The following is a 72,089-nucleotide window of genomic DNA, read 5'->3' as shown; positions in this document are numbered from 1 at the left end:
TCTGAACTGATCCAATTCTGACTCCACAATTAGGGGTGGCAATCGGGTCGGGTTGGCGTGTCAGCATACCTCAACCCGAACCCGACCCGTTTATTAAACGGGTCGGCTGTGGCAAACACGAACCCGACCCGTTTAATAAATGGGTAACTCGACACGACCCGCCAACCCATTTAATAAATGGGTTGGGCCGGGTAAACGGGTTTTCAGGTTCGCGGGTCAGGTTGGCGGGTTGACGGATCGGGTTGGCAGGTAGGCAGGTTGGCGGGTCGGGTTGACTGGTTGACGGGTCGGGTTGGCGGGTTGACGGGTCGGGCAGACGGGTTGGCGGGTTGACCCACCCGCCCAACCCGTTTATTAAACGGGTCAGCCGGGTTGGCGGGTTGGCATACCCCCAACCCGAACCCGACCTGTTTAATAAACGGGTTACACGGGTCGACCCGTTTGTTAAACGGGTTGGCTTAAGCCCAACCCGAACCCGCCTAAGAGGCGGGTTGGCGGGTCGGGTTGGCGGGTCATGTCAGAAATTGCCACCCCTATCCACAATGTGTTTTGAAATCCAAAATCCAAACTGTTTGCATCCTATCCAGCATAAGGAAGACCTCAAGGGTTTCACCAACCAGAGGTCTGTCAATGTGGTGATGGGGAGGCTTCCTCTTGGCCTAACTGAAAAAAAAAACTTTCTATGGGAGTTTGATGTATGCATGTCTATGGGAATGGGCTTTCACGAGAACTGATCAGTGCCCATTCCTGCAGAAAATAGCTTCGCCATGGAAGCGGGAGGGTGGCCGCGTATGGGACCCAAGACCTCCTAATGAAGGGTGGTGGTGGTGCTTAATGCACAATTTTTTGTGTAATCATATTGCACCCGATCTGGACTCCAAGTTTTATAGGGTGACCCCTGAGAAATAGCCCTCTTTCACAAGAAAGGGACAGGTCACTTTCCCATTGAAAGGGACTGAAACAAACGCCCCTTTAGAAAAAGTACCATTTAAAGACCCACCTTAAAAAAGATTAAAAAAAGAGGCCCTATTTCCTGAAATGAAATTTCAAGGCCCAGATTAGTCCATAAAACACGAGAGGGTGGTGTATGTTCCCCCCCGAGGATTCACTAAATCCCATGTCTGTGTTCGGGGCTTTGAATGAGCACCACGTATACAAGCACATGGGGCTTGTATTCCCGTGTATGTTGACATCACTAAGCATTGGAGTCTGGTGTGGTTGCAAAGACTTCAGTACCCTTTCTTGCTATTTTTCTCGTAAAGTAATGGTTTGAGAAAATGATAAAAATGCCTTTCATTCAAAAAAGAAAAAACAAACAGTTCAAAAAAAGGACAAACATGTCCTCCATCCAGAAAGTCGAGGATGTTGTTGACTCTTCAAAGTCTTCTTCTTCTTTCTCTGTAAAACACTGTAAAACTATAACGCCCCAAATATTTAACTTGAAAAATTTGGAATAATTTTTTTTTTCTAAACAACAGCGGAAAAGCTTTATTAAATCCTTCGTCAAATTATTTGGGCGGGTTACAAGTAATAGCACAAACTCAAGGCATTTAAGTAAAATAGATTCTTGCATTGAAATACTACAAGTTATTATTTACAACTTAATGATTTATTACAAGTCATATTTCTCAGGACATCTGAATCCATACGTCGTATCCAAATCCAAATACTGGGTCCATTTGATCCAGTTTGGATTTCAAGATCCATTTGGATCGACTCTATATCATTTTATCGTATTTATTTTAAAGGATTTTATCCTTTACTTAGTTTGATAATTATCAAAATTTTGCGGATTTTACATCCTTTCCCCCTAAAAAGAATTTCGTTCGCGAAATTCGTTACAAGGATTAAACAATTGGATTGGGATATCTTATAATGTGTGTTATACTTAATGAAAATTTTCAAAATCAATTGAAATTTAAACCTTGTGTCTTATTTAGAGTCTATAGAGTCCTATTTAGGATATATATAAAATCCATTTTTGGATCTATAGCGTCAAAAAAAAAATCTATTTAGTAGGAAGTGATATACGACCTAAGATCCCAATTGACTCAGATAATTCAGTGCTCTCAAAAGGTCTTCATGCCTAGCTTCCCACGCAATCTACCGAGCAACAAAAATAACATATGTCTCCCGCATATCTTGATCACGACAAATATTGAATGATGTTTCTAGCAATATATCTAGGTTCCTGATTTTCATATAATACATCAATTTCTTCAGGAATTAAAAACATAATTTAAATACTATATACTTACAAATCTCTTGCAGGGTCGCTCGAAGGCCATGAACCATATATTCTTGTCCTGCTCTGATACCATAGTTGTAACACCCCAAATATTTAACTTGAAAAATTTGGAATAATTTTTTTTTTCTAAACAACAGCGGAAAAGCTTTATTAAATCCTTCGTCAAATTATTTGGGCGGGTTACAAGTAATAGCACAAACTCAAGGCATTTAAGTAAAATAAATTCTTGCATTGAAATACTACAAGTTATTATTTACAACTTAATGATTTATTACAAGTCATATTCCTCAGAACATCCGAAACCATACGTCGTATCCGAATCCAAATACTGGGTCCATTTGATCTAGTTTGGATTTCAAGATCCAATTGGATCGACTCTATATCATTTTATCGTATTTAATTCAAAGGATTTTATCCTTTACTTAGTTTGATAATTATCAAAATTTTGCGGGTTTTACAAAAACCCTCTCTCTCTCTAGAGAAGAAATCAAGGGAGGCAAAGAGTTCTCCCTGGAGAAGGCCATGAACATCAACCCTCTCACTCTCCCCTTGAGGAGGCCATGAACATCAACCCTCTCACTCTCTCTCTCCCTTCTATTTCTGCTTCTGTGCACATCCAGCAGAAGATCCTACATTGCTCCATCAAGCACCGACTGACCTGCACATTGACTGTTGTGGAGCCTGATTCAGAGTTTTTACTCTTACAGGAGGAGAGTTTGGGGGCTCATCCTAGCGTGGGTAGCATCATTCAACTAAATGAGTTGTAGATCCTGATTCAGAGTTTTTACCCTTACGAGAGAGGAGTCTGAGGGCTCCTCCCAGCGTGGGTAGCATCATTCAACTTGAAGAGTTGTGGAGTCTGATTCAGAGTTTTTACCCTTACAAAAGGGGGGTCTGAGGGCTCCTCCCAGCGTGGGTAACATCATTCAACTTGATGAGTTGTGGAGCCTGATTTAGAGTTTTTGCCCTTATAGGAGGAGGGTTTTGAGGCTCCTCTCAGCGTGGGTAACATCATTCAACTTGAGAAGTTGTGGAACTTGATTTAGAGTTTTTACCCTTACGCGATTTGTAGTGTTATTCATTAAGTCGTCACGCGTAAATCACTATTTAAATCACGACCAACTTGTCGGGGGTGTATCTTCCTAACCGGAGATCGAATTTTCGATCCGTAAAAAATGACATCTTAGTTATTGAGTCTAGTTTATTTTTGCCAATTTTCAGCAATTTTTATAGTAATTTCATACCTGTTTTTGGTATAAAACTAAGAACCTGTCACACTCTATATCGTTTGAGTAACTCATGTTTTTAGTTTATTTTGCAAGAGTCATATCTCTCCAACGGGAGATCATTTTCCAAATCTGCAAAAAAGGTTTTCGTCTTTTATTTGTCTAGTTTATATCTAAAAATTTTATAGCTTTTTACACATATTTGATATTTTAAATTTGTTAAAATTAGGGTCTGGTTACAGATTAATCTTATTTCCCCATGATTAAACAAAATAGTTCCAGTTTTTTAAAAATTTGTAATATCAATTATATATATATATAAAGTTATAAAAATTTCCAGATATAAACTAGACAAATAAAGCAAAAAAACCCTATTTACAGATTTGAAAAATGATCTTCCGTTGGGGAGATATGACTCTTGCAAAATGAACTAAAAACATGAGTAACTCAAACGCTATAGAGTGTGACAGGGTCTTGGTTTTCGACCAAAAACAGGTATAAAATTATCATAAAATTTGTTGAAAATTGACAAAAATAAACTAGACTCAGTAATGAAGATGCCACTTTTTACGGATCGGAAATCCGATCTCCGGTTAGGGAGATACGCCCCCGATATTTTGGTCTTGAATCATATAGCGATTCACGCGATTTGTAGTGTTATTCAGTAAGCATACAAATAACATAAATCACTATTTGAATTAAGACCAACTTGTCGGTGGCGTATCTCCCTAACCGGAGATCGGATTTCGGATTCGTAAAAAGCGTCATCTTTGTTATTGAGTTTAGTTTATTTATGTCAATTTTCAGCAATTTTTATGATAATTTCATACTTGTTTTTTGTCCAAAACCAAGACTCTATCACACTCTATATCGTTTGAGTTACTCATGTTTTTAGTTCATTTTGCAAGAGTCATATCTCCCCAACGAGAGATCATTTTTCAAATCTGTAAAAAGAGTTTTTTTTTTATTTATTTGTCTAGTTTATATCTGGAAATTTTTATAGCTTTTTATACATATTCGATATTTTATATTTGTTAAAATTCGGGACTGGTTACAGATTAATCTTATTTCACCATGATTAAGCAAAACAGTTCCAGTTTTTTAAAAAAATGTAATATCAAATAAATATATAAAGTTATGAAAATTTTCAGATATAAACTAGACAAATAAATCAAAAAAACCCTTTTTACAGATTTGAAAAATGATCTTCCGTTGGGGAGATATGACTCTTGCAAAATGAACTAAAAACATGAGTAACTCAAAAAATATAGAGTGTGACAGGGTCTTGGTTTTCGACCAAAAACAGGTATGAAATTTTCATAAAAGTTGCTGAAAATTGACAGAAATAAACCAGATTCAATAACAAAGATGTCGCTTTTTACGGATCGGAAATTTGTTCTCCGGTTAGGAAGATACGCCTCCTACAAGTTGGTCTTGATTCAAATAGCGATTTACGCGATTTATATGCTTACTGAATAACACTACAAATCACGTTAATCGCTATTTGAATCAAGACCAACTTGTCGAGGGCGTATCTCCCTAACCAAAGATCGGATTTCCAATTCGTCAAAAGCGGTATCTTCGTCATTGAGTCTAGTTTATTTCTGTCAATTTTCAGCATTTTTTATGATAATTTCAAACCTGTTTTTGGTCGAAAACCAAGACCCTGTCACACTCTATATCGTTTGAGTTACTCATGTTTTTAGTTCATTTTGCAAGAGTCATATCTCCTCAACGGGAGATCATTTTTCAAATCTGTAAAAAGGGATTTTTTACTTTATTTGTCTAGTTTTTATCTGGAAATTTTTATAGCTTTTTATACATATTTGATATTTTTAATTTGTTAAAATTTGGGACTGATTACAAATTAATCTTATTTCACCATGATTAAACAAAATAGTTCCAGTTTTTTAAAAAATTGTAATATCAAATAAATATATAAAGTTATAAAAATTTTCAGATATAAACTAGACAAATAAAGCAAAAAAACCCTTTTTACAGTTTTGAAAAATGATCTTCCGTTGGGGAGATATGACTCTTGCAAAATAAACTAAAAACATAAGTAACTCAAACGATATAGAGTGTGATAGGATCTAGGTTTTAAACCAAAAACATGTATGAAATTATCATAAAAATTGCTGAAAATTGACAAAAATAAACTAGACTCAATAACGAAGATGTCGCTTTTTAGGGATCGGAAATCCGATCTCCGGTTAGGGAGATACGCCACTGACAAGTTGGTCTTGATTCAAATAGCGATTTACGCGATTTGTATGCTTACTGAATAACACTAGCTAAAAATAAGGGTGACATCTTCGTTATTTACGCGATTTGTAGTGTAAGCATACAAATAGAGATTAACTACAAATCACGTTAATCGCTATTTGAATCAAGACCAACTTGTCTAGGGCGTATCTCCCTAACCAAAGATCAGATTTTCAATCTGTAAAAAGCGGCATCTTTGTTATTGAGTCTCGTTTATTTCTGTCAATTTTCAGCATTTTTTATGATAATTTTAAACCTGTTTTTGGTCGAAAACCAAGACCATGTCACACTCTATATCGTTTGAGTTACTTATGTTTTTAGTTCATTTTGCAAGGGTCATATCTCCTCAACGAGAGATCATTTTTCAAATCTGTAAAAAGGGATTTTTTGCTTTATTTGTCTAGTTTTTATCTGGAAATTTTTATAGCTTTTTATACATATTTGATATTTTTAATTTGTTAAAATTTGGGACTGATTACAAATTAATCTTATTTCACCATGGTTAAACAAAATAGTTCCAGTTTTTTAAAAATTTGTAATATCAAATAAATATATAAAGTTATAAAAATTTTCATATATAAACTAGACAAATAAAGCAAAAAAAACCTTTTTATAGTTTTGAAAAATGATCTTCCGTTGAGGAGATATGACTCTTGCAAAATAAACTAAAAACATAAGTAACTCAAACGATATAGAGTGTGACAGGGTCTAGGTTTTCAACCAAAAACAGGTATGAAATTATCATAAAAATTGCTAAAAATTGACAAAAATAAACTAGACTATATAACAAAGATGTCGCTTTTTAGGGATTGGAAATCCGATCTCCGGTTAGGGAGATACGCCCCTGACAAGTTGGTCTTGATTCAAATAACGATTTACGCGATTTGCATGCTTACTGAATAACACTAGCTAAAAATAAGGGTGACATCTTCGTTATTTACGCGATTTGTAGTGTAAGCATACAAATAGAGATTAACTACAAATCCTGTTAATCGCTATTTGAATCAAGACCAACTTGTCGAGCGCGTATCTCCCTAACCAAAGATCGGATTTCTAATCCGTAAAAAGCAACATCTTCGTTATTGAGTCTAGTTTATTTCTGTCAATTTTCAGCATTTTTTATGATAATTTCAAACTTGTTTTTGTTCGAAAACCAAGACCCTGTCACACTCTATATCGTTTGAGTTACTCATGTTTTTAGTTCATTTTGCAAGAGTCATATCTCCTCAACGGAAGATCATTTTTCAAATCTGTAAAAAGGAATTTTTTGCTTTATTTGTCTAGTTTTTATCTGGAATTTTTTATAGCTTTTTATACATATTTGATATTTTTAATTTGTTAAAATTCAGGACTGGTTACAAATTAATCTTATTTCACCATGATTAAACAAAATAGTTCGAGTTTTTTAAAAATTTGTAATATCAAATAAATATATAAAGTTATGAAAATTTTCAGATATAAACTAGACAAATAAAGCAAAAAAAAACCTTTTTTACAGATATAAACTAGACAAATAAAGCAAAATTGTTATTCAGTAAGCATACAAATAGCATAAATCGCTATTTGAATCAAGACCAACTTGTGAGTACAAAACCGATCCGCCTATTGCTCAGCAAGTGGCGGGGATGGTGGCGACGAGCTGTTGCCAGAAGACTCAATGAAGAAGAAGAAATAGGAAGAGGGAAGGATAGCCTTACATGCGGCTGGGTTGGGTGCTCAGCAGAGAGACACCGGAAAAGGAGCAGAAGCAGGAGGCTTCTGACAGGGGCCACCATCGGCGAGCTTTGGCTCGCCAAAAAAAATGAGGGGAGGTGGCGGTGGACAAGGAGGGTGAGAGAAGCAACAGCAGAGAAAGAGGGGGTTCTGAGAGAGTGCGTGTGTGCTTTTGGTTTGTGGATCCAACCCAATTCGGGTTGGAATTGGATCCTTACAGATCCAACCCAAACTGAGTAGGTAATGGTTTAGGTTAGGTTGGGTTGGGGTTGGATCCTTATGGGTCCAAATGGATTCAACCCTTATGGATTTTAAATGAGACTTGCTTCGAGTCTCATTTGGATCTTGGATCCAACACTATATATACATATATATTATATATATACTTAATAGTTTATTTTAGAATTGGTCCGTTAAACCCATTTGATTCCAAACCTGAGGTGTTTAATACTTTGGATTGCTTCTGAATCCAATTTTCTTTGCGATTGGATTCATTTAATGGATCCAAATCCCACACTACAAGAAAAATGCCAAATAGCGACGTATGCTATCCGTCGCTGGACATGTTTACGATGGATTTGGCGACGGACTAGCGACAAATAGAATCTGTCGCATAACCCTAGTTGCTAAATTGCGACAGAATTTAGCTATCGTCAATCCATCGCTATATTGTGATGGCTTAGTGATGGATTATGTACGTCGCGAATTCATTGTTAAACAGAGATCGATTTGGTTAAGCGACGAAATTTAATCTGTGGCTATTTTCGTCGCTAAGATTTATCGACGGATGAATATCCGTCTCTAATTAGCGACGGCTTAAATTTCGCGCAAACCGCCGACTACCTCAAATTGGCGACGGATATTATCCGTCGCTAATTTGTTATAAAAATTTTAAATATTTTTTTTTAATATTTTAAAAATTAAAAAAAAATCTCATACAATTCATGTCCTGCTTATAAAAAATAGTACAAATAAAAAATGCATACAAATTAAACAAAAATGCTAAGTTAAGCAAACTTTAACTATCAAGTACAGTCCTTGCAAAGTTATAAATAGTTACAAGTTTAGGAAATAAATTAAACAAAAAAATCTAATCCTCGCCAAGATTTTGGGCATTATCCTCTACATTTTCTCGATCTGCCCCTTCCTCCATGCCTCCATCAGTTCCTCTACGCTGATCATCTTCATCATCTTACAAAAAAAAACCAAAATGTTAGTATTTATAAACAAAATATAATGAAATAAATTATATGCAATCCATCTAATCTAATGCAACAAAGTAAATGAATGAATGACAAATATACTAGTAATAAACTGAAGAACATTAACAAAATTATAAGAAAAATTTTATAGCAACTCAATCATGCATACCTGACAGATACCTGAGCTCATATTGAATGCAGATGAAGTTCTACTTTCTCGAAAAAAGTTGCACAACTCATTACAGAAAAGGTTGGGAATGACTTTATTTAAAAAATGTTGCATTTTGTCCTCAAGACGCTGATAAACACCATCCAAAGACACAACAGGGTCAATAGGACGTTGAGAGTTGATGCTGGTGGGAGAACTCTATGAGCTCGAGCTGCAGGAGGCAACGACTGGTGTGGTGTTCATGTTACTCCCAAATCCGAACACACGACCCTTTTTTGGTTCACCTGTAGCAATCACCCATGCTGTATAATCAAAAGACGGATGTTGAGTGGAGTCATCGCCATATCATTGTATCATTTGTTGCTTGTATGACTCCTACAAAATAATAATTAGTATATGAATTAAGAATTAAGAATTACAATGTTTATGATAACATAATTCAAAGTAACTTGTATATTACAATGTTTATTAATACAATAAATACATATCATTCTCGCTCTCGCCTTCTCTGATATAAAATCTCATGTGCTCTTACGTTTATGTGTTTCAACAAACACATGCTTGTAAGGCACAATGCTTCCTTTTTCTGCTTCCTGCAATGTGACATGATATAAAAAATTGATTAATAAGTATACAGAAATACTCACAAATTTGATAATATATATATATATATGACTTACCATTTTCTTCTGGTGACTCCTAAAAGTCCTAGATCCACCTGTGTGTAGATGCGTATTAGGGATCACTGGTGCAGACACTGTGTCTTAAATAATCATCTTTGGGGCACTTAAGTCTTTACAACCACTCATTTTCTAGAATCGTCATTTTTTTTGCACCAATAGAGGAGAGGGTAATTAAGTCTTTGCAATCGCATCAAACTCTAATGCTAATTAATGCTGACAAACATGGGGATACGAGACGCACATGCTTACATACATGGTGCTCTTTGGGCCCCCGGAACATGAGATGTAGCTAACTGCCCTGTTCGGGGGGAGGGGGGGACATATAACCTGCTTCGATAAAACACCCCCTTGGATAAATGGGCAATATGACAGCAGAGGAGCTTGAGTTTTAAATTCACTTGTTGCAGGTCGCTTCATACTGGTACCTTTGCTGCTGGATGGGTGCAAGAATATTCATTCCTTTTATACTTATTCATTGCAACGAAATAAAAAGAGGGTTTTTTTTTTTGGTTGATTAACAGTAACACTCTGAGGAGTTCGAATCAGGTGCAATCGCATGGCACAAATTTTGTGCATTAAGCACCTGATCGCCCTCCATCAGGCCTTGGCCCCACAACTGACAGGCCTGTCCTCAAGATGGAGGGTGACCTGCAGGTTAATGCACAAATATTTGTGCAATCATATATCTTCTTGCCACGGGGAGTAGGTCTCTGACCAAGTCCAATAAACCAGTGATTGCAACAGAATAGGTAGGACTGGTACCGTGGTTGGCAGGGGATTGCAGGTTCAAAACCCAGTGGTACACTGAATAATAACTGGTGGAGGTCTGCCTAACCTAATTTTGTCAGTATGGGTATCGGCCCGGAATCTTTGGGCAATGGATTCAGCTGTATCGGCCCATACTGATACTCAGCTGAATTGTTCTGTATCGGCCTAAAAATAATAAAAATATTTATAATAGCAATTCTAAATCATTATAATTAAGAACATCAAATAATAAAACCAAGTTAAAATTGAAACATAATGCAATTAATGACAAATTTTAAAAGAAAGAGAACCCAAGTGAATACAAAATAAGTAATAGATAAAACACCCTTTTATGAATGTTGTTGAAATGTGGTGTTGGCTTTGTCTTCATCACTGCTCCGGTACTCCAAAACAACAAAGGTTGTTGGAGAAACTGAAACACACTGCTCCCAAACAGCCAGAGGATGTTGGAGACATCTTCAAATCAAGGCTCCCAAACAAAGCCATACATTCATTGGCATACTAACTGGAATTCGTTACACATAAAGGTTTGCATAAATTTCATCTAAAGAGATTGCCTAGTGACTAGCATCAAGCGCACAGTAATTACATTTTAACCTGAAGGCCTTTTGCAAATTACTTGGATGTTGATTGATCAAGCTCATCCTTTTACACATGGGAATCAACAATTACAGTGCAATAAAAGATAAAAAGCTTGCGCACATCTTAGAAACCCAAATCGAAACTTCCAGGAACTGTATATTTTCATCAAGCTCATCCTTTTATACAACATGGGAATCAGCAATCATAATGCAATAGAAAAGCTTGTGCACATTTCGGTTAAGAGGAGCCTACATTGAAACCCTCTCAATACTCTCTCATGTTATTTCAAATATGTAGTCTTAAGAAAGATATACACGAGGATGCCACACAAAATGACAAAAAGAAAAATATAGCTACAAGGTTTAGCAAAGGGCTTTGGTAGCCTTAATTGATTAAGTTTTTTCAAGTGGCTTGGTAAACATATCTACAAATACCAACTTAGTAACAAGAATCTCATAGGCCACTACTTCCCTAATATAATGAAAATTGATCTTGATATGTTTAGACCAAGTTATGAAAGACAGAACTAACTGTCATATGCATGGCACTTATGTTATCATAGTGAAGAGCAAGAGTTATTTCAACACAAATCCCAATATCACAAACAATTGAAAGGATCCAAGTAAGATCAACGGCAATAGATGCCATAGATCGGTATTCTGCCTCTGCACTTAAACTAGCCACGATATTATACTTCTTGACACTCCAAGATATGCACTTAGCTTCAAGAAAGGTACAAAAGGCAGTTGTAGATCTTCTTGTTTGTTGGCATCCTGCCTAATCAAAGTCTTAAAAAGCATAAAGATCTAGCAAACTTTAAGACAAAATTTGTAATACAAAATCAATCGTCCCCTTAACATATCACAGGATTCTCTAAACAACCTGATAATGTCCATCTAATTGTTCATGCATAAACTAACAAACATAATTAATATTAAACGATAATTCAAGTTGAGTAATAGTAAGATATTGTAAAGCTCCCACGATGCTATGATATAAAATGGGATTTTCAAAATTTTTATCACGAGTATCAAGTTTTTTTCATTTTTTTGCCCATGTGAATGCTCAAGGGTTTGCAGTTGTGCATCTGTGCCGGTCCAGAATATTATGAGCATACTTCGTTTGGCATAAAAAAGAGTCCATCTGTATAAATGCCTTCTATTTCATGAAAAATGTGTAACTTTCACAAGAAATTCTCCTTTCAACTTCTTGTGAAAGGGGTCAATCTAAGATATATTATGAACCATGTCATCTACATGGATGAGTAAAATTAGGCAATCTCCTTTCATATGAAAAGTAAACATAAACGGATCTAAAAAACTTCTTCTAAACCCATACTAAAAAAGTGTACTCAACTACTCAAACCAGGCACGTGAGGCCTGTTTGAACTCATCCAAAGCCTTCATGAGCATACACATGTCCAAGTAAATATTTATCCTCATATCTAGGAGGTTGTTGCATGAACATAGTTTTATGCAGAGATCCATGAAGCAAAGTGTTTTTAATATTAAGTTGCCTAGCATCCCAATTTTTCACGGTGGCTACTGTCAAAATAGTACGAATACTAGCAGGATGGATCAAAAGAGAGAAAGTTTCTCTAAAATCAACTACGAGCAACTAGCCTGGCTTTCAAACATTTTAAATTCACATCGGGTTTGAGTTCGGTTTTGAAGACCCACTTTAACCCTACAATGTTCATAGAAGGCTTCCAATATTAGACTAACTCCCAGGTGTCATAATTGGAGGCCAGGGCTGCTATCTCCTCATCCATAGCAAATTTTCATCCCGGATGAGAAAGCACCTCTCTAATACTTTTGAGTTCTTTGAGAATGGCTTCATAAAGCTTATGAAGATTGGCAAACCTAGGGTATGACTTGAAGATATCAATCATCCCTCAGGTCACCAGAGTGCATCCTTGGCTTTCAACGGGGTTCAACGTTATCCTGATTTTCATTTTGATCAGTGCCATCATTTTAAGGATTATTATCATGGTTTTCCATGCCATTTTCATTTTAAAATACTTCCTCATTTTGAATATTTTTCTCATTGTCAAAACTTTGAATTCAAACGGGATTTTGAGGGGCTTCACTACTATCATTCATGAAAGAATGGCCATCGTGTCCTTTATCATCATGAACATGGGTTGGTGGGTCAAACTCAATGACGAGTTGGTCATTTTTGTCACCATTATTTTCTTCCTAATTCCCAATCCTCGAAGCTTGAAAAATCGTCACCTATATTTTCATTTTAATAAAATGAAGTTGGATCTTTAAACAACAGTTTTTTTTTCATCGAAAACAATATATCTCAATATGTATATCCGACAAATCTCATGATAAAAACATTTGTAAACTTTGTATTTTGGACTGTAGCCATAAAAAATGCATGAAAGTGATTTATGATCAAACTTATCATGAGCATATCCTCTCAAGTTTGGAAAGCAATGACACCCTAAAATACAAAATTCTACTTAGTTTGGATACTTGCCAAAAAAGTTTGAAATATGGAGATTGCATGTCATGGGTTGAAGTAGACAACCTGTTCGAGAAAAACTATTATGGAAAAAATTAAACTAAAAAAAACTTAGGAATTTCAGCATGTCGTTAGACCCAACTCATTACATTGTAATGTTTTCTTTCTGCAATTCCATTTTGTTTGAGTCTTGGGACAAAGAGATATGTTTTTTTATTCTTAAACCATTCAAATATTCCAATAAAATTTTCATTCATATATTCTCCTTCATCCTGTCTGAAAAACTTTGATCTTCTCAAATTAATGTTCAACATATTTTAAAAAAAAACTGATTTTGCCTCGACTGATATAACCATGTGAATCAGAGTGTTTTTATCCACAAAAATAATATAAAATTTATAGTTCTCACCCTATGAGGCTGGTCCCCAAATGTCTGAGTGAATCTTACTACGGGGTTCACTACTTATTTCATCATAATCAAGGAAAGATAATCCACATGCCTTTTCTGTTTGACAAACAAAACCAAAAGAGTTTTTTCTTATTATTAAAAATAACATCAATAAAATATCTATTTTTGATATATCAAACTGTTGTCATTTATGGATGTCCGAGCTGTTGGTGCCAGTTGTTATCTGAAACTTTTCTGAACAAATTTTAAAAGAGAGCCGTGTATCCCTCATCCATGACGATAGACGCCACCACGTTTACTTTTTATGGTTTTTGTCTTGTTCGTCTTCTTGTCCTTTAATAGATAATCAGACCAAGAAATTTTGAATGAATATTGTAAATCATGAGTTCATTGACTTGCTGAAATAAAACCCTTCTTAAGGCTAAGCACATACAAAACATTCTTTAGAGGAATATCAGCGCTTTATGAATGTATTTTCCCTTCTCCAACATGGGTAATAGAAATCTTTTGTCCATTTACAACCTTTACCAAATGATTGTCAGTGTAAGGAATAAAGTTTTGGAGCTTACCTTCCTTTCTGGTCGTATGAGTCGAGCAAGTAGTTACTTTTCAGTTTTCTAACAATCCAATAAACCAAAAAGGACTCACGGGTAGGGGTGGCAATTTCTGACACAACCCGCCAACCCGACCCGCCGCCTCTTAGGCGGGTTCGGGTTGGGCTTAAGCCAACCCGTTTAATAAACGGGTCGACCCGTGTAACCCGTTTATTAAACAGGTCGGGTTCGGGTTGGGGGTATGCAAACCCGCCAACCCGGCTGACCGACCCGTCAACCCGACCCGCCAACCTGAAAACCCGTTTACCCAACCCATTTATTAAATGGGTTGGCGGGTCATGTCGGGTTACCCGTTTATTAAACGGGTCGGGTTCGTGTTTGCCACAGCCGACCCGTTTAATAAACGGGTCGGGTTCAGGTTGAGGTATGCTGACACGCCAACCCGACCCGATTGCCACCCCTACTCACGGGTGTAAACCTAAGGTAACTATTTGACAGTTTACAGAAAATGTTTGGCCTATATTTGAAATTTCAAAAAACGTGTAACCCATATTTAAAATTAAGGGGAATAGGTTAGCCCTAAATGAAATTTTCCAAAATAACCAGCAGCAAATATATATTCCTAGCATCCTGGACCAAGGAGAAGGCATCAACCTACTCACTAGTGGATCATGGGTAATGAACCAAAAAGGAGACTTCCATACAATTCAAGCACGAAATGCTTAGTAGAGCAAAACCAGACATATTCTAACTTAACCAACCTAATTTTATAAAATGCAGCGCCCACACAGCCACCCATCTTGGCATTTCTCGAGATGGGCAACATCTCATCTCGAGAAATGTTGAGATGGGTGGCATATTTTAGCTTTTTTAAGAGTACATAAGCATTAATGATATGTGGCTCGTTTTTCTCTATCTGACGCCATATTTATTGACCTGAAGCCTGATTCAGAATTTTTGCTAAAGGAGGTTAGAAAAAAAAAAATTGAGCTTATGTTTGAAGCCCGATGTGCAGTTAAGAGCCGATTTGTTTAGGTTTAGAGTTGTCACCCTTGCCTTGTATAAATTCATTCTTTCTTTCTGTCAAAAAAGAACAAGTTTTTTTTCTTTAGGCGGTAGTGATTTTTTTACTCTTTCTGAGAGATCTGAGGAGAGTTTTTTTCACGTAAATCGTAACACTTCTGTACCTTATACCAGTTAAGTTAGGGAGAGCAACCCATTGACAGACTGATAATCTAGCTGCAGAAAATAAAATTCAGAACATCTCAGCAGGAACACACCAGAGTACAAAGCGGAAAAGACACACAAAAATGGACAAGAGCACAAATAAATAAACACGTTTGCTGCAATGGGTGCCTTATTCAACTCATCATAGTACGAAAACCCAAATGTCACCAAAGAAATGATGAAGCAAGCAACCCCAACATGACGTAGAGGCTCAATGGCCAGCCCCAACTTGCTCCTTGCAGGCGTAAAGCAGCGGTTGAAGGACTCCCAGTCGGTGACGTAGCTGCAGGATTTCATCAAAGGGATTGTTTACCTTAAAATAGTGTCAAGGGAGAGATGTAGGTAATAATGTTGAAGTTCATATAAATTATTCAAGAGAAAAAGTATTAGCCCACATTTCACACGAAAAGTGAGAGTGGGAATCATTCTACCCTTTTTCGTTAGGTCATTCTTAAGACCTTTCAGAAATCATAGTAGTAGGTGTTTTTTGCCCCCATCTGAACCAGTAAATGCGTTTCTTTTAGAAAATAGATATTTTATTCAGTATTTTTCATGCCCAAATGTACTTTTTGAAGAGATAGAATCAAGGGATGATATTGCACTAAAATTTGATGATAGATATTCGTGGTTTTTCGTTTAAACTAATTCGATCCAAAGCATGGTTTTCAGTAGATAAACAATGATAAGCACATTTACCTGTTCAGTTTGAGAAAAAACACCTGCAACTATGACATTTGAAAGGTCTTAATAGTAACTTAAAAAGAAATGATCATGCTGGACACTTTTTTTTTATATTTACACCAAGAAACCACCTCCAGGCTCGGATACCTAACTGAGCTGGCTCTACCTCGCTGTCCTGGCAGCCTAAAAGCCCGTGAGCTTACCCCTTGTCATGCTGACACCTATGGACAACGTTCCAGCCATGTAAACCTGTGACACCCCAGGGAACCTGCTTGGCCATACTGGAAGGGGGGTGCCCACATGGGGGTTCGAACTCAGAACAGGGAGACTATCTCCCTATTACCAAGCCCGATACCATGTGGGCATCTCCTTGGGGTCCAAAATTTTAATTTTGAAGTCAAAAGTAACATGGCTTTTGGTTAAAACTACTAAAGGACCCTTATCTTGGCCTTTTAAAATTTAATTTGACTATTTTTGGTCTTACAAAAACAAAAGCCTAATCCATCTTTCAAATAACTACATATTTCCAAAAGGGAAGGTATTTGCTACCCCTAGAAAATTTGGCATATTGTTAAGTCGTGTATTTTTCAACCCATACGAAATCCCAGATGCGTGTTGCAGAAACAAGATTCAGGGGCTGCTTTCTACTAAACCAAACATGTAGATCACGTCTATAGAAGGTTAAATATCAATAATAATTACAAATTTTCACAGAAGGTTCCTTACCTACGAGGGTAGCAAACATTACCTTTCCAAAAATGCAAAACTTTTTAGAGTGTACAGGAATTTCCATCAATTGAATGCGGATAAGATACATAAAAACATAAAACAGATTATAAAGGGTATACAAAAGTGTTTTTATCCAGTTAATATTGCTCTAAAAATGAGATATTTTCAAAGTAGATGACATTTTGAAACTATGCATTTTTAGGAATTCCCCATAATATTTTCAAAATCTCACCGATATTTTTCTAAACAGGAACTTTAGGTAAACAGGAAGCGCCCCAAGAGGGTTGGCTTAATGGGTTGGGGCCTTGATTGCCAGAGAGACAGTCAAGGTCCTATTCTCATGGGCGTCGCCCTGCGCTAGCCATTCTGCTCAAGCCAATGGCTAGCATAGGCCCTGGGAACAGAGGTCTTAGCTTCGGAGTTTTAACCTGCTTGCATGTTGACGGTAGGTATTGCAGGCCCGCATATTTTTGGGGTTTGGTTGATATTTTTCGTGAAAAAAGTGAGCAGCAGCAGATTTTTTCTGAAAAATTTTCATTTGACAAATGAGAGTGATACGGCTTTCTGAATGTTTTTGGGGGCGATATATGTGTCCTAAGTATAATGGGCTCAGTGAAATCTCTTTATTTCTCATTTCAGGTCAAATACGATGAAATTACTTAAAAATACCTTATAATTTTATTTAAAAAAAAAATATAGATTAGTCATATAAATTCTATTGTAAGTACAAAGTGAATAGCTCAGGATGTTCAATCGTCCTGTGAGTGTGGTTTCTTCCAGTTATAAATTAAAAAATGGTAAGCAGGAAGCACTCACGGGTAGAAGCAGGGCACGTTGATCGGTTGACCAAGGCAGTGAGGATGCTCTGATTTGTATAACCAGCATAAGAGCACACGCTCGCTTCACAGGCACCAGCAGCCGTCGAATTCCCGATCACCATCTCTGTGCCATTGCACTTCATGGAGAAGCACGAAGAATTCTTGCCCACATGATTAGGCACACAATCTAATCTGGATATCACCAAAACCAACAAAAAAAAATAATAACACCCCCAAAAGAAATCAGCAACCCAACACAAACCCTCCTCAAAAGACAACACCAACATGACGAAATTCAATCTGCCCCCAGTAAAAGAAAAAAAACGAGGGTATTAGGATTTTACTGCCAGGAAGAGCTGCTACATTGGCAGAGGACGCAGTTTTTAGCAGTAAATGCGTAGCTTCCATTAGCCACCGCCAAAGAACTGTCCAACGACGCATTCTGGATCTCAGAAGAGCAAACTACAACACAGTTCAATCTGTTAGAAGCTTGCAACGTTATCTTCAACACAAATATGGATGAGAACTGCTCTAGGATAAAAGAATTCCGTTTTACCACGTTAATCTTGCGATGAAATCACGATATTTAATCACAAGGGTTGTGAAAAAAATTGACAGCAAAATACAGCAAGAAGCCGCAGAATCACGAGCTACAGGGAGACAAGACAACGGGTAGCATCGGACCCCAGCTAAGCGAATAGGGTGGATTTGGTCATTTCACAATCGCAACTTTACCTTCGAAATCAAACCCGCCCGGGATCGTGCTTCAGTTCACCAAAATCGCGTTTTTTTTTGGGTTTTCTTTTCTGTTCTGTTAACTAAAAAAAAAACTCACAACCAAACGGGCACCTGTGGGAAACAAGAAGCCGGGGGCGAAGTGATCTCTCTCTCTCTCTCTCTCTCTCTCTCTCTCTCTCTCTCTCTCTCTCACCTCTGAGGGGGACGTCGAGCACCTGATCGGCCTGGAGGTCCTTGGGGTCGGCGATGCTGTTGAGCCTCATGAGCTCCGACTGGTTGGTGCCGAACTCCGCAGCGATTCCGGCGAGGTCGCTGCCCTTCGCCACCACGTGGGCGTAGTGCGTGACTGGGAAGCCCTCTCCGCCCTGGTCGCAGCTGCAGGGGAGCGGGATCAACAGCTTCTGCCCGGGAAAGATCTTGTTGGGATCCGTGATGTTGTTCACGTCGACGATGGACTGGTACTGGAGGAGGCCGGAGAACACCTGCCTGGCGATGAGGTCGAGGTATTGGTCGGGCTTCACGAAGTACACTGGCAAGTGGTCGGAGTAGCCGGTGTTGTTGGAGCAGAGGCAGGGGATGGGCACCCGCACCGTCTCGGAGGCGTTGATCTTGTGGTGCTTGGAGGTGTTGAAGGGCAGGGAGTTTGGACCGAGCAGGGAGGAGTGGGACTTGAGGCCGAACAGAGTGGCGATGGCGGAGAGGGTTGTTGCGTTCTTTGGGGCGTAACCCACCAAGGCTTGACATTTTTTGGTGGTGGTGCTGCTGCAGTTGAACCCCAAGGCGGCGACGCTGGTGGCGAGGGTAGAGACGAGCAGGAAGGTGAGCAAAAGCAAGGCGGGATTCATGAGAGCACCAGACGACGTTCTCACCACGCTCCCCATCGGTCTATCTCTCTCTCTTATTTTTGGTTTACAAAAGAATGGTGGTGCTATTTACGTAAGTAGCTTTTGTGCGAAGCAGGTTATATGTTTCCCCCAAACAGGGCAGTTAGCTACATCTCATGATCGGGTCCCAAAGAGCACCACGTATGTAAGCATGTGCGTCTCGTATCCTCATGTTTGTCACCATTAATTAGCATTGGAGTTTGATGCGATTGCAAAGACTTAAGTACCCTCTCCTTCATTGGTGCAAAAAAAAAAATGACGGTTCTTGAAAAGAAGTGGTTGTAAAGACTTAAGTGCCCCGAAGATGATTATTTAAGACTCAGTCTCTGCACTGCAGGATTATCCGAGAAAGAAATCTCTTCTGGAGGAGGCCATGAACATCAACCCTCTTACACTCTCTCTCTCCTTTCTATTTCTGCTTCTGTGCACATCCATTAGAAGATCATAAATTGCTCCATCAAGCACCGATTGACCTGCACATTGACTGTTGTAGAGCCTGATTCAAAGTTTTTACCCTTACAGGAGGAGGGTTTGGGGGTTCATCCCAGCGTGGGTAGCATCATTCAACTCTCTCTCTCTCCCTTCTATTTCTGCTTCTGTGCACATCCATTAGAAGATCATACATTGCTCCATCAAGCACCGACTGACCTGCACATTTACTGTTGTGGAGCCTGATTCAAAGTTTTTACCCTTATAGGAGGAGGGTCTGGGGGCTCCTCCCAACGTGGGTAGCATCATTCAACTTGAAGAGTTGTGGAGTCTGATTTAAAGTTTTTACTCTTACAGAAAGGGGGGTCTGAGAGCTCCTCCCAGTGTGGGTAGCATCATTCAACTTGAAGAGTTATGGAGTCTGATTCAAAGCTTTTACCCTTACATAAGGGGGGTCTGAGGGCTCCTCCCAGCGTGTTCATGGCCTTTTGCCCTTACAGAATGGGGGATTTACATTTCGTAGAACACCCGTCACCGGAACGAGATGAACACCCGTCACCGGAACGACGGCTCCACTGAGACCTCCTCGCTAGGGAGAAGAAGACGACGTGGTGGAGCTTTTGCTGGCCATCCTCAGCGCGACTGCACCGACTGGGTTGCTGTCGAGGAGGAGGGCGAGAACGGTGACTCTTAGCTTTGGCAATCTTTCTTTTGATGATTGTGGTTTTAATGTATCGTTGAAGTTAAAATGGGGAATGAAATGACAATAGAAATTATTGAAAATTTACAGAAATAAACTAGACTCAATAACGAAGACACCACTTTTTACGGATTTGGAATATGACCTCCGGTTAGGGAGATATGGCTCTGACAAGTTGGTCCTAATTTGCGAAAGACACTACAAATCGCTATAGCGATTTGCGGAAGACACTACAAATCGCTATAGCGATTTACGGAAGACACTACAAATCGCTATAGCGTTTCGCGATTTACGGGATCCGCGTCGGGGGAGAGCCCTCAGACCCCCCCCTCCTGTAAGGGCAAAAACTCTAAATCAGGCACATAAGTAGAGAGAGAAGGGAGAGAGAGTGAGAGGGTTGGTGTTCATGGCCTTCTCCAGGAGGAACCCTTTACCTCCCTTGATTTCTTCTCTACAGAGAGAGGGTTTTACAGTATTTTACGAAGAAGAAAGAAGAAGAAGATGACGATGGAGCAATGTAGGATCGTTTGTTGGATGTGCACAGAAGTAGAGAGAGAAGAGAGAGAGAGTGAGAGGGTTGATGTTCATGGTCTTCTCCAGAAAGAACTCTTTGTTTCCCTTGATTTCTTCTCTAGAGAGAGAAAGGGTTTTACAGTGTTTTACGGAGAAAGAAGAAGAAGACATGTTTATCCTTTTTTTGAACAGAAAAAGAAGAAGACTTTGAAGAGTCAACATCATCCTCGACTTTCTGGATGGAGGACATGTTTGTCCTTTTTTTGAACTATTTGTTTTTTCTTTTTTGAATGAAGGGCATTTTTGTCATTTTTTCAAACCATCACTTTATGAGAAGAATAGCAATAAAGGGTACTCAAGTCTTTGCAACAACACCAGAGTCTGATGCAAAGTTATGTCAACATACACTGGAATACGAGCCCCATGTGCATGAATACGTGGCGCTCATTCGATCCCCCGAACACGGACGTGGGATTCAGTGAATCATCGGGGGCGAACATACACAACCCTCTCACTTTTGTGTTTTACATAAGGACGTTTTCCTGATTATTGACGCGCCTTCTTTTAGGGCACGTTTGGAAAAGAGAAAAACTGATCGGAGAATAAAGTTTTGTCTAAGAAAAGTTATAAAAAAAAAACTTTTTTTCCTGTAGCACGAGAACAACAGAGTGAAAATTTGTGAGAGAAGAGGAGGGTAGTGATCCACCACATCTTTCATTTTTTTTTTCTTCACCCTTTTTCCTACATAAGATACTATCACCTACTCCGACAAGTACATCTTTCTTTCTCTTCTCTTCTTCACATCTTTTTCAATCATAGCCAATCAAAACTCTTTCCATAGACGAGAACCAAGGCGACTTCCAGATGGAAGCTGCACTAGATGGAGGCTACACCATTGTTGGAGATGCGAGCCATGAGAGAGCAAAGGCAGCAGGGAAGAAGAGAGAGGTCAAAAATGGGTGAGAGAGAGCATGGGAGAGGAGAGAGGTCGGAAATAGGTGAGAGAGAGAGAAGGCAGAGGTTGCACTATCGTCAGATCTGAGTGCTTGGCGGAGGTTAGATGGGTGGTGGCGGTGGTGATGGTAAGATGGTAGGTAGTATGGTGGTGGTGAGATGTGATGAGATGGTGAGTAGTGTTGGGAAGTATAAAAATAAATTTTCTATAAAACATTTCTCCACCTTTAGGGAAGGTTTGAAAGCGGAAATCATCTGGCAAAGGTGAACCGAAGTAAACAAAATGTACAATTTTTTTTTGACATTTTTAAACAAGCGAAACATTTTTGCTGAGGTACGTTTTGAAAACTATATGATTTTTTATAGGAAAGATTCCTTCGAGGGGTGGAGGAGTCTTTCCTATCCGTTTTCTACGTCCCTCTCTCTTCAGTTGTCGACCTCTCTTCTATCTCTCATTCCTTTTGCATCTATCAAGAGGTTGTCCCCTCTCTCGCCTCTCTCTCTTCCATTTTTGACCTCTCTTATCAGAACACAGTGGAGGCGTATAGTGTTGAAGAAGAACATGAGGAGGTATAGGGTTCCGTAGCTGAAAGGGGTGGTAGCCGAAGGAGAACGCTGCCTACAACTTTCTCTCATCGATGAAGCCACTGAAATCCTTGTCCATCATCTGGAAGCACCTCACTATCTTCGAAGACGCCCTCAGAGGAAAATACCCACCACCATAGCCCACAGGAGGAGTATATGGGAAAACTCGACCATACCCACCCTGAATGGCCGGTGGCGAGGCTCATATGGGCCTTATTTTGTGATGGGTATCCACCGTAATTAGAGAAAGGCCTTTTATAAGATTGCCAAGGAACAAGCAAAGGACAAGGGAGAAGGAAAAGAAGAAAGATGAGGATATCTTGGGACCCATAATTCATATGCCAATGTTGCCCACGATGACTTTATAATAAAATAATATATAAAAAAAGTAAATATGTTTTTGATGAAAATATCATTCCCATAAGATAGCTATGTGTTGGATGAAAATGTTTTCTCACTCTTCATAAATAGATTTGCACATTTCGCCTTTATTTTTAGCTTGTGTCACAACACATGACCGTCTTCTCGTTCCTGCCTGATGAGTTGTGGAGCTTGATTCAAAGTTTTTGCCCTTGCAGGAAGGGGGTCTGGGGGCTCCCCCGGCGCAAGTCCCGCTGCGCGGTCAGTGGACAAGGGGGGGGGGGGGGGGGTTCGGAGGGTTCGCCCTTGGCGGGGAGTCGTGGGGGGCAGCGCCTCCCCGAAAGAATTTTTTTGGAGGCTTATGTTTCAGACTCGGTTTTTTATGGATCAGACCCACTTGTTTAAGTTTAAGGTTGTCGTTCTTGTCTTGTATAAATTCTTTCTTTTTTTTCTCTCTTGTAACTGTTGAAAAGAGCAATAAGATTTTTCTCTAAGCGGCTATGATTTTTTTTATTCTCTCTGTTGAAAAAAATGATTTACAGTATAAATCAAATCAGAGAGTAACGATTTACAGTAGAAATCAGATAAGAGAGTAGTGATTTACAGTAAAAATCAAATCAAAGAGTAGCGATTTACAGTAGAAATCAGATCAGAGAGTAGCGATTTACAATAGAAATCAAATCAGAGAATAGCGATTTACAATAGAAATCAAATCAGAGAATAGCGATACTATTTGATCTGATTTCTACTGTAAATCATTACTCACTGATTTAATTTCTACTATAAATCACTACTCTCTGATCTGATTTCTACTGTAAATCGTTACTCTCTTATCTGATTTTTATTGTAAATCGCTACTCTCTTATTTGATTTCTACTATAAATCGCTACTCTCTTATTTGATTTCTACTGTACTGTCTGATTTGATTTCTACTGTAAATCGCTACTCTCTGATTTGATTTCTACTGTAAATCGCTACTCTTTGATCTGATTTTTACTGTAAATTTCTACTCTCTGATTTGATTTCTACTGTAAATCTCTACTCTCTTATCAGATTTCTACTGTAAATCACTACTCTTTTATCTGATTTTTATTGTAAATCGCTACTCTTTGATTTGATTTCTACTTTAAATCGCTACTTTCTTATCTGATTTTTCTACTGTAAATCGATACTCTCTAATTTGATTTTTACTGTAAATCCTTACTTTCTTATCTGATTTCTATTATAAATCGTTACTCTACTCAGTTTGACATTGTCATCATTATCTCTGTTGTAAATTGCTATTCTTTGTTTACTCAATTTATCATTTGCACACTCGTTTCATGATGAACAATAGACAGAATGCTGATTTTTTCTGTAGTTCAACTATTTCTCACAAACAGACGACGATAAAGGGTGTTTCGGCGATAATAGACGACGACGACAAAGGGTGTTCTGGCGGCAGCAAACGACAACAAAGGGTGCTCCAACGACAGCATACGACAACAAAGGATGCTCTGACGACAGCATACGACAACAAAGGATGCTCCGACGACGGCAGACGATGACAAAGGGTGTGTCGTCAATCGAAGCTCTTGTTACAGCAGATGGTGCATCGCCAAAGGGTGATATAGAACGTTTAGGGCGACATATTGTGAGGAGCTCCTGTTAAAGTAGAAGAGTTTACTTCTTAAAGCAAAAATGATGATGATTTTAACCCTTTCTGGTGGAATGATACTTTTGTCTTTTACTCAAAATATCGGTTTATGACGCTAATGGCAGGAAAGAGTACTTAAGTCTTTGCAAATGCACCAGACTCCGATGCTAAGTGATGCTGACACACATGAAGAAATGAACTCCACATGCTTACATGTGTGGCGCTCATTCAGACCCGAGAACACACACCTGCATGTTTCGAGGGGAAACATATAACCTGCTTCGGAAGGGGATTGATGAGGTCGGTTGGGGTGTCGTAAACACACAAAGCTTTGTACGTGGATTTGCTTGACCGTGTTCATGTGGCAACATTTTGACATTTAGCACTTGGAATTGAAATGTCGGTCAAAATATGATGATGCGGCCTTCTTCAGCTACACGGACACGAATTCGATATGAATACAATGAGTCATATAAATTTCCATATTAAAGAGATGTGGTTTTAATATCAATAACAATTTCTATGAGATGTATTTGAAATTTCATCTAAATTAAATAAGTGTTGTCCCATGAACTATCATTCGATGTGTATTTTAGTTTGGTTAAAAATTAACTGTGCCCATCTATCTAGGCTGTTCCCGTTCACGTTTGATATACAACTCAGGTTCGGGTCAACCAACTGTTTTGTTCAGTTGTTACTGAGCCCCAACTGTCAAAAAAACCAGCTCTTTTGTGTATCATGAGAAAATGTTTCATGCACAAACAAACAAGCACATTTTTTTTCTTTTGGTTTTCAGCTCTATTTTCTCGTGCTTCACAAACAATCCAAAACCTTTCTTTTTATAAAACTTTTCATATCAAAACTTCTCTTAGGCAAAACTTTCTTTTTCTATAAGAGTTTTTTTTTTTTGACCTACCTTAGTAGAGAAATGTTTTCTATCAAAAAATATATTTGTTTAGAAAAACTTTCATAGCAAAAAAATCTCTTAAAATGGTAGGATTTTTTTGCCCTTGTCATTTTTATATGAGGGATGAGGTATGTTTTCTTTCTTCGGTCCATAGAATGAGTTTGGGGAGATGAAAGAAAATCTGACAGTACCTTTAAACAAAAACAAAACCCATTTGTCTGTTTCGTTTGCTTTTTAATCGTGAGATTTTTTTGTATGGAGTTAAATTTTTTGAATTATCATACTATCCCTATAGCTATCTGCCTGACAGCTTTTAGCTCGTGCTCTGCATAAAAGTTTATTTATTTTTGCTACTTTAAACCGTACACATTAACACCAAGGTCGATCGAATCCCTAGCCAAAGTTAACTCATGGTGGTGTTTGCTTAACCCTGGTTAAAAACCGCAGTTTGTATCTCAAAAACAGGTAGGGATGGCAATAGACCCGGGCAGGTGGTACAAGCTCTCTTTCTCTGTCCTGTCTCTAAATATTATCTGTCCCTTGTAAGGCAAAACCAAAGTCATCCTTCCCTTATTCTATACTTCAAAATCATCCTCTCTTTTTTTTTCAAAGAACAACCATGTCGAAACAGGTGGGCCAATGAGCTGGACTTGAGACTATAAATTAGATCCAAGTTTGGTCTGAACCGGGGTTTTTGCCAGGCCCAACCTGAAGCAAACTAACACTGGCTGAGTCGCAGGCTAGCATGGGCCGATCCAACCCGACTCAGCTCGTTTATATATACATATATTTCTGGCCCAGTTCTGGCCTGACACGACTCAAATAAGCCTATGGGCTTATAATGGGTGACCTACAGACCAAGCCTTTGCCAATGGAGCAGTCGGAGCCGGGTTTTGGGCCAGCCCGTTGCCCACCCTTAAAACCATGACCGGGGAATGCATTTGTTCTAACATTTCGAGATACCAGGACAATCCTGAAAAATCAAATGAGATAGGGATATTTTTTAGTTTAGTCCATAAAGTATGGACGACTAATTTGGCTGAAGTTTTTTGGTCATTTAAAATTTACCCCTTCTATCCACATGCCTTTCCATACAATGAGACCTAGTTTTTAGGAAACCTTCATTATTATTTTTATTCAAGACAAGGGTGGTGAGTCATGACTGTCTCTCTCTCTCTCATTGTACATCTAATTGGACCCCAGTCTGGATCTGGTACCAGCATCTTAAATCAAATTTAGGTTTGGTCCCACCTCCAAACCCAACCCATTGACACTCCTAGTTGGGTTGATGGACTTGCTGCAATTTAGCCTTAATTATATATAAGTTTTTTAAAACTTGTTAGTAACAAAATGTATTTGAGAGGTCAAGTGTTCAAGTATCATTATAGTTAGTAAACCTTTTATATTAAATACATTTTGTTGACAGCGCTATTCATCTACAATCAAACTTACTTTGTTCTTACTTCTAAAATACGGGCAAGCTAATAATTTTATTTTACCAGTTACAAGGATATAATGATAACTTCAAAATATGAGTTTGTGTCAACCAATGAACAATCCAATGCTAGATTAAACAATAAGAAAACTTTGATAGCCATTTGCAAACTTTGCAACTTTTGGTGTGTCAAAAAGTTTTGGGGGTAGTTCTCTCTCCCTGACACCGGGGACCTCTCCCCGGATGTAAATGATGAATATGGCCCCACAGGAGTTAAAGGGTCCAGACCAAATTATACTTTAATAGCCAATGGGCCAAATCATCTAGAAATATTTTTGGGCAATATTCAACAAAAAGTCTCTCTCTCTCTCTCTCTCTCTCTCTCGTACTTTTCCCATTTGAAATTCAATTTTGAGATGGCCATAGTTGGTTGTGAATAGGATCCCAATCATGTAGCCCCACCTCTGTAACAAATATTGCCAGATTTATAAAAAATCTTGCGATAATATCGCAAGAAATTGTCTGAAAGTTTAAAACAGCAATTTAATGCGAGATTTTCAAACCGTGACAAATATTGCGATATTTACTGTTTTAGCAGATATTTATCCCAAGATTTTCATTTTTAAATGTATTTTATTTATATTTTTTATAAAAATTATTCTTTTATATTTTTTAATTTGTTTTTTATTGCCGAGATTTTGCCAAAAAATGCAAGATTTATGAAAAATTTCAAAATCTCTCAAGATTTTGCCATTTTTAACTTTTGTCACTACGCGCGCCACCACCTCTCTCTCTCTCTCTCTCTCTCTCTCTCTCTCTCTCTCAACACTCCCAAACCACCATCACCACCGTCGGCCATTGCTCTCTCTCAACACTCCCAAACCACAAATCCTCGTCACCACCGGCTATTGCTCTTCTGTATCGATTCATTGCTCTCTCTCTCTCTCGGCTCTTGCTTTTTTGTCAACACTCCCAAACTCCAAACCCCAAATCCCATCACCATCGGCTCTTGCTCCTTTTCTCTCAACACTCCCAAACCCCCATCACCACCGTCGGCCAAACCCAGCGGCAGCCATCTGCAGCTCTTGTTATTTCTCTCTCAACACTCCCAAACCCCCATCACCACCGTCGGCCCCCAGCGGCAGCCATCTGCGGCCACCACCGTCAGCGGCAGTTCAAGCTTGACCAGTAGGTGATGAACCCTTCCCCTTCCCTCTCCCTGTTCAACACTGCAAAGCCTGCATGAGCCTCTCCTCATCGTGGCAGAGCTCAGCCAACGAATCCCCTCCCGATCTCTCTCTCTGCAAGACCCTTGCAGCAGACACGCATATTCCCCCCTCTGTTATCGAGCACCTCTAGACCTTCACCACGCAGTTTTCCGCCCTTGAGCGTACCGCCTAGACCGCACCCCCGACCTCCATGGCTTCTTGCTAAGATCCAAGATAACCCCAGCAGCCATGGTGAAATCTCCATTCCAGTCCAGAAGGATCAGTATCATGTCTCCCGCCTTCAGATCGGCCTTCCACGTCTTCCCTTCTAAGGTCTCGTTGAAGGCGACGGTAAGTCTCTCTATCTCTCTCTTTTTGCTAAGGATGAGAGGCAAGCCACGGGGGTCCGATTGATTTTGGAGTATCTTGTGTAGTCGTTCGGTTTCTCACAACAAAGAGGCTCTCCGGGAGTTCGCGGATGGGATTAATGCTTGGGCCTTTACGGTGTCGCTCCGAAAGTGGGGGCTCCGGTTAGGGTCCCTTTCAGGTTGTCTCAGGGATTCTTCACATCCTTATCCGGGTTCTTGGTCCATGGCTTGCGTCGACGAGCACTTGATTTAGGTGATGTCTGGTGGTTTGTCAAGTCCCTTCGCAGAGAAGCTCTTGAAATCAATGGGATTCGGGGGTCGCTCAGTGCTCCTTTTTTCCGACCGTGCTCTAACAAGGATGTATTAGAGAGGTGGAAGTTGGTTAGGCCGGCGTGGCAACCTTTGGGTACCTGCTCCTTGTCGACCTGGTGTATCCTTCTGTGATGTGGCGCAGGTGTGTACCTTGGAGGCGGGTACCTCTCCATTTTCAGCGGTAAAGATAGGATCACTTTGGGTACCGTTGAAGATATCTGATGCCGTGTGTTTATCCCGTGAAGCCGATTGTTCATTAGAGTTCTACCGCTCGTATCTTGGAGCAACCATCAGGAAGCGTCCTTCTCAGTCGGCAAGCTGACACATTTGTCCTAACGAGTTAATGAGTATGATTGTTCTCGAGAGGGAGTGTGGGTGCACTTGCATGGAGAAATTTTTGGGCTCTGTTCGTACATCCCCCGTACATTCATCTGGTTTGCCTCTTCGATTATTGGGCCATCAGCACGATCTTGCTTCCGGGAGGTGTGCTGTATTTATCGCCCATGATGGATCCGGGGGTCGTTCATTTTTTGATGATCATGGAATCTTTTGTTCTACCAATTCTATCAGTCATATCTTGACGAGATTCCTTCCATGCAAAGGCATCCTGCTTTACATGGGTTCTGTCCTTATGTGTTTTTTTGGTTTTACCTGCATGGTCTCGCTTTCACCTTGCATGCCGCAACAAACTCAATTTCTTGTGTACGACAGACTGCCTGCTCGATCAAGACAGGGAATGTCCCAAGGAGGTTCTCAGAGCATCTGTTCAGGGGGGCTCATAGGTCTCTTGCTTGCAACCTGTGCATCCACAACCTTGCCCAGATTTGTTAGGTTCGGGGTGTGGGTCACAGGGGGTCGATGACATGTTCGTCATATGGGGTATGTCCTTTGTCGAGGCTGCACGGGCACTAGGTGTGCAGATTTCACTCGGGCAACTTTCTTTGATCCAGCAATAGATTGTTCCTCGGTCACGGTCGGCGGCCAGAGTCACAAATAGTCTTCGTAGAGCGAAATCATTGGCCTGTTCGCAAGCCTAGTTTCAAGAAGATGGATCAAGCTTAATGTGACGCTCAATCAGGCAAATGCGTTCTCGGGTGCTACCTGATTATTTATCATGAAGATGTATATTTGGAATATTAGGGGCATGAATTGTTCTCGCAAGCGCTTGTTTTTAGCTAATTAGATTAGATATGAAAGTCCGATATCATTGTAATTTGTGAAACCAAAATAGAGGATATTTCGTTATCAGTGGTGTCTTACTTATGGAGAGGTGTGACATATGCTTTTAAACCGACCGTTGGGTTTGTTGGGGGCATCCTGGTTATTTGGAAAGCTTCTCTTAAGGCGACAATAGTGGATATTGGTCTTTATTCCATCTCTCTTTCTACAAACTTGTTGTCGTCGCTACAAGATGTCATCTTCACCTTTGTGTATGGCCCTGTCGTGTCGGCCTCGCGACCAACTTTCTGGGCTGACTTGGACCAAGTTTTGGTTACTTTTTGAGCTCTTCAAAGCTTAGGAGGAGATTTCAATTGCCTATTGTCTACGCAGGATTCTAGTCTACCGGTTCTTCTCAACCCCTCTATTAGGGGGTTTCAGGAGTTTGTTCGGCGGAACCAGCTTTACTCGGTACCTCACGTGGGGGAGCAATTCTCGTGGTCAAATATGAGGTCTCACCCTTGCTTGCGAATGCTTGATCATGTATTTCTCTCACCAGATCTATTTCACGCAGTCCCGGATGTCACTGCATGCTTGTTGCCGTGGACCATATTCGATCATAGACAACTGACTGTTTCCTGGGGCGCAGGCTTTAAAGCGTGTCGCAGGTTCTTCTTTGAGGAGTGGTAGATTCGTGTGCCAAACTTTCAACATCTGGTTGGACAATCATGGGCTCAACCTGTTACAGGATCTTGGGCGGCCATCCGCATCCATGCAAAGCTTCTTCGCCTTCGGCAACGTATTGAGGAATGACTCAGCTTTAATAACCTGAACAAGTTTAGGTTCATCGGTCAGTGGGAAGCTGAGCTCTCCTCTTTGGCCCAACGTCAGGTCGATCTTGTTGGTGTGCCGGAGGGTCAAGTGCTTCAATTGCAGAAGCGTATCATTGTCCTCTCTACCTTCATTGCAGAATAGAGAGCGCGAGACGAGCTTAGATAGAAGTTGAAGGCCAGAGTCGCATGGTTGGCTAATGGCGATGATAATACATGATTTTTTTCATATGAATGAATCAAATAAGTATAGTAAGAACCGATTTCTCTCGGTCGAGATTGATGGATGCCAGTTTGGTCAGCAAAATTGTCTGTCAGCTATTACTTCTTATTTTTCCAGGCTGTATTCGGCTGACGTAGGCGTTGGGGGGGTCATCGACGATATGGGTTATAAGCGATTGGCTGCAAACCAATCTATTCCTCTGCAGGCTTGATTCACCGAAGCTGAGATTTCTAATGCTATTAGCGGCCTCTCAGGATGGAAGGCCCCAGGCCTTGATGGTTTCCACGTAGACTTCTTTAAAGCTTTTTGGCGAATTGTTAAAGCTGACTTGCTTCACTTGTTCGATGAATTTTATCGTAATGCTAGGCTGCCTAAACCATACCATATGGCAGTCATCTCTTTGATTCTTAAGAGGCAAGGGGCGTCAGACATATCCAACTTCAGGCCGATTTCGGTGATGGGCACTCTGTATCGCATTATATCTAAGGTGTTGGCTAACTGGTTGCGCGCTGTCATTGATCAACTTGTCTCTCCGAATCATGGAGCTTTTATTCAAGGTCGAAGTGTGCAAGGGTCTTTTATTTGTGCAATTGAGCTTCTTCACTCTTTACAGTCGATTGGAGCACCGTAATTCTTGTTAAAATTGGATTTTTAAAAGGCTTATGATAGTTTGGCATGGGATTTTCTGTTTGAATCTCTAAAAAATATGGGGTTCAGCATCCGGTTTATAGTATGGATTAAGGAGGTGGTCACAAAATTCGTGTCGTCGGTTTACATCAACGGACTGAGAGGAAAAGAATTCAAGTTGGCTAGAGGTGTGCGACAGGGTTGCCCCCTAGCCCCCATCCTTTTTAATATCGCGACAGAGGGTTTACCTATTCTCATGAAAAGGGCAGAACAAACAGGCTTCTTAAATTCGTTGGGCATTCCTGGTTTTGTTGGTCACACATTTCAATATGCAGATGATACTATAATATTTTGTCATGCGAATGTTAATCAAATGTCTAGGTTGTGCTTCATTATTAAAGTATTCGCTGCAATTTCAGGCTTTCGCCTGAACGAGAGTAAGTGTGCTCTAGTCTTACTCAATGTTGACCCTCTCCTCCAATCGGCTGCTGCAAGGATCTTCAATTGCCCGATATCCGACCTTCCTGTTAATTTCTTGGTTCTATCGTTGCACTCACTGCAGCCGTCGAGAACTTCGTCTTAGATGTCTACTATAGAGCGGGTGCAAGGGACGATTGACGCTAATTCATCATGTTTTGGTCAGATTACCAGATTTTCGTATGAGCATGTCCATTATACCAACAACAGTAGAACGAATGATTAACCACTTGCTTTCGCACTTTCTTTAGTTTGGGAATGCGTCTCACAAAAAGTTCCTGCTTGTTTCTTAGCAGCAGATCGTTCTCCCGAGGTAGCGAGGCGGCTTGGAGATTCTGGCTCTGAGAAAGAGGAGCGTTGTTTTAGTCTTGAAGTAGGCCTGAGTCGCTTCCACATCTCCATCTCCTTAGGCTACGTTTGTTAGGCAAAAATATGGTAGTCTACCTGACTCCCTTCTTTCGACTCCCAATTCAGTATGCATTCGTCCCTCTGGTTAGAGTGGCAGAAGACACTTCGCTCATTCAGTGACAGGGATCTTAGGCCTGGCCATGGTCGCTCGTGGCTTCACTGGGCAATGGCGAACGGAGATAGGTTCTCTATTAAGCAAGTTTATCATTCCTTGATGCCATCCGGGATGGACTGGTTTTCCACTGATTGTATATGGGGTAAGGGGCCCGCTCCGAGGGCAAAAGCTTTGGCGTGGCTAGTGGTTCTGGATCGTGTTCAAACCCAGATTAATGTGAGGAAACAGGGGCTTCAATTTCCCAGCATGTGTTTTTTTTGCGAGAAGGCAGTAGAGGACATGACTCACCTATTTTGGTTTTGCCTGGTAGTTCTAGACCTATTTTTTCAAACTTGGGGTGCGCCATCTGTTCAAACTCGTTCGAGTTCTGTTATTCGAGACCTCGTGCTTGGTCTCATGATTTTACGAAACAAAAAAAAATGGAGATTACTGTGGCGGGTATGGTTGTTTTCAGCATGGTGGGTGATCTGGACTGAAAGAAATGATATCTTTTTCAGGGGCATCAAATTCGATTTTGGAAGGCTACGTCAACTGGTTATGTCTGATGTGTATCTGGCTCTTAAATTACATAGTAGACACGGGGGGTTGGACTTGTACTCTGAACTTTGCACAGTCACCATCTACATGGTGGCTGTCTTACTCTTCTGTTTCTCTCTCATCCAATATTCTGTTGTTGGAAGTATTTTGGTAATGTTGAATGACGAATCTCTCTCTCTGGAAAGCATACATCTTTCTAAGTCAGGCATCTTAAAAAAGCTTGCACTCACATGCTGAAATGCTGAAAATCATGTTAAAAAATAATATTTTAGAAAATTCCAAACTAGAAACTCTCGTTAAATATTATGAGATTAAAAACATAAAAAAAATACTCCTTTTAACTCTAATCTAAAAATCAGTTCTTTAAACCATATTAACACACAACTATATCACACAAGCATGGTCCCATGGTGCAGTTGGAAATCTCCAGCAGTGTGGACTTAGAAAAAGGTTGTCATTACGTTCATAATGTGCATGTCATACATTAATTATGTTTATGCTGCCAGCCTGCCAGAACAGCAACAGTAAGTACGTCCAGCAGAGCCAGCGCGGCTAAGTCTTTGATCCTGAGGGTGGTTTTTCCATGTAAGTATCACAAAAAAAAAATACTCAATATCCAGTAAAAGGAAAATTTTACAAGGAATCGCTTTCCTAGGTAAAATAGAAATATGAAGTTTCTTTCCCACTGAAAATTTGTTTTTGGCTTTGTCTTGGTCTCGTTGAAAATGCGTCCTACTGATCTTCCATTCTCATTTGCAACATTCTTAAGATATAAAGTGCACGGCCGGTGTCGAAAAATGTAATGTAATCTACTCAAGACTTTGGTGACCACATAAACTCATTGAAAAATGTTGGCCTATAGTGATATAATAGAAAAATATTGTCCACAACCATGGTATTATACGTGATATATATATATATAGGTGTATATTTACTACAATCAATTACACGATCTAGTTTGAATCTCACAATGCAGGTTGTTTTGAAAACAAATGCTCGTTTAGTAAAACATGTTTTTATGAGTAGGAAAAATTGATGCCTTCGTAACCATTGATTTTTAGATTGCCAGAAAAACCTGTATATAGGTCGGATTTAGGTGATCCAAAACCCAGTTCTCACTAAACAAAACATGTAGATCACATATATAGTGTTATATGTGAGGGAAAAAAAAAACAAGAGGGCACCGCCCCAAATGGGCTCATGTCACGGATGACACTCTCAGACATGAAGTCCGATGTGTTTTAGTGCATGAAACATTGATGACACGCACCAAAAAGTGTCAGACTCGTGTCACAAGCATTGCGTTATCATTTACGAGAGAGTCATCTTCATAAATATTACAAAAATACCCCTTAAGTGGGTGGCATAAAATATTTTATATTAATTGTATTATTAATATCATCATGTTTTCATAAGTATTAAATAAAAAAAAAATTTGAAAGAAACAATACAAAATATTATATATATACACGTGTCATAGTATTTTACTTTTGAAAATTTTGCTCGAATCCGTGTTGCTTACGCGAGTCACGTCATGTATGCGTACGTACCCATGTCATCGTGACATAGCCTAATATGTGATTTGAAGCATGGGTTTGGTAATCATGTCGATAAAGCGATTTGATGGTTATTGCTTGACTTGGCAGCTGTCACTTCCTGAAATGCCACTTCCCATCCCAGTTACTAATTTCCAAACAGGGGCCTTAATTGTGTTAGGAATCATGGGGAGAGGCCTATACTACACCAAGATCACCTTTTCTTATTTTATTTAAAGAGCAGTTACAGTTTAACTAGAATAATTTGTGAACTCAATACTGGAATTTCTTTATGTTTGTGTTTCTTCTGTTTTTATGTAAATTTATATCAAAAACCAATCTCAACTAAATTTTTGTTTTTGATTAAAAAAATATTAATTCAGCTCATGGTAGATTAAAGTGTGATTAGTATTAAAAATCAGTTGTTAGTGTTAATGTAGTTAGCAAGCTTGTGGAGCCAACATAGGAACAGTTCATGCATTAGATGATAAATGATAATACATAAAGAAAACTCGTTTTTGGTATTTTCGCTAAAAATATTAGAATAAGTAAAAACAATTAGTCTTTTTATGCTTTTAATTCTTTTAGTTTTAACATATTTTAATTATTAATCATGATACTTACCCTTGATCGCCTCAACGCCTCCAATAACATTGGTGCATTGTAACCAACGGGGCTCAGCTTGTCTGGTAAAAGCAGCTAGTGCACATCACCTTATGTTGGAACATTGCAGGTTCAAAACCCAATGGTATGGTTGTTTAAGTGGTAAGGATCTGACTAACCCCAGCTTGACTTTCAAAAGAAAAAACATCAGTGCATTGTAACACTTTTCATATATATATATATATATATATATATATATATATATATATATATATATATATATATATATATATATATATATATATATATATATATATATGAAAATGAAAATCTACTCGATAGAAAACCTCCCAAACCTACCCACTAAGAAACATTTATCAGATTTTTTTTGTGTTTTTTCAAAATTCTGACTTTATAGATGTGTTGAGCATGATTGATTTATTAGAAAAAGATCATACATTTTGAATGAAAATGGTATTTGAAGCCTAAAATTTTTATGAAATTGTAGGTCACTGATTTTTGAAACCTTATAAAAACATATTCATGAATTGGAATCAAATGCTCCAAGAACTGATTCCTATAAAAACAAGCACATAAATCATATGTAGGGTCAGAATTAAAAAAAAAAACACCAAAAATCCAATAAATGTTTCTTAGTGGGCACGTTTGGGAGGTTTTATATTGGGTAGGTTTTCATTCTCCTATATATATAATGGAGTGTATCTGCACAATCCATAGGAGCGCAACCTGGAGTGGAACGACGCTAATGCTCAGTATTTTTCTCGCAAAAAATGCTGGAAATGGCATAAAAACACATACAAAAAAAACTTTTAGCAGTGGTTCTCGACTGCTGCTACAAGTCCCACCAGAAATTGGGGCCTTTAGCGATGGTCAAAAATCGCCGCTAAAAAAACTTTTAGCGTTTTTTGCATTGGCCCCTCATGATGGATAATCAACGCAGTTGTGCAAGTAGCAACACACCTAAGGGTTGTCCAACCACCATTTTTCTATATATATATATATATATATATATATATATATATGTGTGTGTGTGTGTGTGTGTGTGATCGTCGACTATGTTTCTTCTTTAGCGAACAAGCTTTTATTTTATTGAATTTTACATATTGGATTTTTATCATTCATTCACTGAAACTTCTTGAAGTAGATGAGTTGATAGCTTGGCAAACCAGTTTTTAGAGGATTGTTTGAGACCATATAAGGATTTGTGCAATCGGCAAACTTTATGCTTCCTTTGAACGGAAAAACCTTTGTGGTAAGTCCATATATACCTTTTCATCCAATTCATCGTGAAGAAAAATATTGTTGACGTATACTTGATATAAATGTCAATTCTTTATTGTTGCAATGACTATCAAGCATCATACAATTACCAACTTGGCAATAGGGTATGAACTTTTAATGTTTAGATGTGTTTTTTAAAAAGCTAGGTTAAAAGAAACCTTAATCAATAAGAAAAACCTTTTCAAACTTAGGTCAATAAGATCCCACCACATCATCCTTGAACAAATCTAGATCTACAAATATTGAATTTGCGATAATTATATTCAAATTCATAAAAAAAAAGATTCACCCCCAATTCTAGCATCCAGGGCCTGAGATCTAGCCGTACCAGACTGAGTCCCTCTACCCTAGCTAAGCACACTTAGCCTAGCCTAAGATCTAAAATCCCTATCTAACTCAAATTCGGAGCTCACACCTAGCCAAAAATGTTGGCCAAATTCTACCACTCGTCATATCGTAAAAATGGCTACCTAAGCCCAACATGAGATTTAGTTTTCTTATACTTTTTATTTATTTCATTCATTTTTATTATAAAAATATGTTTTTTTCCTTACAAATATTATATTTATCATATTTTTTCTAGCGTGGGTACTTGGCACCATCCACCTCACCTTTTTTTAAGACCTTCATACGAAGTACATGAACCAAGAATCTGAAGCCAGTAATAAAGATTTTGAGCTTATGGTGCCACTCAACGAAAGAGGAAAGACGGACAGCTTGGAAAGCAAAACCCCACAAACTCTCAAGTTCTGATCTAGTTTTTTATCCAAATTAAAAATTTCTTTTGAAAAACCTTTTTTTTTTCTTTTCAAATTTTGAAATCTACAATTAGACATGATAAAACCTTCTAACATAGTAAATAAAATATGCTAAACACGTCTGGACAGTTAGATCAAACATTTTGCTGGTTGGATCCATACAAACAAGAGTGTGCATCACCGAATGGTATTTTGGTACAAAACCACTATATATATATATATATATATATATATATATATATATATATATATATAGAGAGAGAGAGAGAGAGAGAGAGAGAGAGAGAGAGAGAGAGAGAGAGATGCATTTCGTGGGTATTTTCCTGAGGTACCTCATCAGGCCCCTTGCAAAAAACATACTTCCCTTTTACGGGCCTTGCAAATAAACGTAGTTGCAGATGATTTTAGCTTGATAAACGGATAGATGCGTTTGTCACAATAGTCTCCCTCGTCTCATTTGTTGGCATTTATGAGTTGATAAAAGTAGAGCTCTTATCGTTCAAGAAATTGCATTTAATAGTTCTGTCATCGTTTCATTTGGTTCTGTGAATTCTTCTATTATGACAAGTAATCTGACATGAAATCTCAAGCCCCTCGGGCTTAATATCTGAATCTGTTTACGGAAGTGATTGTAATCTTTGACGCATTCAACATATGGCTCCTCAAACTTCTTCAATTCTATAATTTGGAATAGTAGCCGATATTTTTTAATGGACAAGATGTAGAAAGAGCTAAAGCATTTAATCTTACATGAATATGGCTCTGCAAGAAGGTGAATACATACATGAGACCGTTCGATCTTCAACTCTGGAATCCATTTCTGGCTCAACCACCTTTCCAAATAGCATTGCTAAATATTCTCGCCAGGTGGCAACTCGGGAAGCTTTGGGGTAGTACCAAGAACTCGCTCCATATCAAAGCGCACCTCAATATTCCGGATGCTGTAACCGACCATCATCAGCCAATAGAGCAAATTTGCAAGCTCTGTGGTCGAAGTCTGGGTTGCTGTTGTCTGAAGAATGATAAAAAAGGGACATGGGAATCAATTAATTCATACAAGAATACCAGTGGACATGCATATATGCAAAAGATGATGCAATGTAGGTTTCACATGTTTCTGTTTCTTTCACTTTACAGTTACATTTGCATGAGCGAATTGAGCACATCTAAAGATTCGAGGCTTACGTCCATACCAATATGATTGCAGGAATCACCCAGACACGATGGCAAAAGGGCTTACAAAAACAAATAGGCCTTGAAGCTCACATGCATGTAGGAGTGCATGCAAGCATATGTGTAGGAATCTGTAAATAGTTAAGGGAATTCGTGAATATCAATAAGTTCACCACAAATTTATACCTTTAACTTGGAAGATGACATGGCAATTTTGTTGCACTGATCACCACCATCTTGCAGTTCAGCAATTTTATTAAGAGCAAATGATACATCTATTAACTGTACCTAGAAATGTGCAATGCCTTCTTTATCCAGTTACTACAATGCAAACCTGATCGACATTCAATGCATCAAACCAACATCAAATTTAAATTTGTTAAGAGAAAAATAAATCTGTGGTGGATGTGTTAAACATTCACGAACGGCTGTGAACATTAGCACACACACATGCACGGATGCACGGACTCACGTGCCTGGGTCCCAAGTTTCAATTGTTCAACTAGGCATTTTCAGATTCCCTTATTTCCTTGGAAGCAAACAATGAACACATATCTGACCAAGATAAGAGATTTAAAAGCATAAACATGTATATCAATAATTATTTTTGAGTGCATCCTTTTGATATTGCAATAACAGTTATTCATGATACCAATGATGATGCAAGCATAAGTCCACATAGCATTGTCATTTCAGTTAAGCCCATGTACTCCATCTTTTATTGAATGTAAGAGTTTGCATTCTTGATCAAAGAGCAAATGAGATGCCGATTCCAAACCTTCATTTTTGCAGGATCTGAAACCACAAGAAGACGCTTTATGAATGTGTTCATTGCGAGCACAGCATCCTCACCAGCACTGCTGGTCAGTTCCTACATAAGCTAGTCATATAAGTACCAGCCAAAGAACATATGACCAAAACAAACATCAAATATATGAGAAGCAGAGGATCTAAAGCATACATATCATACAGACCAGTAAAATGTCAAACACTGAGATGATGGACAAGTAATTAAACATAATAAAGGGAGATCTTCATGTATCTCCATCCTTATCGCAATAATCTGCACGAACATTTTAAAATAGTAGGAATAAGGTTTAGGAAGGTAACCTTATACTCACCAAGCAATCAAACTCAGTATATATATATATATATATATAACGCCGAGTGACGTGTGGTGGGACCTTAGTTTTAAGATCCATTTTAGAAGGTGAAGGACCTTGATCGAGGTCTCTAAAATCCTTTAGCGCGGAAGTTTGCACTTGTTGAGCTAATCTTCTAAGCTCTTCTCTTCTTCGATCTTGTATGTGGCGCCACTTGTGAAGTGTGTGCATGTGATATACTTCACTGTCACTACACTATTACAAGTTTGGAAGGAGTTTCGTCTAGCCTGTGGTTAGGATACAAGTTCAAAGTAAAAATGATCACTACTCACACTCTCTCTTTACAAGGGAGGCTGCTGCCTATTAGGCCACGCTCAGCCTTAACAGTAAACACTGCCTCACACACGCAAGTCACAAGAATGTAGGCTAAGGGAGGTTCACAGACTTAATGCCCTGCGGAATGTCTGCACGAGTGCGTTGAGTGCGGCAGCGGCGGAATGCAGTCCAGCCCTGATGTTGCACACACTGGATGAGGAGCGTCAAGGCCGCTTAGCAGGTGACTGCACGGAAGTAGGCGCGCGCTGCAGGAGGCAATGTGTGGGGTCTGGTGCGGCGTGTGTTGCAGTAGGCTGCACAGTTGTTGCGCACGTAGGAGCGGTGCGGCAGATGTAGTGCGCTGATGAGCAACGACGTGCGCATCGCAGGAGGCGATGCATGCACTGGTTGACACTGTGCGAAAATGCACGAACGTGCGGCGGCAGACGTGCGTATGCACTGCGCTGCACGAAGGACTTGCGCACTAGCTTATGCGCAAGTTGCAGGTGACGATCCTGGGTCTGTGTAGCCGGTGGTGCGCTGCTCAGCTGAAAGAATGTGTTCAGCCATTGAACCTCCCTGCAAAGGAGCTGGAGCCGAAAAGCCTCCCTTCATCGTAACTAAGCTAGGAAGACCTCTGCGGTGAGCAGAGTTTATGTGTTCCGCGCGGCAGCAACACGATCACCCTCAGTCACAAGTCAGCACATGCAATTGAGATTGCATTAGGGAATGCGCTAACATGAAAAACACTAAAACGACAAGAGGCGTCAAATACTCACCTTTGCATGAAGGTTAGCACTGTAATCTTGACGTCTTCACTGCAATGAAGGCTCCGAATGAATCCGCAAATCGCCGGACGTGCGATGGACCCGATCTAGTCTCAAAGCGCTTGATCAAGGCTGAATCCAACTTAGTCACCTTGAAACTAACTAAAATTGGCCCAAGGATGAACGTTGAGCATCAATCCCAAATTTTCCTTGTTGAGGGAACCGAATGCACAAAGGCACCAAAAAAGATTTATCTCTTCCAAAAGACCGAAGTCAAATTCTATTCAAAATTTCCAAAAGATACAATTTGATTGACATGAGCCTTATTTATAGGCTGAATAAAACAAAAAAACAGACTGTATAAACCACAACTGTTTTCTAACTGCCACAAGTGGTCCCAACAGCCCAAGCCGCACATTCATTGAATCCAATCAGCTGAAGTGGCGCCCAAGGCTCCCTTACAATGACTCTGGACATTCTGATGTGACGCACTAACAACTGCCTAACCTTTGACTTCTGGCTGATGTGGCATGCTATGCTGGCCGCATACACTGTACAAGCAAAAACCCCACGCTGGCAAGTGCAACCTTCACCTGCGTTGCTGCACTGACCGATACAACCGCCCAACTCAAACCCGTATGATTTCACTGTGGGTCATATCAATAGTGTGCGCAACATCAAGGCTGGACTACATTCCGCCGCTGCCGCACTCAACGCATTCCTGCATACATTCCGCAGGGCATTGAGTCTGTGAACCTCCCTTAGCCTGCATTTTTGTGACGCACTAACAACTGCCTAACCTTAGCATGGCTTAATAGGCAGCAACCTCCCTTGTAAAGAGAGCGTGTGAGTAGTGATCATTTTTACTTTGTTTGAAGAACTAGTATCCTAGCCACGGGCTAGACGAAACCCCTTCCAAACTTGTAATAGTGTAGTGACATAGTAAAGTATATCACAAGCACACACTTCACAAGTGGCGCCACATACAAGATCGAAGAAGAGATAAGAGCTTAAAAGAATAGCTCAACAAGTCCAAACTTCCAAGCTAAAGGATTTTAGAGACCTCGATCAAGGTCCTTCACCTTCTAAAATGGATCCTAAAACTAAGGTCCCACCAAGTGGTATCAAAGCCAATGAAGTCCATAGAACAGATGAATGTTCTAGCTCTCATTTTGGGGGTGAAGAATTGACTTAGAACATTCTATGTTAAAACTCAAACCGAGTTCATGAAAAAACTCACTCAAAGGGATGAGGAGTCAAGTTCGCATATGGAGAAGCTTGAATTGTTCATGCTTCAACTCACTCAAAATGTCAATGCCATGGTGAAAGGAAAGGAACAAGTGACTCCAATGCAAGAACATGAAACACGATTTAGAGGCGAAAGAAGGGGTAATGAGATTCCGCCTTGGAATTATGTTCAAAAAGCAAAGGTAAAGGTAGAGCTACCTACTTTCAAGGGAGAAAACCCTAAAGAATGATTGTTTAAAGTTATTCACTACTTCACATATGATGCAGCGGGGAGGATCGCAACCCTCACGTATGGGTGCCGACATTGAGGTTGTTGGTGCAGTGAAGAAGTCAAAGCTATTCCGTTAATGGGCTGTCCTTCCAATGCACGATTGTGCAGCACACAATAATTCAATGGCATGTTGAAGCAAAGGCTCAAATCAATGGATCCGAGCAACAATTTATTAAAAGATTGGCAGTGCTTACAGGGAAGACAAATCAATAACTAACGGGAAAATAAATAACAATGATTGGAAAGAAAGAAGAATAGAAAAAAAACAGCAATGAACGTGCGACTGCCCAGGAAAAAAAATAGCAAAGAAAGCTTTGAAGATCCCCAAAAAATAGTCCCCCACGCAACCGTAGAATAGGGTTTTTAAAGGAGTCAACTGGATCCAGGTCTCAGGTCCGGTCCTGGACCCGAGTCGCCTTCTCGTTGATGTTGGACCTGGGATGCTTGGGCCTGGGCTCATATGGAGTAGGTACGCAGGGGTACCTCATCCCTGTGCCTTGGTACCACAATCTGGATCAGATCCCCTGCGTGGGTCCGATCATCGATCCCCTCGTGCAGATCCGGTCCCATGCCTGGGTCAGGCTGTATGGATCTGGGTCGATCCTACTCTGCATCATTCTCCCCTGGTTGGGAAGAAGTCGGCTCTAACGACTTGTTGTCTCCATAGTAAGCATATAGATCAGACACATTGAAGATAGGCGAAATGTGTCAATCTTCGAGCAGTTCAAGGAGGTAGGCATTCAGACCCAATCACCGAAGGATCTTGAAAGGGCCATATTTCTTAGGACTCAACTTGCCATAAGTACCTACTGGAAAACGCTCAGGAGGCAGGTAAACTCATACTAACTGACCGACTTGAAATTGGACATCGCAACGACCCTGGTCTACGAAAGCCTTGTAGGCTTCATAGCTTTCAACAAGTTTGGTTTGGACATGTGAATATCTCGCATGTACTCAACGACATCAAATGCGTCTGGGGCTGAGTCAGGAAAACTAGACACAGGTACTAGATCTACTACATGGGTGGGTGACCGACCATAAACCACTTGAAAGGAGACTTGCCCGTAGACCGATTGATGAAACTGTTATAGGCGAACTCGGCTTGCGGCAAGACTAGGCCCCATGTTTTGACATTTTCTCCAACTAGACTCCTTAACAAGTTTCCTAGGGTGCGGTTCACGACTTTAGTTTGGCCATCGGTTTGTGGGTGGTATGCACTATTGAAGTGGAGCTTCGTTTTCAATAAGGCCCATAATGATTTCCAAAAATGGCTCATAAAGCGCGTGTCACGATCTGAGGTGATCGTGTGAGGCAATCCATGGAAGCGGGCTATGTCCTTTAAGTAGTAGAGGCTACTAATGAGGCATCGGTGGTTCGCTTAGAGGAGACAAAAATGGTCATTTTGGAAAATCGGCCAACCACAACTAAAATGGAATCAAAACGATGCGAGGTTCTGGGAAGACCCACAATAAAATTCATGGACACATGTTCCCAGGGACGCTCAGGGATGGGCAACGGAGTATACAGACCACTATTCTAACGTCGACCCTTGGACACTTGACATACTCGACAACTTTGGACAAACTTGACAACATCTTTGCGCATTTTGGGCCAAAAGTATCGTTCATCTAACAGTGCGAACGTCTTATCACGTCCAAAATGCCCAGCTAGCCCCCCTTCAAGTAACTCGGAAATCAACTAGAGTCTAAGAGAGAATGCAGGCACGCATAACTTATTACCCTGAAAGAGATAACCGTTATGTATACTGAACCGTGGGTCAGCTGTGTTATCAGGGGAGAGGCACCCTTTCCAGATCTATTGAAAATCAAGGTCTGTGGGGTACAACTCTTTGCACTGCTCGAACCCAATGACCTGCACTGACATAGTCATCAAAAGACTATTCTTCCGGCTAAGTGCGTCAGCTACCTTGTTCAGAGTACTTGATTGATGGCGAATAGTGAAAGTGTACTCTTGCAAGAAACTAACTCACTTGGCATGACGGGCACTCAACTTCTTTTGACTATTTAAATACTTTAACGCCTCATGATCCGTGTACAAGACAAACTCCTTATAAATAAGATAATGCCTCCAATAACAAAGGGCTTGCACCACGACATAAAACTCAACATCATAAGTGGAGTACTGGCACCTGACTTGAGTCAGCTTTTCACTAAAGAAAGCAATGGGCTTGCCGTTCTGACTCAAGACTGCACCAATTCCCACTTTAGAGGCATCACACTCAACCTCAAAGACTGTGCTAGAATCAAGAAGGGCTAAGACGGGAGCACTAGTCATTTTCTCTTTGATGAGCGTGAAGGCCTTTCCCACGACAGACGTCCAATGGAAACTAGAAACCTTTAGGCACTCCGTGATAGAGGCCATGAGGGTGCTGAAATTTTTCACAAAACGACGGTAGAAAGTGGCTAACCCATGGAAATTACGGATCTCTCCTATAGTCTTTGGAGTAGGTCATTCTACAATCGCACGAACTTTAGCGGGAACAACCTTAACTCCATCAGACGACACAATAAAACCCAAAAACACAACACTTGACGTCATAAACTCACACTTTTTGGCATTGACATACAACTTTTTCCTCCTTAAAATCTCTAAGACCTGACTCAAATGACCAGACAAAGACGAACTATAAATCAAAATGTCATCAAAATAGACAACAACAAACTTCCCTATACAAGAACTCAATACTTAGGTCATCATGTTCATAAAAGTACTCAGGGCATTTGATAACCCAAATGGCATGACTAACCACTCATACAATCCATCACATGTCTTGAATGTCGTTTTTCATTCATCCCCCTCTCGGATACGGATTTGGTGATACCCACTTTTTAAATCAATTTTGGAGAAAATAGAGGCACCAGCCAACATATTAAATATATCATCCAAACGAGGATTGGGAAAACGGTATTTGACAGTGATGTGATTGATTACTCGACTATCAACACACATGCGCATGAACCCATCTTTCTTAGGGGTGAGCAGGGCAGGTACGGCGCAAGGGCTCACACTCTCACGAATAAACCCCTTTAGTAGTAACTCCTGAACCTGCCTCAACAACTCGGCATGCTCGAATGGGTTTATGCGATACGCGGGGAGGTTAGGGAGACTCGATCCCGAGACAAAATCAATGGCGTGCTGAACCACCCTCATCGAAGGTAGACCATCAGGAAGGTCATCTGGCATAATGTCATGAAACTCCTCAACAAGGAGGGTGATGTCCGCGGGAATGGACAACGACGTACTCATCAACGACTTAGCCAACAGGGCATAGCAATAACCACCATCCCTACAATGGCTCAAGAAAAACCAGTAAGATAGGCCCGCGAGCCTAGAAACTCGCTCAGGCTTATCCACAGTGGGGAAACCGGTCTCCTTGATAGAGAGGACTATTTTATGACCCTTAAAAATAAAGGAGTACGTGTTCCTACGACCATCGTGAATGGTCTTGCGATCAAACTGCCAGGGACGACCCAAAAGAATGTGACACGTACTCATAAGGGCTACATCACACCACACCTCATCGTGGTAATGCACCCCCATGGAGAACCGAACTAAACAACGTTGGGTGATGGGAACCTCGTTTCCTTTCTTGAACCATGCCATCTTGTATGGTTGGGACAATTTCTCCGTTTTCAGGTTCAAGGTGGATACGACACTCTCGGACACCATATTCTCACACGCACCAGTGTCGATAATAACATCACACGCATGACCCTCACAGTTGCACCGGATTCTAAAAATGTTGTTCCGCAACCATTTTGCAGGGGTCGACTCTCGGGGTGCGGTCAAAACATGACGGATGGACAATAAATTTTTGACGTTGTCGTTGAACTCTAAGACTTTCCTCTCATCCTCTTCCTCAACCAATGACTCACCCTCACTCTCACTATCGGATGCTGACTCAACAATACCCTCGACAAGATGGGTGTTCTTGTTCACGATGGGGCACTTGGACGCAACATGTCCTAACTCCTGACACCTAAAACAACAGATGGTAGACTCACTAGGTTTGGCTTTGGATCTGGTATTGTATGCGGGCCTGGACTGGTCGGGTTTGCTAGAGTCTATTCTAGGGGTGGACTTTGAGTCTTCCTTTCTAAGAGAGCTCGCTCTCCTAGTTGGGAAACTCGACTTGGGTCGACTGGACCGGTCACTACGAGAGGTCCTATATTCCTGCCTTTCTTTCAATTTTTCCTTTACATTCATGGCATAACTTTGCCTGATCTAAAGACTTGACTGTGACACAACTGAAATCATCAGAAATAGCAAGACGAAGACCAGAAATATACCTCGTGACCTGTTGGTAGGCGGTCTCCTCGATCTGCACTCGCAGGGATAGACAATGGAACTCAACAGTGTACTCTGCCACAGTACGAGTGCCTTGACGCAGGGTCAGGTACTCCTTATAGGCTCTCTCAGCGTGGTCTGAAGGCACGAACTTTGACTGCATCAATCTCTGCATCTCCTCCCATGTCTGTATGTGCTCTAGTCCTTGCCGCTCTCTCAACCTCTGCAGCTCAACCCACTGTGTCTGCGCTAGGCCTCTCAGCCGAGTGGACGCTAGAGAGACACGACGGTGCTCAGCGACAGTGTGGTAGTCGAAGAAGAACTGTACGGCATAGGACCAGTCAAAGAACTGCTCTGCATCGAATCATCATGCGAACTCCGGAAGATCTAACTTCACCCCGTATATGGAGGGGTGCTCTGGTGCTCTCTGTTGACGGGTCTCCACCATTCCTGCAGGGTACTCATTCAAGAAAGCGTCATCATCCATCACGATCTCATCTCCTTCTCCACGGTACTACTCGCCAAGTAACTGATGCTGACAAACTCCCACGACGTGTGGTCGGTGCTCAGATCGCGCCGGTCCCTGCTGAATCTGCATAGCTGCTGCTGGAATCAGCCTCGGTCTGCCCCCCCCCCCCGTGAGTGGGAACCATCTATGGCCGGCATTGAGGCACCGGTATGACAGGAGGTCCAACTAAAGGTGGAGGGGCTGGTCGGGTCTCGGGTTCTAGGTGGGTAGGAACAGGATAATATGGGTTGGGTTTGGGTGGAGGTAGTGGGTCGGGTATAGTGTGGGGTTCTGGATCGGGGACAGGTTAACGGGTTGGGTCTGGTGCGGGTATTGGGTTTGGTCAGTGTAGTATAGGGATGACTCACCCGATTGGATCTGGTCAAGTCCTAAACTATTCGTCGGACCCAGAATGAGGTAGGTGGGATCATGGATCGAGTTGTGGTGTGAGAAGGCCTGGTTTGAACTCGATCCTTGATCCACAACAAGATAGGTCTGGTTTTAACCCGGCTCAAATTCAAACTGGAGCTCCGTCCGAGTCTGATATGGGTTTGGGTTGGCATTGGATCCATTTTGGGAATCAAAAGTAGTGGGTTGGGTCTGATTTGCGGCGAACCGAACCCAACTGGGTAGATCGGGTATGGGGTTTCGAGACTCGGACCTGCTCTCGGGGACCCGGACCCTACTAGTCTCAGCTCCTGGCCAGACCTATCGGGTTCAGTCCGATCCACAGGGGATCACCCCCCTTGCTCACTGGTGGGCTGCGACCGAGCCCCCACGCACGGGCGTTGGGAGGGTCGATAGGCCAGCCCCGGCTCGGGCTGACGTTGGTGCGCCTGCAGCCAGGCCCTGTGTCACGCTCGGGCCCTGCAAGCCATGTTTGGCCTGCAGCCCCTGGGCCATGGGTCGGTGCCAAGCCTGCGCACCCAGACCGACGTTGGGAGGTTCTTCAATGGGCCCCTAGGTCGGCTGGAGGGCTCCGACCACCTGAGTGGCAGTTGCGCCAGAGATCAGAAACAACACCCCTTGCTGGAGCGTCTCGCGGCTGGCATTCCTGCGCAGATCCTCCCCGATGCCCTTCGGTTGCACTGCAGGCTGACGGTTCAGTTGGGTTGGGTCGATCACTGCAGTATTGACGAGACCGACAGCATCGTCGCCCACTCCCGTACCCATTTTTTGTGTTGGCATCATGTGCGGCTACGCTGACGACTCTAGGGCGACGAGCCGACCTTCAATCCTGTCCAACCGTTTTGATATCCCTGTCACTTCTTTGTTCATGTGCAACATATTTTCTTGCATTTTGGTCATCATATCCATCATACGCATCATTGGATCTTCGTTACCGGTTTCCTCTCGTTCTTTTCCACTTGCAGGATCGTTCCTCGCCTCTTGAGCCATGCCGCTGACGGAGGAAGGCTGGTGCTCTGATACCACTTTGATGCAGCAGGGAGGATCGCAACAAAGGCTCAGATCAATGGATCCGAGCAACAATTTATTAAAAGATTGACAGTGCTTACAGGGAAGAGAAATCAATAACTAACGGGAAAATAAAGAACAATGATTGGAAAGAAAGAAGAATAGAAAAAAACAGCAATGAACGTGCGGCTGCCCAGGAAAAAAAATAGCAAAAGAAAGCTTTGAAGATCCCAAAAAAATAGTCCCCCACATAACCCTAGAATAGGATTTTTAAAGGAGTCAACTGGATTCGGGTCTCGGGTCCGGTCCTGGACCCGAGTCGCCTTCTCGTTGATGTTGGACCTGGGACGCTCGGGCCTGGGCTCGTCTGGAGTAGGTACGCAGGGGTACCTCATCCCTGCGCCTTGGTACCATGATCTAGATCGGATCCCATGCGTGGGTCTGATCCTCGATCCCCTCGTGCATATCCGGTCACATGCCTGGGTCAGGTTGTATGGATCTGGGTCAATCCTGCTCTGCATCAACATGCCATCAAACTCCTAATGACCGAAAGGTTGATGAAGACATATCAAGGTTAGAGGAGAACGCATTAAGATGGCACTCTTAGTATGAGATCATGTATGGAAAGCCGGATTGGCAAACCTTCCAACAAGCAATCATAGAGAGATTTGGCCCTACATTGATGGTGAATCATAGTGTAACCCTCAAACAACTCAAACAAAGGGGAACACTAGATGAGTATCAAAGTGAGTTCGAAGAGGTGTGTTCGATGCTTTCACCAATGGACCAAAGAACCTTGTTCGGCTCTTATGTAGGGGGATTAAAAGATGAGCTAAGAATATAAGTGTTGGTGTCAAATGTGTATACAACTCGAGAGGCCTACAAAGTAGCAAAGCTTTTTGAAAAAAACATAAGGCTAAGTACTTTAATTCATAAATGGAAGGGCAAAGACAATTCCAAAGTTATCCAATTGAATCCAAGAGAAGAAGGAAGAAAAGGGGGCTTGACAAAGCCTAAAACCGAGTTTGTGACCCAAGCACAACTCGATGAAAAAAGAAAAAAAAAAGAGTTTTCAATACGGTGAATTGTGGAATCCAAGCCACAAGTGTAAAAGTTTAAAAATTCTCCAAATCCAAGAGGAGGAGGAGAGTGATGAATCCGAAGAGGAAACACTAGAAGAAAGTGAAGGATATCATGCACTATCAAGAAATGCAAGTCCAAATTTGATGAAGCTTGAAGGCAAGCTTAATGGCCATAAGGTTGAAGTGTTAGTAGATACTAGGGCAGCGTACAGTTTTATTGAAGAAAAAATAGCTTTGAAAACAGGTTGTCAAATCAAGAAACATCCAATGTTTCAAGTTTTCATTGGCAATGGTAGAAGTTTACATTGCTCATAAGTTTGCCAAGATGCTCCACTCATGTTCAACAAATCCAAATTCTTGGTAGATCTTTATTTACTTCATATTCAAGAAATGGATGCGGTCTTAAGAATCAGATGGCTTAAGCAATTGAAAAAAAAATCATGGGATTTCGGAAACATGGAGTTGAGTTATAATAAAGGGAATTAATGTGACATTCTCCAAGCAAGTAATTCAAAAGATGTTGAAAACAAAGTACTTCAAAAGTTGAGATCAACCAAGAGTGTTCTATTATGTTTGGTTAAAAAAATTGAAATGAAAGAAAACCAAACAAACATTCCAAGTTATTTGGCTCTAGTGTTGGAGGAGTTCCATGTAGTGTTCCAAGAACCTAAGGAATTGGCACCACCAAAGACCCAAGATCATCATATTGTGTTTTAAGAAAATTCTAAGCCTATAAGTGTTCGACCGTATCGTTATGCAGTCACCCAAAAGAAGGCCATGGAGGAAATGGTAAAAGAAATGCTTGAGAGTGAAATTATTAGGCCAAGTTCCAGCCCATTTTCTTATCCAGTGTTGTTAGTCAAAAAGAAAGATAAGACTTGGAGGTTTTGCATTGATTATCGTGCACTTAACAATATCACGGTTAAGGATAAACATCCAATACCGGTAATTGAAGAGTTACTTGATGAATTACATAGAGCCAAACATTTCTCCAAGTTAGATTTGAGGGCGGGATATCACCAAATAAGGATGGCCGGGAATGACATATATAAGACCGTTTTTCGAACTCATGATGGACAATATGAGTTTCTTGTTATACCTTTTGGTCTTATGAATGCTCCGACAACATTTCAAAGAACAATGAATGATATCTTTAGACCATTCTTGAAAAAATACATTTTGGTATTTTTTGATGATATCCTCGTCTATAGTAGTTGGGAAGAAGATTTACTTCACATCAAAGAGGCATTAAGGGTCCTTAAGGAGAACACTCTATATGCTAAGATGTCTAAATGTGAGTTTGGGTTACCCTAAGTCATGTACCTTGGGCACATTGTTTCAAAGGATGGGGGGATGCCGGATCCCGATAAAATAAAGAATATGATGGAATGGCCCGTGCCAAAGACTGTTAAAATGTTGAGAGGTTTTCTTGGATTAACGGGGTATTATAGAAGGTTCATTAAAGGATATGGAACCATTACCGCATCCCTTACACAGTTGCTGAAAAAGAATGCTTTCGAATGGAATGAAAAAGCCAACCAAGCATTCATATTACTTAAAGAAGCCATGGCAAGTGCTCCAGTTTTGTCATTACCAGATTTCTCAAATGAGTTTGTAATTGAAACTGACGCAAATGACTATGGAATTGGAGCAGTTCTCCTACAAAATGAACATCCTATAGCATTTATGAGAGTAAGGCTATACCAAAGAAAGTGATTGATATAGTATTAGCAATTGAGAAATGGAGACCGTACATACTTGGGAGAAGATTCAAGGTGCAAACTGATCACCACAGCCTCAAGTACCTTATAGAACAACGGATCACTACAGTCAGCCAACAGAGGTGGATTGTAAAGTTACAAAGTTATGATTTCGAGATTGAATATAAGAAGGGATCATGCAATAAGGTAGCACATGCACTATCGCGCATGGGAGAAGAAAACTATAATAAAGACAAATATGGCTTTGAAGATAAAGGATAGGCGGAGCATGGTGGATTGATGCGACCCACAGTGAAACCGTGCGGGTTTGAGTTGGGCGGGTTGTATCGGTCAGCGTAGCAACGCAACTGAAGGTTGCACTTGCCAGCGTGGGGTTTTTGCTTGTAGAGTGTATGCGGCCAGTACAACATGCCACATCAACCAAAAGTCAAAGGCTAGGCAGTTATTAGTGCGCCACATCAGAATGTCCAGATTCATTGTAAAGGAGCCTTAGGTGCCACTTCAGTTGATCGGATTCAATGAATGTGCGCCTTGGGCTGTTGGGACCACTTGTGGCAGTTAGAAAACAATTGTGGTTTATACTGTTTGGTTTCTGGTTTTATTCAACCCATAAATAAGGCTCATGTCCATCGAATTGTATTTTTGAAAATTTTGAATAGAATTTGACTTCGGTCTTTTGGAAGAGAGAAATCTCTTTTTGGTGCCTTTGTGCATTCGGTTCTCTCAACCAAGGAAATTCGAGATTGATGCTTAGCATTCATCCTTGGGCCAATTCTAGTTAGTTTCAAGCTGACTGAGTTGGATTCGACCTTGATCAAGCGCTTCAAGCCTAGATCAGGTCCATCACACATCCGACGATTTACAGATTCATTCGAAGCCTTTATTGCAGCGAAGACGTCAAGATTGCAGTGCTAACCTTCATGCATAGGTGAGTATTTGACGCCTCTTGTCGTTTCAGTGATTTTCATGTCAGTGCATTCCCTAATGCAATCTCAATTGCATGTATTGACTTCTGACCGAGGGCGATCGTGTTGCTGCCGCGCAAAACACACAAACTCTGTTCACCGCAGAGGTCCTCCTAGCTTAGCTACGGTGAAGGGAGGCTTTTCGACTCTAGCTCCTTCGCAGGGAGGTTCAACGGTCTAACACATTCTTTCAACTGCGCAGCGCACCACCGGTACACAAGCCCATGATCGTCACCTGCAACTTGCACATACTGCTAGTGCGCAAGTCCTTCGTGCAGCGCAGTGCATACGCACATCTGGCATTGCACGTTCATGCATTTCCGCACAACGTCAACCAGCGCACACATCGCCTCCTGTGACACACACGTCGTTGCTCATCATCGCACTACATCTGTCGCACCGCTCCTGTGCGCGTGGCAACAACTGTGCAGCCTATTGAAATGCACACTTCCGACGCACGCCATGCCAGACCCCGCACACAGCCTCCTGCAGCGTGCGCCTACTTCCGTGCAGTCACCTGCTAAGCGACCTTGTCGCGCCTCATCCAGTGTGTGCAACATCAAGGCTGGACTGCATTCCGCCACTGCCGCACTCCTGCAAACATTCCGCAGGGCATTGAGTCTTTGAACCTCCCTTAGCTTGCATTCTTGTGACTTGCCTGTGTGAGGCAGTGTATACTCTTAAGGCTGAGCGTAGCCTAATAGGCAGCAGCCTCTCTTGTAAAGAGAGTGTGAGTAGTGATCATTTTTTCTTTGTTTGAAGAGCTTGTATCTTAGCCATGGGCTAGACGAAACCCCTTCTAATTTTCTAAACTTGTAATAGTGTAGTGATATAGTGCAGTATATCACAAGCACACACTTCACAAGTGACGCCACATACAAGATCGAAAAAGAGAGAAGAGCTTAGAAGAATAGCTCAAGTCCAAACTTCCGCGCTAAAGGATTTTAGAGACCTCGATCAAGGTCCTTCGCCTTCTAAAATGGATCCTAAAACTAAGGTCCCACCATGTGCCAGTGCTATAGCTACATGCTCGTGCTACAGAACCTCCATTGTGTCGGGGAACCAAGCAGAGCATAGCTAGCGGCATAGGAGCCGACTCGGTGTCAAAACATCTGCATCTGAACCATTTCCAGCCTGCCTTTGTAAACATCGATGCAATGACGAGAGGGGTGGCTTTCCTGAACGACTCGTCCGACAGAGAATGTGGAGATGGTGCTTCCTGTTCTTCGACCTGCTTTTTCTTCTTTGGATAAAAAAGAAAGAAAGCGAGGAGTTAGCCTAGCACCCCCTTTCTAAAAAAAAAGTAATAGAGTTCGAGGTTCCAAAAAAAATGATTTGATTCCTCTTCCATCGAATAAAAGCATTTGTTCTTTACTTTGATCAGTGAAATTCTGTAAGGGGGGAGCGAAGCTTAGAGAGCTTTATAAGGCTGACCACTACATAAGCCTAGCGGTAATCGGCTTCCCAAGCTTCGAGTATATAGTCAAAGGTAAATTTCCCCATCACAGAGTAAAATCACCATGAAGAGTTCACTACAGCGACCCTGATTTGGTACTTCAAAATCTCTATCATGTGTGTCTTTTATATGGCTAGGCAACTCCATAGGCTCCACAAACCTAGTTAAAACTGGTAAGATTTGTGCCCGAAGCTGGATGCAGTGTAGAACATGAGACCAAGCACCAGCCTAATATATAACCAGGCCAGCGTAGAAAATAGTTTTAATCAGGCACAACTCAGACCCAAGAATCTGATCCATCTCGTATGAGTTTGTACACAGCTTAAGGGCCAGTGACCAAACAGACTAAGACTAAGCCCATTCCAGTATCCTAGCACACTCAAAGTCTAAATTTGCCACAAGCCTAACACGTTCCTGCAATGTGCAACTCAGATCAGTCAAATCTCCATCCTAGTTGCAAGGCTTCAGAAGAATTGGTGTGTTGAATTCGAAATTCCTAATACAATGCTCATGAAGAAACCAAGATAAGTTTGATGTTGGCTGGCTATGCTCATGACAAACTCAAACTTGAACTCATTCTTTTTTTTCTCTCTTTCCTTCTTCATCTAACTATGCCAATGCCATACATGCTTTTATATTCCCCTTAAAAAAAACATGGCAGAACAACCTAAAATTTGGCCAGATCAGCCTATTACTAACTTGTTTGAACACCCTTACCTCCAACTTTGGTCCAGGATCAAGGATGTCTTCCTTGACTTTTCAATTTCAATAAGTTGATGAGCAACAAGTACACTAAGTTGCTAGCCAACAAGTAAATTATAACTTAATACCGATAATGAAGAAACTGAAAGAGCCATGCTGACATGGACAGATCCAAATCTGATCAAGTCCCAAATGGAATTCCTGTTTTGAAATTTAATTAGCACTTACATGATCAGAGACAGTATGCAAATGCATGTAACCAAAATCAATTGTCCACTGGAAACAAAGCCAGTCCCATTATGCCAGAAAGTTAGAGTCTATGTTATATACCAGTCTCATTATGCTAATTAATTACAATCCTTTATTTCCTTCAAGAATATATGCCTGTAACGGATACAACATAACGTGAATAAAGGTTTTTCCTTTTTAAAGAATTTTAGAAGCAGCATGAGAGAAAAGCTATCCAAATGGCTAGCCCACTATCCAAGGAAACATAATCAGGCTAAACAGGAGAACATGCTTCACATAACCAACCGAGTGTGAGAACAAGATAAAAAATCTATAGGAACGCAAGCACGAGATGATATGCAAGGATTCAAGATCCCACTCCTATCCTAACAGTCGGGCCTAGATAATTATCCTAAGGTTGTGCACCCAAGGGAACATAATCAGGCTACAATGGAAGGAGATCACGCTTCACATAATCAACCCAATGTGAGAACAAAGATAAAAGATCAATAGGAACACAAGCACAAGATGAGATGCAAGAATACAAACAATAAGCAATAGGATTTGGACATGCACACACAATACATACATATGAACATATGTACAATATATGTGTAACTGGTGTTCGTGGGCTGGTAAGCTTTGTTCAAGTGTGCACCCAAAAGTAGAGGGTCTAATAACTGCAATCATATGCCCCTAATTGTAATGAAATGGTGGTCTTCTACAAAAGCACTTGAATCCGCCAAAAAGAGTGTCTAAAAGACACATCAAGCACAACCCATAAAAGGGCATAAAAGGAAGAACACAACAATAAATGAAAAATCTTTATTAATAACCAAAATGCTTAAAAAGCATTGAATACAATTAATGGAGGGGTTCACCCCTATTTATACAAGAGGAATGAAGAGGGGAGAGCTCATTTTGAGCTCTCCCAAAAAGAGTCGTTGGACTACCAAAGGCTCTTATTGTAGCCGTTGGACTCTAGTCCAACGGCTATAACCCAGTCAAGTTCTAACAAGAACTTGACTAGATTATATATCTAGTTCAAATGGAACTAGATATATATAAAAAGCAAGAAATAAAATAAAGAAATATATATATAATGCAATATTATATATATATATGTTACACTTTATATTTTACATTTTAACACTAATCTGTCACGACCTAATGGGACACAGAGAAAAAAATTTCTGCAGTTTCTTTTGGGACACATTTGGAAGCAAGAAAATTTCTCACAGGAAAAGAAAATTTTGCCTATGAGAAGTTTTAAAATGATTAACTTTTATAATGAAAATTTTTCACTTGTTTGTGTAGCATGAGAAAAACAGAATGAAAAATGTGAGAAAAAATGAGAGAGGAGGGAGAGGAGGGATGATGAGAGGCAGACAATGATCAATTGCACCGATCAATCTCGATATGGCAAGAGCAAGATTCAACAGAGCTCTAATTCCAGTCGGAAAACGATTAGGGTGAGGCGACGAGAATACCTGAACATTGGTCATGTCCATGACACGCCAGCGCATGGCCGGCAGCGATCAGATGTGCAGGCGGAACATGTCAAAAATGATGATCCTCGAGAAGTCAATATTGGTGATGTCGGGGAAGCCAACATCGTAGAGTGCCACGGACAAACGGGAGTTCCCACACCCGGGCAGGCAGCGTTGCTGCCGTCTTCGTTTGAGGGAGCAGAGATCGCGAAGGAGGGGTTTCCAAAAGTCGGCCCAATCAGAGTACCACTCGAAGAGATCGTGGATGCCCTTGGTGGTGAAGAACGTGTCCCAATTATCTCTGCTTGTGAAATCCCCCAGCGTCTTCAGCAACTCTCTCTCTCTCTCTCTCTCTCTCTCTCTCTCTCTCTCTCTCTCTCTCTCTCTCTCTCTCTCTCTCCAAACCCTTGCCCGTCTTCCGGCCAAAGAAGGCGCCGAGATCTTCGGAGAATCCGATAAGCGGCGATTCAGATGTCTTCTCGACAGTTTCTCACCGGCCCGGGGGCTGAACCGGACTAAGAACTTGAGGTTGTGACCGCCACGGAGGAGGTCGAACTCAGCGCTCATGGAGAGCAGGGAGGCAGTGGGGTAGCCGAAGGGGTCAAACTTTTCTTTTGATAGGAAAAATTTGTCCCCTCCTCCCCCCAAGTGGAGGAATTTTTCCTATAAAAAATCTTACTTTTTAGAAAAACTTTCTGTTTGAAAATTTCTCTCGTTTGGAACAGTTAGAAAAGATGTACCTTTTTCTTTTCTACTATTTTCTCACTTCCAAACGTGGCCTTGGTGTTTTTGAATGGAATTCTTAGATGATTATAACAATGTCATATGTCACAAGATATTTCAATTTATGCATGTGTCATGTCCTCTTATAGGCTATTCATAATAGGAAACTGCACAAGAACGGAGTGTCCCACGTCCTCTTGGACATGTCCATGTGACAGCCATTGACAAGAAGACTGCACCAATGGTGGTTGCTCAAGCAACTTGCATAGTTACAAGGTCAGCTTCAACTACCAGGTTATAAATATAACTTGTTTGAACAAAGATTTTTTTGAAACAATATTCATTGCAGGAAGGCCACAGTAAATAAGAAAAATTTATGAAGAGAAGCACTCACCTCTCAGCTATATTGAAAGAAATGGAATGATTTAAGTATGTGCAACACTTTGGACAATACCTGCAGGTTTTGAGGTTCAAGAGATTTAAGGTATTCTAGAAGTTCATTCCGCCCATTTGCAGATCTGTGTCCTACTTGTTGTGTTAACTCCTCAATTTCAGATTCTAGTATTTCAATGTACTTTACTGCATCAATTCTCTCTGGACCAGAAACATTGTTCCACCTGATGACTTCACCAGTCACATTTTTCTGTGTACCAGGTGCATAATCTGGTGCATCCTGCATTTTGAAAAGAAAAGGTTAAATCGAAAATCTGAATTACCAGAAGGCAACCAACATCCCTTTTTTGTTTCTCCAACAAGCTGTATGTCCCTTTCTGTTTGTGTTTCAGGAAAGCCAATAAATTTCAAAAAGAATTATTGTGATTTAGGTCAAAATCCCAGGCACTGCCACCCCTCCACCCACATACCTATTTTGTCCTTAACCTAACAAATTCTGAGCCTAAAAGATGTAAAGATTCTTCATTGGGATTTCCATCCTACAGATACTGACTTCATAAACACAGTCCAAACTTCACAGAACTTTCCCTGAACAGAAGTTTGGTAAAGCTATGGCTTAATTAGTTCATTTGCTTTGATGAAGTAAACTCAAACAAGCATACATAACAAATATGAAAGAAGTCAATATTCCCTATTCAACAGTAACTAGACAAGGTACAGCTGGGAAGTCTTTCTTTATTAGCAGGAGTGTAAAATATAACTCATCCATTTTAACAATAAACAAAGGCAACTCTGTAGAAACTCCAACTCAAAAAAATTCATTATGAGATACCAAGCAAGATTGGATAGAAGAGCAAAGCCACAAAATTTAACTGTATATAAATTAACTGCTCTATGTTTGGTCTATAAGTGGGTCAAATAATAGACATTAATCAAGCCTTGCATTCATAATTCTGCATTCTTTCATTTTTATGCTTCTGAGGAGCTGCGATGAGGAATAGAAGGCATGAGACAAAGTAAATTAACCTTGTCATGTGTACAAAGCTGGAAACATCTATTTAATATCTTTTCAGCTAGAAGAAAAACTTCCAGATAAATCACAATAGATGAAAAGTTTGAAATGAATCAGAAAAGAGAAGACAAAATAAATATTAAAAGGATTAAGTACCCTATACAACTTTACTCCAAAATGAGTGTTTAAGGATATATACATTGGTCATCTAAGTTTCCAACCATCTTTAGAACTTTCTATGTGCAACACTTGGCTAAAGTAATGGGAAGCTCACATCTCTTTTGAGGGAATCATGTTTCCTTGTATTTTGGGGCTTGGACAATTTTTCCCCTTAATTGTTTTTTACCAAAAAAATAAAAAGAAGCGTTATGATTTTTAAAGGGCAAAATAATCTTTTGAAAAGGTATGTTAAAAAGCAAAGGTGGGAGGTTTTCAAGTTTTTAGGGTTTGAGGCAGTGGTCTCTCTCTCTCTCTCTCATTCTCCGGCAACTCCGACGATCTCCGAGAACCATGGGGGTCCTCTCTCTCTCTCTCTCTCTCTCTCTCTCTCTCTCTCTCTCTCTCTCTCTCTCTCTCTCTCTCTCTCTCTCTCTCTCTCTTGATGCTTGCTTGTATTTCAACCCAATGCTGATAATCAAATCTATATCGCAAAATACCCCAAGTCAAGTCACTAGTTGGTTTTTTGAGATGCATGTTTTGTTTGATATGTTTTTGGGTGGTGTTTTTCTTCTGTTTTCTTGTAGTGTGTATGTTTGAATCTTTCTCAATGCGGTTCCGAATTTGCTACGTGACTGCGCATTTTTATTGGATTTGTGGTTAATATGTGCTTGGATTTTGCTATGATAAATTTTGTTTTGTTATTATTTATTGGTCATGTGATACATGAACTGCATGCCTTTTTGTGTTTCACAAGTCGAATAGTTGGATTTCCTATGGTGGCAGGTACCGATTATGCATTTGAATGAGTTGAATGATTTTGAGGTTTAATTATTTTTTTTCTTGTGTTAGTTCACAGGATATGTTATAGATCATCTTGAATGTTGAAGTGAAGTAGTGAACTATGTTAATTTTAAAGTTTGAAGTTTACAGTTTAAACTTTGAAATGCTTAAAATTAAATTATGTTTTTAGTGTTTAAATGCATAATTTGTTTTGTGCACTGAAAATTTTAACTATATCTCCATGTAATCTTTTAGTTATTAATTTTTCTATCTTGCAGAGATAACCTCAAATAACAAAGCATTTGACTCATTTCTTGAAAATGTATGCTTCTTAATCAAATTTATTAATTTTCTATAGCTTATACTTTTACTACAAAGTACAAATAATGTGATAATGTTTTTATTATTTTAGTAGTTATTAAATTCTTGCTGTATGGATTATGGAATATGAATTATGAATTTTTCTTGATGTATTAATTATTAAATGCTTACAACATGATGCATTTGTTAAATGGTTGCACTTGCATATATGATTCAATTTCGAGATTAATAGATCTGCTTTAATTAACGCTATCTACTCATGTTTTATTTTGTCAATGATAACATACATTTTATATTTTGATAGATTAGGAAAACTATAATTACATTTTCATTTTTTGTTCGATTCTTATTCGCTTTCCACTCGAATCCTAGGTTGATTCCCTCTTTGTTTCCCCTTCGAATCCTGATTTGATTCTTAGGTCGCTTCTAGTTCGTTTCTCTTCTCGCTTATGAGACGATTCCTGGTTCGCTTCTAAGTCATTATGCATTTCCCGCTTCCTAAAAATTTAGAAATACCTTGCTTCCTGCTTCTGCTTCCCGAATCACTTCTTGCACTTGCTTCCTCAACTGGCAACTTTGGTTCGAACAGGGATCAAGCAAAGAGGTCTCAATATTATTGCTTCAAAGATTGCACCTCCTAATCTAATCAAAAGAAACTACCAAAATTTTAGAATGCAGATCAAGATTATTACTTCCCAAGAAGCACCAAACAGAAATACTTTTTAGCTCTAGAGGATAACCCTGGATTTCACGAGCATCTGATTGGGCAAGGATTCAATCAACCAACTATCCACAACAACATTTAATACATGTCCTGCAAGATCTTTCAACATCTCATCTCAACTTATACTCTTAGTTGTCTATTGCTATGGAAGACAACTAAAGAGCATCAAACAGTTTCAGTTAAATCCATAACGAAGTCAAATAAATATTTTCATTAGAAATCAAATGCCATCTTCCAGAAGGTCCAAAAACTAATCAAAAGTTGCATAACTATAACACAGGGTTCCTGCAAAAGGAAGAAAGGAAATGTAAATAACAATGGTATTTTCATTCATATGATTTTAGCAAGAGATGCTTTGTGCAGAGTCAGGTGTCAAATGTCAACACTAGCTTCTTTTCTAGCACTAACCTTTTTTTTCTTTTTGGAGTTCTAGCAAAAACATATTCAAACCAAAACCTTATTGCTACAGCCAACACCTAAAATTTGAGAACACTCGCAATGTCTAAACTCCCAAAGAACCCCTAACCAGAAACAACAATCTTGACAAAGAACAGGTTCTCGCCACTGTTTTCTTTTTTTCCTTTTTTTAATCATGAATTTCAACCAGCCTTACCTATAACTTTTGGAATAAGAGATGCCAAAATTCATTCTCGAATCTCATATGGAAAATGCTGAAAACCTTCTATACTCTGATATAACAAGAAGAAGCATGAATTTTGGACAACCATTGCAGAAGCAACATAGGGGTAGAGAAGACAGACAACAATGACAGCTTGTTCAAAGGAAATCATCATTACACAAATCAACACAAAAAATAAAAATGCATGTCAGAAGGAAATGAAGATGTCACTGCCAGCCTATACGAAGGCATCTCACCAAACAAAAACTCACTCCTCTGGCCATGCTTCCAAATAAACAATTCAGATACATATATGAATATCTGACACACAACATAAATGACTAGCTGCTCTCCACAAAAAATGCCATCACCTAAAAATCAGTCATCTAGCAGATGTACTTGTGCACCTGCATGCATGAACCGAACCGAACTGCACGACTCTTTACATAATAGGAACAAACATCCACCTTCACCTTGTCCATTCCGGAGACAACCATAAAACAGAGTGAGCACATTTTAAAAATATGCACACCTTATTGCTTTGGACATCTGGAAGAGCAACTTGATCTAGACTCTGCTGGAGTTCCAACCGATATTGTGCATTCCTAAACATGTACCCCGTCATCATGACACTGTACATGAGGTGTGCAATATTCTCAGCAACCTGAATTGGAACCACATATTTTAGCATTAATAGCATAAAAAAAACAAATATATAAAGTGACAGACTTGAAGTATACTTACAGTGGTTACAGTGACAGCAAAAAACTGAGGGGGAAGCGTTCCTACCATATTTGTAATTGTCTGCCTCATTGCTTCCACAACCTTTGGCAATACAAAACTAAAATCATGAACACCAGCAGAACCCATATAACATTGCAACCATCATGTGATCATTTGATAAGAATTTCCATGAGCATAAATTGCATGTTTAGTCGTTAAAGTTGCACAGCGGTTCCCTCACATAAGAAATAAATCACATGACTCAAGATCTAGCTAGAAGGATATCTCACCTGACGAGGTGCTCTTTTTGCAAACAACTCCATAAATTCTGGTTTTACGTTTTTGACATATTCCAAGAGAATGTCCCTCCGACCCTTTGGCTGATTGAAGACATTGAAAAAGGAAACTTTAGGCCTCCAAATATCAAAGAAGCAAGTGGGGCATATCGTGCATGGATCTCCAATATGAGCAGAAATCTCTCATGTGATGCTAAGTTGAACAAAATGAAAAGCGACGTGTAAATAAATGTCTCATGTAAGATGGGTTTGTTTCTAGATGCAGCTTATGACTCATACCCATATGAGAATTGAGCATTCACTAAACAATCAAGCAATTATCAAGCCAATTTGGGGATCCCACCATGGTAAACCTTAACCTTTAACTATGAGAGAGAGAGAGAGTACCATCGTGCCATTAGGAGGATTCAAATCGCTCGACGGCCCATTAGGGGTAGATTCCGCCCGAACTACCAACCGTGTCCTATTTATCTTCCGTGATACTTTTAAAGCCCTCCAATGTATACGGTTCAACCCATGGAAGAAAAGAAGCTCCGAAGAAGAAGAGGATGAGGAAGAAGAAGGAAGGCAGGAATGGCGATCGACAACCAGAGGTTTGAGAGTGAGGAGGTGAGCCAAGTGAGCCATGAACGAAACCCAATTTGCCAGGCGACGATTTCTGCAAATTGGTGAGGATTAATACATGGGGGGAGTTTCAGGATGAGTGAGAAACGAAGCCCTCCACAAGGCAACGGGAGAGGAGGGGTTAGTTTTGTTGGAGCTAAAAGCCCAAGAAGAACAGTTCGGCGATTCTCTAGAAGATAAAAGAGGGAAGGGCAAGCAACCAATGGGCAATGGACCCTAGCCCCGGATTTGGTTGAGACTTTGTGAGTAGGGTATCAACGGGTCGAGTTTACCCGAACCCGACCCGGACCAAACCCTATAGGGTCCGGGTATGGTGATAAATAAGAAGATCCGATTAATACCCTACCTGGAGGTCTGATTAATACATGAATCCGGGTATAGTTTGTGAAATTTTATACCAGACCCAGGCCCAACCTGAGTTCCGATTAAGACCCGCAAATTTTCAATGTAAAAATGATAAAAAATATTATTTTATCAGGTCTGGTTCATGTAATTCTTATTGGGTCCGGGTATGGTTTTTTTTATAATGAACTCGATTAGACCCTGGTCCGGACCAGATATCATACCCAAAAATCGGTTCCAAGTCTGATTCCATATGGGTCCGAACCAAACCCGACCAGTTGACACACCAGCCTGTAACATTTTTCAAATACAAGAGTTCAATGTCTTATCACGCATTAATGAATCAGATTAGGTGCTTTGGTGCTAAATAACATAACAACCAGTGGATCGGTCTTGTAATTTCATTGTCAATGTAAAATGCTCATACAAATGTGTGAAGAAGATTGAAAGAAGAACGAAAGCTAGTCCCAATATTGAAGTATGAACATGGAAAACTTTATCCCCTCTAAATTTGTGTCATTTTCTAACTAAAAAATGATTCACATGTTTGCAAACCGTGTGAAAAACTTTCTTAGCTGTGAAACAGTCGTCTTACTTTCCCAAGTGAAAAAGGTTTTATATGTTACCATCATATTATAATATAGCCAGCATATTCCTCGTCAATACCAGGACAGAATTAAATTGTTGCTAGTGGCCGTTTCCAGCAGAGCAACATTTAGCAGCATTTGGCTGATTTATTTCAAAATTTGGAAAGAACTTTAAAACCGTACTGCTTATGTTGTGTGTGTAGAGAGAGAAGGGGTTATCTCTTTTTTTGTTAGGTCCAGTTAGGCCCTCCATAAACAGTACTTTTAAGTACTTTTTGCTTGTTCTGAACCCTTAGATGTATTTATCATCGTTTACTCGATAGAATATGCATTTGATTAAGTTCTCTGATGTAGATGTGTAATTTAAAGAGGTAAAAAACAAATGGTGATATCGTACTAAAATTTGATGATAAAATATTTAGATTTTTACGTCAAATCAATTTGAAAGAAAACTTGTTTGTAAGTAAATAAGTAATGACAGCTCAGATCAAGCAAAAAGTACTTTAAAGTATGATTTTCAGAGGACCCAAACAGGACCTAAAGAAAAAAGGGGTAGGACCATCCCCCTTGTCTCTCTCTCTCTCTCTCTCTCTCTATATATATATATATATAGAGAGAGAGAGAGAGAGGGACAACATTCAAGACCAAGAATTCGTTTCAAAAAATCAATGCATTGAAGTATAAATCACGAGAAGAAATGCATTGCATCAGTGTTACCTCAACTCTGACATGATGCACTCTCAAGAGCGACAAATCTGCCAACAATATGTAAGTAACCTCCACCTCATAGCAGCTGATACTATCCTATCCATTCCGTTGGGGCTTTTCTTAAAAGCAACAATCTATACAACTGTTCCAGAGGCTTATTTACAGGAAAATCACCGCCCAAACAGTGATCAAAGCAGTAACAAAAGAACCCCAAAAAACGTAAAAAAAAAAACTAAAAGAAAAGAAAATATGAAAGAATCAATAACTACAAAAAGCTCCAACTGAGATCGATTGCTAGTCAGAAAGCATATCTTCCAACTCAGCCTCTTCTGACCGCATAAATTGACCATAATCTGCATCTGTTCCATTGAATTGTTCTCCTTCTGGAGAAACTAATTCATCCTCCACATAGTCCAATTCAGACAGGTCAGGTTCATCGTCAGCTGAATCATTTTCAACAGGTTCAGTTCCTTTGCTACTGGTTCCTTTTCCAAACTCACTTAGCTTATTTGCTTGGAGACTGAACTTGTCTCCTGTCTCGGCCTCTGGTACTTCACAGATACAAGTTGAAGGATTCTCATGAAATTCTCCCCTTCCTGGTCTCATCTCTTTCGGTTCTCCCATGAATCCTCTCTGGCTTGAACGGACCTTTGACGCAAATGCCTCCCAGCTCATGTTTGCTCGGTTGATGAACAAAGAGTACAGTTTTTTACCGTTTGGTCTTATTGTGCGTTTGTGTCCAAAATACCTCCTAAAGCATGGAAACCAAGAAAGGAAACAAGAAATGAGTGAACAAACAAAACAGTTGCTATACTGCATGTCTTCACCAGAAAAGAGAATATATAACCATACCTTCGTCCAGCCAGCATTTTGGCCATATTACCATTGTTATTAGTCACAAATACATCACTCTCATCACAGACAATAAAATCAAGAGCGGCCATTCGAGACGAAAATGAAGAAAAAGTTGTCAATTCATCTTTTGTGGCCAATGTCTCCTTTGAGTAAAAATTTGGAAAGAGTTTCTTAAGTGGTGCTAGTGTTGCTTCCCCGCCATATACTTCACCCGATGCTACATAAAGGAATACATCACTGCCAAAACCCAGTGCCCTGAGCATCAGACCCACTTCTTCAGGAGAAAGAGGACATTTTCCGTGCCGCCTTTCCTTTTCAGGGTTGCCCGTCTGCAAAAGAATTTCATTTTGTGCATCTCAGTCAACTTATAGACTAACAGAAGTACCTTAATGGTATTCACAGGTATCATACTTTATGATCTTACATGTAAAGTCTTCCACCTCTTGCGTATTGCACCCAGTTCTCTTCTTTCTTTTTCACCACCTCCAAAATCACACCCTGAAAATGCAAGCATGTCCGGCTCAAACCTGTCATATTCATAAAACAGGACATATTAATAAAATATTTTCTTCAGTCCACTTTCCTCAGACCATAACTTCTACCATAAGTTACCACAGTTCAAAAACAGAGAAGGGAAGCCACATGGGAAGTCTTCTGCACTTAATACACCAGGGAAACTAGAAAATTCAGAGGATTTGCCTAATATTTACCTGAGGTGAAGAGCAACAAAATGGCCACGTTTCTCCCTCATTCTGTGGACTAGTTCCTGCCCCATTTCTCTAATGGACTTTGTGAACTGTAATGCATGATAGTTGGCTCTACATCTCAACTTTTGTAGATCTGTATCTAGTTTATTTGAAAGCCTAAAATCGAACTTGGTGAGCTCAACAGCCTGCATTGGACAAGGAAAAACATTCCAAATCACACCATAAATGTTTGTTTTTTAATTAACAGATAATTAAGTACAATTTTTAGTGAATAGAATAAATCAAACTACGAAAATGAAAAATGAAACAAGTCAAGATGTAAAGCTCTTAAATTTTCTGCCAGAAAATGGAACCCAAGAAAGACAAAGTTCGACAAATACCATTAATGAAGAGAAATCAACACATAAAAATGTCAACACAGATTGCAAACCGCCATGATTTAAAGAATGTGGTCATTAGAAAATCCTTAGTACAGTTGAAGGGACATCAAGAGAATTGAATTACATATAGCACCTATGGTCAGACCAAAAGAGACATAAAATATAGCTCCAATGTTAATTTTTTTAACCAAACAATTTTGAAAATATGGGACTATTGTACTATTTATATATTTTTCAATTTGTTTTGCTTTCTCAAAGCTTTTCTTAAAAAAATCACAATACCATGATATCTTTTTGAAGAGAAAATCTTCAAAATGAAATCAATAGATAAATACTGTGGAAATAACAAATATACATCAGGATATTGTCAGTATACACATGTACATGCTTACCAGAAACACATAGTACAAGCATACATATATGTATTCACAGTAACTCCTTAACATGGTATCAATACAAAAAACAATACTATATGATCGTACATGGGCTCAAAAATGCACCAAAGTTACATCTATAATCACCCAACAAATGTGAACTTATTCAAGTCCTAGTTTGTCAATTCTCTAAACATGGCCAATGTATTTGGATTTGCAGTTACCTGTTCCTTCCTAAACAATAAATAAAACAGAAGCCCAATGGAATTAGCAGTTCAAGTTCATGAACTTAAATAACTACCATTATCAAAACACATTAATTACGACCACATGCATATTGCAACTATTTTCACTAACAACTGCAATACTATATCATTCAAGTTCATGAGCATGAACAAACTGTAGAAAAATCAGACAAGGTATGCAAACTGAATAGGGGAGCCAAGCCCCATAATGCATCCATGTCAAGGGTTGCCACCTCTGTCACAGGGATTCGGCCAACCAGGTGACGCACCCGCGTCGACGCAATGCGGCACCCAGTGTGGTCAACCCAACCCTGGATGCGGTCAACGCACCCAGGGTCATTTATGTCCAATTTTTGGACCTTAAAAAAAAGGTCCAATGAAATGGGCTGAGGAGAGGAGGATTAGGGCAAAAAAAAATTGCCCTAATCCTCCCTTCCTCTCCTCCCGACCTCTCCTCCTGAAGCCGACGCCAACCCGACCCCGATGCCAGCGACGACCTCTTCGCCTGACCTCTCCTCCTGAAGCCGGTGAAGCTGCGAAGGGTATCCTCATTCCTCAGGTACGTATCATTGCATCCTCTCTCTCACTCGCTCTGTCTCTCTTCTCTCTGTCTCTCACTCTCAATCTCTCTGTCTCTCACCCACTTGTTAATGGCTATAGCTTCTGAAATTGGGTGACTCCTAGATGGAAATGTTCTATTTGCTACATATGTAACTCACAAGATGCACGGGAAATGTGCAGAAAAGTAACATAACTAAAAGAGTGGCATTCATTGCTCAGGAACTCCAGATGATTGATCAGTAACAAACACATTGTTGCTAGACCTAGTTTTCTTATCTGCACCTAGCAGAATATCAATGCGAGTGTGTGCATCCCTGAAACTCATTATGTGCAACATGTTTCCAAATCTCTACCCACAACTGAAAATTTATTTATTAAAAGAACTTCCGCGGATGGAAAAATGAAGTTATGTAGTGTGACTGAATGAAAAAGTGTGAGAAAAGATCAGGTTATCATATTCCCTTTTCTTTCCATGCCAACACCACAACGGATGGCAGCAGAAATAGACTGCGACAAGCACCTATGGAAGAACCAAAATGCTTATAGAACCAAAAAAAGGATGATGATAAAATCATTGGTTCAATGATGCTGGGAAAGTGGATTTTCTTGACAAACAATGGACATCTGATGAATAAGATCTTATAAGAGGATGGGACAAAAGGAGGCTACATTCAAAATCTAAAATAAAGAATGAAACAATGATAATGTCAACATTTATAATCCATAGTAAACAAAGAAGTAATAAATATGTTGACAACCAAGGAAGCAGAGGACAAAGAGTGGAGAAAGCCATAAACACAGCACTTGGAACAAAGATAAAATAGCACCAAAACAATGCAGGCTTAGCTAGACAGAGAATGGAAAGCTTAGGAAGCTAACATTTGCATAATGAGCTAAAGAAATATTCCTTCAGAAACAGACATGCTAAGTTAGACAAACTTGTAAACTTTAGAGAACAAAAAAATAAGTTTGTTAAAATAAAAAAATTACATGGAAAATTACAATACTTAATTTGAATAGTTAGAATCCATGCCTTTGACTGTGCCCACACCGAAAATGCAAACATGAACTTTGATTTATAAGAACACTCACATGTTTCTTCCGAAGCACAGGCAACACACGGGTTTGATAACATCTGGGAGTGCATTTTCTTGGAACACGCATGGTATATGCAGATCCCCCAAACTTTCTGGATTTCTTAGGGAGCAGTTTGATGATAGTAACATCTTTTGCAAGGTAAGATATAAACCAATCGACATCAAATATTTCACCGAAGTTGCTGTGAAAGACAGGTTAGAAGATAACACATTAGTTTCTTTACTCCTTGAGTTTCAAAAAACGGTACACTAACAAAACCAGATTTCAGTGTAATGATAAAAGGAAGACAAACCTAGCATCCTTCCAAAAAGATTTTTGGTCCAGCTTGGGGACAACAAGAGTAGCATTGAGAATTCGAGCAGCAACAACAGCATCAGTGATCTGCACACATAATGTCTTCAGCTTGATTTAACATCAGCATTTTTATAATAAAGTTTCACTGAACCAGCAAGTTACATATTGCAGATCCATGTTTCAAATTTTAGGATTGAAGAATGACATAGCAGTTACAAGAATTTGGACATCTAAATTTACTTATTCTACTACCAGTGTTCAGAAGCATCTTCAAACAGCTCCCTGCTAATCACAACAATCACTAAAAACATAAACTCAAATATGTAACTCCAGGAAATTTGACATCAGTAACATCTTGGACCCTAACAGCATTAAAAGTTGAAATGGCTTCCAATAACCCAAATGGTTTCTTTCCATACTTAATCATCACTACTACAGGAAAATGGCCATTAGCAATAACTTGAACATTAGTCTACACTTGATTTGTGAAGAAATGCACCTATTGACATAAAAGTATTGCTGTAACTTTCATATAGCTGTTCTATGGAACTAGGGATAAGATGACATCACAACTCATAGACTATGAGTTCTGTTCAGAAAAAATGCACAGAATAAAAGTTTGGCCCATTGATACTTTTATGTTGACAATGAGCTCTAGATTATAAAAAAAGCAATAGTCATTCATCACTCTGAAGTCTGGATATATAATGACATGAACATAAAAGTGACTGAACATCATGGTCATGATTCACATTTTCCACAAAACATTATGAAGCCTCCACTCAGATGTCATTTCAGAATAATTCAGTATTTGAAGTTGAACAAAGATTTCCTTAATTGCATAATGGGTTTAAGCTCAATCAATACACATGTATATAACACGTGGAAGACGTAGTCTTAAGTCTTAACAGTAAATTGAAGATAGAATTCTGAAGAACACCGTAATATCCTACCCAGAAAAAATGACATCCAATATATAGAATAATCACAACAATAATGACATCACCTAGCAAGAAATTTTCCGAACTTTATTCTTAAAAAAAACTACTAGAGCTCAAAGATGATACTAGCTTGCCAAATTATGTAAGACTGTCAAGACTCAAGACCAAATTAAAATGGCTTTGGAAATATTTTAGTAGCTTCCATCTTGTTTTGGAATTTATGCTTGCAACAGGAACTCAACTTGGTGTATGCTCCCATAATTAAAAAAAAAAATGAAACGTTCAGGGCTAATATAATCAGTACAGTAGCATTCTTATATCATTAATCAGCATCCAGCAGACAAAGATCTACAACGTTGAATAGACCTTGCAATCCAAGGCAGTTTCTTTTAATCAAATAAACTGAGAGCTGGACTGAAGAATTTTCATGACAAGTTAATGATTTGGAGTACCAAGGCTTTATCTGTTTTAACAAGTTGGAGATAGACCCTATTGCTTGGAGTATCAAGCTAACAAAAATCACTCTGTATACAGCTCTTTATTAGTTTGGGCCTTTAGATTTGCTTGCTTACACCATTTTATTATTTGTGGTAGAATCAAGTGGCTCTCCACAGAAGGAATATGTGTTCACAAATATAAAAGAATTCTTGATCGGAAATGGGATATACACAGAAAGATAAACTGATAATGACTTTGAAATGCTCACTTGCACGCAAATAATGCATATAAAACAGGAACTACTAAACTCTTTATAAAGGGATACTGCTATTAAGTTACAAGAGAGAATGTGGTTCATCATTTATAGAATCAGAGGTCAAGAACTTTCAGTCATGTGACATTATCCAAGAAAATAATGCAAGTTACACATAGGAGATAGTTTGACACCCAAATAACGGCCTCCAAAAAACAGAAGATCCATTCTAGCCAAATACCGAAGTAGAGCAAGAAACTACAATAAGACAACAACAATAAATTCTGGCAAAAGAATTACTAAGCACCAGTTTTATCAAGCCTTCTTTAGAAAACAAGGCTCCAACTTCATAAAACCAATTAAACTATGATGTCACCAGAATGTGGGTGTGAAAACAAGGTGCAACAAGGTATTGTGCTTGTGTATGCACCTTAATGTACAATAAGAATGCATACTTTTGTTTCGTTTTCTAAATTGCTTATAAGCCCACAGGTAAAATTATAAATTAAGTAGCAAGTTGCTGCAGCTGGAAGACTCAATGGGAGAAGCACCAGAAACATCTGGACTGAACAAAAACTTAGAACCTAGAATAATCATTGGGAGAAAAGGCATGTTCTGCTTCATTAAGAATATCATCCTACCAAGTTTATCAACTCTGAATCAGCATGTTAATTATGGTCTAGTGAAACTGATGCCAAAGTAACACAAAGATTTTTCCCATGTGACACAAGTTAAAATAATTCTATAATAAATAAATGGTACGAAATAACATGAAGAACCATAAAGCATCATTTTCACAAACGGATTAACTGAAAACCACAGGCATCCCTCTCGAGGTCAGCTCTGGCATGAGGACTGTGCCAGTACTGATCCTGCAGAAAATAGGGGATCTCAAATTATGAATCTGGTCCCTAAAACCCCTGAACCTCTTGCCTCATTTTGAGGTGGGGAAGGGGAGGGGGAGGAGTGCTATCGGGCCAAAGATTCACGATCTGAAAGTGAAAACTAAGGTTTTCAGATCATACTTTTCTTTGAATACCCCAGTGGAATTCAAACACATCCAAAGAGTTTGAAATGAATCTCAAAGTACCAGAAAAAATTAACTGAATGGTGCAAATTAAAATAATGCTATAATGAATAAATGGTAAGAGAGAACATGAAGGAAAATAAAACATACACTCATAAAGAGTTCAAAATAAATCTAAGCCATGATATATGCTTAACGAAGGATTCTAAGTGCATAGCAAAATTTAAGATCAGTTGAAGTATTTAATGACAAAATGCAAAAACCACATTGTGAATAATCATTCACTTCCTCAAATGATAACCACTGATTTAATATTTGACCTTTCCAAGTCCTGTGGCTGCTTCCTAACATTTATAATCAGGTTAGATTTTTAAGGTTGTGATAGGCCCCAGAATATGGTAATAAAAAAACTTCCAGTTGCCTGCACATTATTTTGTACGAGTAGCAATAAAACTATCACCTCAACCATCAACGGTGAAAAAAGAAAATGTTTCAGCTTAGTGGCGCTAAAGCTATCACCCCAATACTAGAGTCAGACTGCAAGTATTTGAAACTTTTCAATTTCCACATAGATCACATTCAAATTAAGAAGCAGTGCAACATTAAATATGATACATTACAGCATAAAATATGAGTACTTGAGAAGAAAACATACACCAGTTCTCTGCTGATTTAACCCTCCACTAGTTGCAATCAACAAGTATCGGTTTGGCAGTGTATTGACTTCAGCTGCTGCATGTCAGTCAAAGCATGCACTTCTAAATGAGCAAGAGGACTACCAACTATGAATAAATATGTACAAGT

General features: G+C 39.9%; 3 protein-coding genes across 3 annotated transcripts in view; all 3 read right to left on the bottom strand.

Annotated features, from left to right (window-relative positions):
• Nucleotides 1-15,493: 15,493 nt before the first annotated feature.
• On the bottom strand, nucleotides 15,494-19,385 carry LOC149817753 (lysM domain-containing GPI-anchored protein 2-like). The gene is made up of 4 exons (XM_089984030.1): nucleotides 18,678-19,385; nucleotides 18,091-18,208; nucleotides 17,745-17,938; nucleotides 15,494-15,801 (listed from the first exon to the last, which is right to left on the bottom strand). The coding sequence occupies exons 1-4, from the start codon at nucleotides 19,363-19,365 to the stop codon at nucleotides 15,683-15,685; spliced, it is 1,119 nt and encodes a 372-aa protein (XP_089840156.1). The 5' UTR covers nucleotides 19,366-19,385; the 3' UTR covers nucleotides 15,494-15,682.
• Nucleotides 19,386-38,003: 18,618 nt separating this feature from the next.
• On the bottom strand, nucleotides 38,004-62,621 carry LOC149817752 (uncharacterized). The gene is made up of 7 exons (XM_089985744.1): nucleotides 62,239-62,621; nucleotides 61,846-61,935; nucleotides 61,577-61,657; nucleotides 61,365-61,496; nucleotides 57,279-57,497; nucleotides 39,300-39,392; nucleotides 38,004-38,360 (listed from the first exon to the last, which is right to left on the bottom strand). Exons 1-7 carry the CDS (start codon nucleotides 62,476-62,478, stop codon nucleotides 38,199-38,201), a joined length of 1,017 nt encoding a protein of 338 aa, XP_089841870.1. The 5' UTR covers nucleotides 62,479-62,621; the 3' UTR covers nucleotides 38,004-38,198.
• Nucleotides 62,622-64,121: 1,500 nt separating this feature from the next.
• Nucleotides 64,122-72,089, bottom strand: part of LOC149817751 (O-fucosyltransferase 16-like) — a 21,805-nt gene continuing 13,837 nt past the window's right edge. The window contains exons 4-10 of the mRNA XM_089985257.1: nucleotides 71,941-72,017; nucleotides 68,625-68,713; nucleotides 68,327-68,513; nucleotides 65,678-65,859; nucleotides 65,392-65,494; nucleotides 64,965-65,296; nucleotides 64,122-64,863 (exon numbers count right to left, since the gene is read on the bottom strand). Of these exons, the coding sequence (XP_089841383.1) occupies nucleotides 64,407-64,863; nucleotides 64,965-65,296; nucleotides 65,392-65,494; nucleotides 65,678-65,859; nucleotides 68,327-68,513; nucleotides 68,625-68,713; nucleotides 71,941-72,017 (1,427 nt within the window). The 3' untranslated portion in view covers nucleotides 64,122-64,406. The remainder of the gene's footprint in view (nucleotides 64,864-64,964; nucleotides 65,297-65,391; nucleotides 65,495-65,677; nucleotides 65,860-68,326; nucleotides 68,514-68,624; nucleotides 68,714-71,940; nucleotides 72,018-72,089) is intronic.

The sequence above is a fragment of the Nuphar pumila genome, chromosome 13 (genome assembly GCF_984573655.1).
Source record: "Nuphar pumila chromosome 13, dmNupPumi1.hap1.1, whole genome shotgun sequence".
NCBI classification, from domain to species: Eukaryota; Viridiplantae; Streptophyta; class Magnoliopsida; order Nymphaeales; family Nymphaeaceae; genus Nuphar; species Nuphar pumila.
This window is presented reverse-complemented; position numbering and strand designations above follow the sequence as displayed.

Excerpts from the sequence above, each read along its gene's own strand:
- LOC149817753 (XM_089984030.1), bottom strand. The coding sequence starts at position 19,365 with ATGGGGAGCGTGGTGAGAACGTCGTCTGGTGCTCTCATGAATCCCGCC. Across the intron at positions 18,209-18,677 it reads GCTCGACGTCCCCCTCAGAG|TTTGCTCTTCTGAGATCCAG; the intron begins GTGAGAGAGAGA and ends ACTGTGTTGTAG. Across the intron at positions 17,939-18,090 it reads TGTAGCAGCTCTTCCTGGCA|ATTAGATTGTGTGCCTAATC; the intron begins GTAAAATCCTAA and ends GGTGATATCCAG.
- LOC149817752 (XM_089985744.1), bottom strand. The coding sequence starts at position 62,478 with ATGGCTCACTTGGCTCACCTCCTCACTCTCAAACCTCTGGTTGTCGAT. Across the intron at positions 61,658-61,845 it reads CAAAAAGAGCACCTCGTCAG|GTTGTGGAAGCAATGAGGCA; the intron begins GTGAGATATCCT and ends GTATTGCCAAAG. Across the intron at positions 61,497-61,576 it reads TTGCTGTCACTGTAACCACT|GTTGCTGAGAATATTGCACA; the intron begins GTAAGTATACTT and ends GTTCCAATTCAG.